Source organism: Coregonus lavaretus (assembly GCF_964263955.1).
Source record: "Coregonus lavaretus genome assembly, contig: SUPER_35_unloc_5, whole genome shotgun sequence".
Taxonomy (NCBI): domain Eukaryota; kingdom Metazoa; phylum Chordata; class Actinopteri; order Salmoniformes; family Salmonidae; genus Coregonus; species Coregonus lavaretus.
This window is the reverse complement of record NW_028167177.1, coordinates 662,633-734,559: the sequence shown is the minus strand read 5'-3', so window position 1 is coordinate 734,559 and position 71,927 is coordinate 662,633. Positions and strand designations below refer to the sequence as shown.

General features: G+C 45.1%; 3 protein-coding genes across 4 annotated transcripts; 2 read left to right on the top strand and 1 right to left on the bottom strand.

The window, feature by feature from the left end:
• Positions 1-24,708: 24,708 nt before the first annotated feature.
• LOC311110404 (uncharacterized protein) lies at positions 24,709-31,867 on the top strand. The gene is made up of 5 exons (XM_084188952.1): positions 24,709-25,210; positions 26,218-26,348; positions 26,552-26,725; positions 29,930-30,030; positions 30,266-31,867. The coding sequence occupies exons 1-4, from the start codon at positions 24,928-24,930 to the stop codon at positions 29,951-29,953; spliced, it is 612 nt and encodes a 203-aa protein (XP_084045078.1). The 5' UTR covers positions 24,709-24,927; the 3' UTR covers positions 29,954-30,030; positions 30,266-31,867.
• Positions 31,868-40,302: 8,435 nt separating this feature from the next.
• On the top strand, positions 40,303-47,868 carry LOC311110434 (uncharacterized protein). The gene is made up of 7 exons (XM_084188980.1): positions 40,303-40,816; positions 41,265-41,395; positions 41,765-41,926; positions 42,130-42,294; positions 42,672-42,783; positions 46,232-46,359; positions 46,673-47,868. Exons 1-7 carry the CDS (start codon positions 40,534-40,536, stop codon positions 47,609-47,611), a joined length of 1,920 nt encoding a protein of 639 aa, XP_084045106.1. The 5' UTR covers positions 40,303-40,533; the 3' UTR covers positions 47,612-47,868.
• A 10,508-nt stretch (positions 47,869-58,376) lies between these two features.
• On the bottom strand, positions 58,377-70,646 carry LOC311110423 (uncharacterized protein). Of its 2 annotated transcripts, none has more exons than XM_084188968.1 (3): positions 70,166-70,646; positions 60,052-60,182; positions 58,377-59,866 (listed from the first exon to the last, which is right to left on the bottom strand). In XM_084188968.1, exons 1-3 carry the CDS (start codon positions 70,437-70,439, stop codon positions 58,643-58,645), a joined length of 1,629 nt encoding a protein of 542 aa, XP_084045094.1. In that variant the 5' UTR covers positions 70,440-70,646; the 3' UTR covers positions 58,377-58,642. The 2 variants fall into 2 exon arrangements, with proteins under 2 accessions (XP_084045094.1, XP_084045095.1); XM_084188969.1 differs by having other exon boundaries at positions 70,208-70,637.
• Between the last annotated feature and the right edge of the window lie 1,281 nt (positions 70,647-71,927).

The following is a 71,927-nucleotide window of genomic DNA, read 5'->3' as shown; positions in this document are numbered from 1 at the left end:
GTGAGCAGGACCAGCAGTGTCATTTGACTTAACAAACGAGGATCGGATGTCGTCAACCTTCTTTTCAAAATGGTTGACGAAGTCATCCACAGAGAGGGAGGAGGGGGGGGGGAGGGGAGGATTCAGCAGGGAGGAGAATGTGGCAAAGAGCTTCCTAGGGTTAGAGGCAGATGCTTGGAATTTAGAGTGGTAGAAAGTGGCCTTAGCAGCAGAAACAGATGAAGAAAATGTAGAGAGGAGGGAGTGAAAAGATGCCAGGTCCGCAGGGAGTCTAGTTTTCCTCCATTTCCGCTCAGCTGCCCGGAGCTCTGTTCTGTGAGCTCGCAATGAGTCATCAAGCCACGGAGCTGGAGGGGAGGACCGAGCCGGCCGGGAGGATAGGCGACATAGAGAGTCAAAGGATGCAGAAAGGGAGGAGAGGAGGGTTGAGGAGGCAGAATCAGGAGATTGGAGGGAGAAGGATTGAGCAGAGGGAAGAGATGATAGGATGGAGGAGGAGAGAGTAGCGGAAGAGAGAGAGCGAAGGTTGCGACGGCGCATTACCATCTGAGTAGGGGCAGAGTGAGTAGTGTTGGAGGAGAGCGAGAGAGAAAAGGATACAAAGTAGTGGTCGGAGACATGGAGGGGAGTTGCAGTGAGATTAGTAGAAGAACAGCATCTAGTAAAGATGAGGTCAAGCGTATTGCCTGCCTTGTGAGTAGGGGGGGGACGGTGAGAGGGTGAGGTCAAAAGAGGAGAGTGGAAAGAAGGAGGCAGAGAGAAATGCGTCAAAGGTTGACGCAGGGAGGTTAAAGTCACCCAGAACTGTGAGGGCTGAGCCATCCTCAGGAAAGGAACTTATCAAGGCGTCAAGCTCATTGATGAACTCTCCAAGGGAACCTGGAAGGCGATAAATGATAAGGATGTTAAGCTTGAATGGGCTAGTGACTGTGACAGCATGGAATTCAAATGAGGAGATAGACAGAGGGGTCAGGGGAAAAAGAGAGAATGTCCACTTGGCAGAGATGAGGATTCCTGTGCCACCACCCCGCTGACCAGATGCTCTCGGGGTATGCAAGAACACATGGTCAGACGAGGAGAGAGCAGTAGGAGTAGCAGTGTTTTCAGTGGTAATCCATGTTTCCGTCAGCGCCAAGAAGTCGAGGGACTGGAGGGTAGCATAGGCTGAGATGAACTCTGCCTTGTTGGCCGCAGAACGGCAGTTCCAGATGCTGCCAGAGACCTGGAACTCCACGTGGGTCGTGCGCGCAGGGACCACCAGGTTAGAGTGGCAGCAGCCACGCGGTGTGAGGCGTTTGTATAGCCTGTGCAGAGAGGAGAGAACAGGGATAGACAGACGCATAGTTGACAGGCTACAGAAAATGGCTACAATAATGCAAAGGAGATCGGAATGAAATGAACTAAACATCTGGGAAAGCGAGAGAGCGGGGCCTCCTTCACTTACGTTTCACTGAAATATAACTCTCCCAACTTCCACCTCAGAAAGTTCCACCTCACTTTTTAAGAGATCTGTGCCTCAAGTGGGGGGTGCGACGGGTGTGGTCCTCTTAAGCACGTTATTTCAATATTTCCTAGCTCTGAATTGACGCAGGTTACACTTTTGCAAAGCTACTCGGTTAAAAATAAGAACATGAATGACAATAAAGGTATGACTTGAATTATATGCATAATGATGTAGAAACAATATCGCTCAGCGTGGGAACTTTTGGTGGGGGGGAAGTAGCCTTTATAAGTCTCCATGGCGGGTAAAGACCATCACTTCGTTGTCTTGTTGGGAATAGTAATAATTCATGACAGTACGCATTGTAATAGTCTAACAGTTGTTTTTCATTTTATTTCTCACATTAAACAGACATTTGAGAAGGATTTGAGAAGCGAATTGCTTGCAGTTGTACCTATGACACACAGACACACTAAAGCTGTACAGTGTAGTTAGAAAAGTCAGTTTACATTATTTGCAGATGTGTTCCCTTTTATTTACAAATCGAAAAATGTAACATTTGAAATGAATGTGGCAGAACAGTTAAGCCAAGAGTTCCTGTGGGAGTCTTCTCCTTCAGTCTTTTTGCCTCCTATGCCTCGTTTCCCATTAGATGGGATTTTCCCAATGCCAACTTCACCTGAGACAGCCACTATCCAGTGTCATGTGTTGCTGAATTACAGATCTCGCTATCCCAATGTCGCTGCTGTCCATGGTGCTGAAATATCCAATCTCGGCTATTTGCATACATAGGACCATCCACACTTGACACCACACACACAAGTTAATGCTTTTTCTCTCACACACTTTTGAACATTGCACAACCTGCAACAAGACACTGAAACAACACTTAATTTCAAGTTTGTTTCTTTCTGAATAAAGATGAAATCAATGTGTGGAAGGAGATTGGACAATGTATAGGCATTCCCTATAGCTGTTTTTGACTGGAGCATGATCAGATTGCTTTGTTTGAGCCAGAATGGAAATTTGGTCTGAGAAACGACGCCCATTATAGCATGACTATTTCAGACAGAATTAACTTTATGTTATATGTAAAAATATAAATAAGGCAATGTTTATATGACCCCCTTTCAAACAGTCACTTATTTATCACTTTCTTGCAGATATACAGTGCATTCAGAAAGTATTCATACCCCTTAACTTATTCCACATGTTGTTTTCTTACAGCCTGAATTCAAAATGGATTCAATTATAATATTTTCTCTCACGCAGCTACACACAATACCCCATAATGACAAAGTGAAAACACGCTTTTGAAATTTTTGCAAATGTATTGGAAATTACATACAGATATATCTCATTTACATAAGTATTCCCACCCCTGAGTCGATTAAAGCTGTGTCTTTCTGGGTAAATCTCCAAGAGCTTTGCACAACTGGATTGTAAAATATATGCAATTTACATTATATAGACAGCCATTTTTTTTTTGCCATAGGTTTTCAAGCCGAATTAAGTCAAAACTGTAACTAAGCCACTCAGAAACATTCAATGTCGTCTTGGTAAGCAACTCCAGTGAATATTTGGCCTTGTGTTTTAGGTTATTGTCCTGCTGAAGAGGGAATTTGTCTCCCAGTGTCTGTTGGAAAGCAGACTGAACCAGGTTTTCCTCTAGGAATCTGCCTGTACTTAGCTCTATGCCGTTTTATTTTTATCCTAAAAAAGTATCTAGTCCTTGCCAATGACATGCATACCCATAACATGATGCAGCCACCACCATGCTTGGAAATATGAAGAGTGGTACTCAGTGATGTGTTGTGTTGGATTTGCCCCAAACATTACGCTTTGTATTCAGGGCATAAAGTTAATTTCTTTGCCACATTATTTGCAGTTTTACTTTAGTGCCTGATTGCAAACACAATGCATGTACAGGTTTCCTTCTTTTACATTTACATTTTAGTCATTTAGCAGACGCTCTTATCCAGAGCGACTTACAGTTAGTGAGTGCATACTCTGTCAATTAGGTTAGTATTGTGGAGTAACTACAATGTTGATGATTCATCCTCAGTTTTCTCCTATCAAAGCAGCTGTTTTAAAGTCACCATTGGCCTCATGGTGAAATCCCTGAGCGTTTTCCTTCCTCTCTGGCAGCTGAGTTAGGATGGACACCTGTATTTTTGTGGTGACTGGGTGTATTGATACACCATCCAAAGCGTAATTAATACCTTCACCATGCTCAAAGGAATATTCAATGTCTGCTTTTTTTGTACCCATCTACCAAAAGGTGCCCTTCTTTGCGAGACATTGGAAAACCTCCCTGGTCTTCATGGTTGAATCTATGTTTGAAATTCACTGCTCGACTGAGGGACCTGATAGATAATTGCATGTGTGGGGTACAGAGATTATGTAGTCGTTCAAAAATCACTATTATTGCACACATAGTGAGTCCATCTAACTGATTATGTGACTTGTTAAGCACATTTTTACTCCTGAGCTTATTTAGGCTTGCCATAACAAAGGGGTTGAAAACTAATTGATTAGATTACTAGATACTAGACTCTGTCAATATGTTTTTGGAAGTGGCTCTGCATTTCTTGCATACATATCATATTTATTTAAGGATTATGACGACTTTCTAAAAGGACAAAGCTGTTTCTGTGTGCTCCCTTGTCTCCACTGTCACTCACCACATCCCTCGATGCGTGCAAACAGAGCATCTATATTAGGGATGGGCAACTCCAGTCCTCGGGACCTGATTGGTGTTACACTTTTTCCCCAGCCCCAGCTAACACGTTTGACTCTAATAATCAAGTACTCATGGGTTTCAGTTTAGAATGCAATAAGTTTAATCATCTGTGTTTGCTAGGGATGGGGAAAAAGTGTGACACCCCTCCGACCCCCAAGGACTGGAATTGTCCATCCCTGATCTATATGGTAGGACCAGTACCAGACCTGAATGAATGTGTCTGTTTTGAATATTCACGGAGACAGAATGATGTGGTTGATAGCAGAGACGTCATGCCCAAAGGGGGCACAGGGTCACTTGCCCCCTCAGATTTGTGATGTTTAAATTTGTCTTGTTATTTTTTCTCTGTCATACTACTAACCATGAAGATGGCTTTAGCTAGCCCAGATAGGATCCCAATCTCCCAACCTAATAACTACACTGAACAAAAATATAAACGCAACATGTAAAGTGTTGGTCCCATGTTTCATGAGCTGAAATAAAAATCCCAGAAATGTTCCATTCGCACAAAAAGCTTATTTCTCTCAAATTGTGTACACAAATTTGTTTACATCCCTGTAAGCGAGCATTTCTCCTTTGCCAAGATAATCCATCCACCTGACAAATATGGCATATCAAGAAGCTGATTAAACAGCATGATAATTACACAGGTGCACCTTGTGCTGAGGACAATAAAATGCCACTCTAAAATGTGCAGTTTTGTCACACAACACAATGCACAGATGTTTTAAGTTTTGAGGCAGCGTGCAATTGGCTTACGGACTGCAGGAATGTCCACCAGAGCTGTTAACAGATACGTTTATGTTAATTTCTCAACCATAAGCCAAGGCGGCTTTAGTGAATTTGGCAGTACTTCTAACTGGCCTCACGACTTCAGACCACCTGTAAAGCAGCGTATGGGCGAGCTGTTGGCTGATGTCAACGTTGTGTATGCTCCATGGTGGCAGTGGGGTTATGGTATGGGCAGGCATAAGCTACGGACAATGAACACAATTGCATTTTATCGATGACAATTTGAATGCACAGAGATACCGTGGGATAGTGTACGTGCACAAAGTGAGTTTGTAACATGTATATCATTCTTGCTTGTTGTTCTTTATAGTTACTACCATTGCCTATTGTAAGTTGCCTCTCTGTGTTTTACTGTGTTGTGTAATACTCCGCAGGTAGCATTATGCCATCAATACAGCCCTTCCTTTGTTAATAGCGTTGTTGCTCTACTTGTGCTATCAGTTATTGTGCATATTCATTACCCCTGTTATCTGTCCATTACAGGACCACTATCATTCCACTACCTTTCCATGTCCATTTCATCCGTGTGTGTCAATAAAGTATCCTTGAATGTAACTCTGAGGTTGCCTTATTCCCCTCTTACCGGGGGAGGTGAAAGCGCAACCTGGTCTCAGAACATTTTGTATTATTCTGTATGTACAAAGCTGTGATCAAGGCAAAGGGTGGCTACTTTGAAGAATCTCAAATCTGAAATATATTTTGATATGTGTAACACGTTTTTGGTTACTACATGATGCCATATGTGTTATTTAATAGTTTTGATGTCTTCACTATTATTCTACAATGTAGAAAATACACAAGACACAGAGGAGGAGAAACTATCCAACACCCTGGGAGAGAGAACGAGTGACCTCAGTCGAACTCACAGCCAGAAAGATGGGTTAGATACAGGAGAGGAGGAGGTTACCCCGGATGCCATCACCCCTGCTCCTGTGAACAAGGAATGAGAGGGGAAGCCTTCTAATCAGGCCAACGGGCAGGCGGAGCGAGAGGTCATAGCGATAGTGATTCACACCCAGAGAGAGACAGACAACCCATACAACCTCTTGGCTGAGATTAACCACACAGAGGTAGAGGCAGAGGGCCTTCAGGGCAAGCCAGTCAGCCTGCCTGCTCTGATCCTCAAGTCAATTTTATTTAAATTCATATTCATTAAAGATTTTTAGTCAAGACTTGAAAAGTGCCATTTATTTCAAATGATAATTATTCAGTGTCTGCAACCCTCAAGAACCAGGGTGAGTCTGGGTCCCCCTTTAACTGGGCAAACACAACTTGCATATCGTCATAGACTAGGCCGAAACGTTAATCTTTTAACCTTGCTTAAATAAAACAATGCATTTTTAATAGTGAGCAAGAGTTTTCTATGATGATTAAAGTTTTTTGGTCGCGCCCTCCACTTTTTTGTCAAATAATACATCCAAAAAAAATGTAATAAGTTAATTATTAAAAGCATTAAAATTGGGATTGGGATGTTTCCCACTTATTTATACAACCTACTCCACAAAGTTTAGAGAAATGTTCTGAAATTAATTAAGAATTAAACAGAAGAAAATCAGAATTGAAGGCAACTATAATGCAAAGAATTTAATGGTCTATGGTTCAATCCTGTTTCTGGTCTAATGAATAATTAATATTGTTCCTCCTCTTCCTTGTGGCAAGCGCAGCAGCACACTGCCCTCCAAAGCCTGCAAAAAAAACGCTGGACTGCCCCTTTCCTCGCCCTGCATGGAACATCCAGGGTCACGTCCTTGGTGACGTGTGGGGTGACGTCCAGGGTGACCACAGCAACATCCTCTGGAAAGGGACAAAAGCGGGACAGAATGTAAATAAATGCAAACCGTAGGTTCTAAACACTGGCCAGTTGAATGGGATCTTTTATTTCAGCTCATGAAACATGGGACTAACACTTTACATGTTATCATGATGAACGGCACCTGTCAGTGTGCTTTCTATAAGTCTTACTCACCTGCTTGGATGTCATATGGCAGAGTGGCGTAGACGGCCACCATGAGAGGCTTTTCTTCAGGTGTGACGTCCACAACCTCCAAGAGTGAAGAAGCAGGGTATGCATCTGTGTTAGGGGTGAGGTCCAAAACCTCCAGCTGAGAACAAGCCGGATCTGCCTCTGTGTTAGGGGTGATGTCCACAACTTCCAAGTGGGAAGAGACGGGTTCTGCCTCTGTGTTAGGTGTGACGAACACAATCTCCAAGTGGGAAGAGACGGGTTCTGCCTCTTTGTTAGGGGTGATGTCCACAAGCTCCAGGTGGGAAGAAGAAGGATCTGCTTCTGTGTTTGGGGTGATGTCCACAACCTCCAGCTGGGAATAAGCCGGGTCTGCCTCTGTGTTAGGGGTGATGTCCACAAGCTCCAGGTGGGAAGAAGAAGGATCTGCTTCTGTGTTTGGGGTGATGTCCACAACCTCTAGGTTGGAAGAAGCCGGGTCTGCCTCTGTGTTAGGGGTGGTTTCCACAACCTCCTGATAGGAAGAAGCCGGGTCTAACTCTGTGTTAGGGGTGATGACCACAAACTTCAGGTGGGTAGAAGCCTTCTCAGCCTCTGTGTTAGGGGTGATGTCCACAAGCTCCAAGTGGAAAGAAGCCAGGTCTGCCTCTGTGTTAGGGATGATTTCCATAACCTCCTGGTGGGTAGAAGCCGTCTCAGCCTCTGTGTTAGGGGTGATGTCCACAAGCTCCTGGTGGGAAGAAGCCAGGTGTGCCTCTTTGTTAGGGGTGATGTCCACAACCTCCAGGTGGGAAGAAGCAAGGTGTGCCTCTTTGTTAGGGGTGATGTCCACAACCTCCAGGTGAGAAGAAGCCGGGTCTGCCTCTGTGTTAGGGGTGATGTCCAAAACCTCCAGGTGGGAAGATGCTGGGTCTGCCTCTGAGTTATGGGTGATGTCAACAACCATACGGTGGGAAGAAGCAAGGTCTGACTCTGTGATAGGGGACATGTCCACAAGCTCCAGCTGGGAAGAAGCCAGGTCTGCCTCTGTGTTAGTGATGATGTCCACAACCTCCAGGTGGGAAGAAGCCGTCTCAGCCTCTGTGTTAGGGGTGATGTCCACAAGCTCCTGGTGGGAAGAAGCCAGGTGTGCCTCTTTGTTAGGGGTGATGTCCACAACCTCCAGGTGGGAAGAAGCAAGGTGTGCCTCTTTGTTAGGGGTGATGTCGACAACCTCCAGGTGAGAAGAAGCCGGGTCTGCCTCTGTGTTAGGGGTGATGTCATCATCCTCCAGGAGGGAAGATACCGGGTCTGCCTCTGTGCTACGGGTTTTGTCAGCAACCTCCAGGTGGGAAGAAGCCAGGTCTGCCTCTGTGTTAGGGGTGATGTCCAAAACCACTATGTGGGAAGAAGCCGGGTCTTCCTCTCTGCTACGGGTGATAACAACAACCTCTAGGTGGGGAGAAGCTTGGTCAATCTCTGTGTTAGGGGTGAATCCCTCAACCTCCAGGTGGGCAGAAGCCGGGTCTTTCTCTGTGTTAGGGGTGATGTCCACAACCTCCGGGTGGGAAGAAGCTGGGTCTGCCTCTGTGTTATGGGGGATTTCCACAACCTCCAGGTGGGAAGAAGCCTGGTCTGCATCTGTGTTAGGGGTGACAATTAAAATCCTGATTGGCTCTACTACTACAAGGCACCAGGATGTCATGACAAAAGGCATCTGTCAGAGTGCTTTCTATGAGTGCTACTCACCTGCTTGGATATCAGCTGGTAGTGTGGCGGAGAAGGCCACCACTAGGACAGGGGGAACTGGCAGGGTGTCTGCAGTAGGCTGGAAGTAGCTTTTCACCTCGTCCGCCACAAAGGCACAGACAGAGCTCATAAAAAAAGGAGTCTTGAGGTCATCCAGGGAGAAGGACTGGCTGATTCTCCCGAGGATCGACCTCACAGAGTCAAAAGCAGCAGCCCGGGAGAAAGGGGTGTGAGGAGAAGAGGCCTTCAACATGCTGGAGAGCTTCTCCCCTACGGCCACCACCATACTCACAGCCATCCCGCTTAGGAGGATGGGGTGATCTGAATGGCCTTCCTCTGGCTGAAGCCACAGGGCCAGGAGGATCCTGGGCACCAGCTCCACCACCACCTGGGATGGGCTGAGCAGGTTGCTACAGGGCTTATTGGACAGCTTGTCCAAAATGCTCTTCACAGCTCTCTCCACGATGATGTGGACCTTGGGGTCGCTGAAATCAACAAAAAGCAGCAGAGAAAGATAAACGATGTGCAATGTTCACACAGAGAACACTGCCCTAGTTATTTTCTGCATAGCTCCAGATGTGTAGATGAATGGAGCAAGCTGTATGCAGGGCAGTACATGGAACTCACATGTCAGCGCCAGCTGGAGAGGTGGGGTGCATAGAGCGGCGGAGCTTGCAGACAGCCTTGTGCTCCATGTCAATCATTTTTAGGCAGGTGTTTACTTCCCAGGTCTGCCGTAGGAAACAGGAAGTCCCATTAGTGTAATTTCACAACAGATATATTCTGCTGTACTAAATAGTTGTTGAAAGGCTAGAAAGGAGCTCACTGACTGATAGTCTAAGTCTCTAACTCTCATTCTCTTACCAGCCGAGCGAGTTCGTTGCCCTCCTCCAGGGTTTCCTTCCACACCCTTCAAATAAAACACAAAGCATTTCAACTTTCCTGGCTTCCTATTTATCTGTTGTTTATTTTACCCACACCTCCTGGAGTGCTGCTGGTGACAGAGAATGGCAGTGAAGGTGAGAGCTGATGTGGTACTCACCTCTCCCTAAGGGATTTTTTGCCCTGAGACACCAGCCAGTCGCTCATGTGCTCCATGGTGACATGGGGCGAGACCTGGCCTCGACTCTGGAGCAGCAGATAGTGGACCATGAGCTTCTTCTGCAAGATGAGGTAAGGTGTGAGACCGTGCCACTAAAGACCATATAATGTGCTTTCATAAGGGCCTCTCGCAACATTTCACAACTGCTCATGTCTCACAATTTGCAAGTCATATTAAGAACTCTTATGACCATCTTCTCTAAACTGTCTTGAAATAAAACTCTTGTTTTGGGATTAAATCTATCTCTTTTTTTTCTGTGGTTACTGTTTTTGTGGGATGAATCTTACCTGTTTATTGTAATATGCTTCCTCCCAGCAGGCCTGCAGAGTCTGAAAATAAAGGCTGCTTCTACAGAATTCCTTTGAAGATAATTAAAATAATAATGCTTTATTAGGTACATTATAATAATAATAATAATATGCCATTTAGCAGACGCTTTTATCCAAAGCGACTTACAGTCATGCGTGCATACATTTTTGTATATGGGTGGTCCCGGGGATCGAACCCACTACCTTGGCGTTACAAGCGCCGTGCTCTACCAGCTGAGCTACAGAGGACCACTATGACCATTATGCACAGGCATTTACAGTATGCCAAAAGGAATATCTCCTAAGATTACCTTAGTGGGACCATAAGTGAACTCAGGAATGCTCCCAACCCTATCCATGGTCAGAGGGGGACGAAATGCAGCGCTATAAATATACGGGATGCTCTAGAGATAACAGGAATTACTTAAAGTCGCGAATGATCAATGCCTGTGGAGTCGTCCAATATGCTGCACTGAGAATTGAGTTGTAGGCGATATTTGGTTATGTTTGGCGCAACATACATGTTTACATTCTATTGCCATGGAGAAATTGAGTTTCTAGAACCTGTTTTCTTCTATGTCTTTATTTCGTGAAAGATTAAGCTCTTTATTTTGTCATAATGTGTATATGAGGACGTTGGAGCCCGTTCCGATTCATGACGCGGTTATCCAGGTGCATGTTACATAGACCTACTAATCCAACCTTGGCTTACAAGTTAAATTAAATGAGTATATATGCCTATACAAATCTATTGACCACATCCATTTAAATCAATGATTGTCAATTGAAAATGTGGTTGTTGTGTTATCTTGTTCTGCGTGTCAGGGGTCCTCTTCAGACCCGTCGCCAGACCTCAGTCTTAAGGGGGGCATATGAAATGCATGGGAGGGCAGGGCACAATTATTATTAGCCTACAGTATGTATATTTATAATAATCGTATACTCTATTTGCGCAACACCTAATCATCACATTAAACATAACCAAAAGCAATATGACCAGGTAGCCTATAGCCTACACCACATTACATAGAAGCAATGTTATGAATATCCATAAAACACTTGACTATACAACATATTAGATGTAACACCAGAAGCATCTCTCAAACATTGCATTTTAAAGCAGTCAACAGAGGGATATGCATTGCCATGAGACACACACACATATACACACACACACAGAGACTTTGAACCTACCGGTACTTTGAGTGGAGGCAGCGCTGTCCTCTCTCCAGTCCCTCCTGTCAGTACAGCGGGAGGCGGCGTTTCTCCGAGCAGAACCTCCTCATCAAAGTATCCTTCCACTCGGACTTAAACTTGTGAGTGAGGTCCTTTTCAAAAGCAAGCTGAATCAGCTGGGCCTTGCGTCTGTGCAGCATACTGCGCCGATGCGCTGAGAAGACGCTTTTGAGCGTGGAAAATGAGTTTTCACACATTGCTGTGGAAGCTCCTAAGGTTAGGGCAAGTGTGTAGGCTATGAAAACAGTCGACATGCCTGGAGTCAACAGTTGAATGTGCTGAGGATGTTGGCTATTGTCCATTTTCCATCTTCGGGGGGAACCGGGGTGTCAGTTATTTTCTTCACCAGGCACTAATGAGCCACAGTATATTCAGATTCAACCACATCAGTTCCAGCTAATACCAGGAGAGGGGTTACCTTTGATGGGTCCAGGAAATTATCCTCGGCCTCTGGGTTCAAAGCAGCCAGTGCGCCAATGAGCTCGCTACTGCGCTCTCCAAAACGCGCATTCATCTCTCCTTGCACAGCATCGACAACACTGTAAAACAATCTCATGAACTCAGTCTTTTCATCTACGTCACTTTGTGGCTGACCAACTGTTTCTTCAACTGCAAATCCGCGGAGGTTCTTATTAATTGTGCGTCTTCTCTTGCTTGGACCAGGGTCGGTCACCGGCACAGCCTCGGTGGCCGATGCTGGAGGAGCGCAGAGATCCCACAGTGCAGAAAACTCGTTTTCTGCGCGCATTGTCTTCACGCAGTCAGAAGCGCTGTTCACAAGTGTCACCGCAGTGAACAAGTCCATATCTTTGGCCTGTAGTAGTCTGTTAGGCGGCTCGAAAAGTGACAACAGTTTCATAACAAGGTGCGCAATGAAAAGAAAACTGCGCTGCGTAATGGCACGAAGCAGCCCCGTAGCCTCGACGCGCACCTCCGCTCCAAGGCCTCGTGTGTTTTCCACCTCGGTCAGTAATGTGGATATGTCGTGAAAACTCTTCACCACAACTTTGACCGTTGCCAAGTGGCCAGTCCATCTCTGGTTCAAGAGACGTTTCAGGGTATCGCCTTTGTACAGAATAGCCACGGTTGGCTTCCTGATGAAGTTGTACAGCATGTTGCATACTCCAAAATAATCATCGACAGCTGCTTCACTGGACATGGCATGAATCACAACCAGATGAAGTTGGTGATTAAAGCAGTGAATATATGGTATGTTACGATCCAGCTTGTTTTGGAGCAATTTCTGCACACCACCATGCCTGCCAGACATGAGTGATGCGCCATCATAAACTTGACTCAGGATTTTGTCCGTGCTGAGTCCGGCGCTGGTGAGCTCATCAATGATGACACCTGTCAGAGCCTCTGCATCACTTTTCTCAGATGTGGTATTACCAAGAGGCGCTCACACAGACCATAGTTTTTGTCAACAAAACGCACAACTACAGATATGTTTTCTTGGCTTAAAGGATCCCGTGTGGCATCCACTTTAATTAAATACCAGCTATCGCCGACATGTCTCACTATCTCCTCTGTCACGAGTTTGCTCATCATGTCGAGAATCTCGTTTTGTATCTGCGGGCTGGTATAGCGTGCATTCTGTGGGATTGTTTTTGTAATCCGTGTCAGTTCAGGATCTTTGCGCATGGTGTAGGCCTACTCAAAGAGAGACAAAAACAGCCCCATTGAGCTATTATCATCTAGCACACTGGCAAAACCAGCATTATCTCCACGTAACGGCAATTGATTCACCACTAAAACTAGTATCTGTTGCGAGCCAGTTGCGCTAAATTTAAGAGTGGAAATCTCTTTTCCTGTCTCTCTACGTCAGGGGTGTCAAACTCATTTTAGCTCAGGGGCCACATGGAGGAAAATCTATTCCCAAGTGGGCCGGACCGGTAAAATCATGGTATATATAACTTAAAAACAACAACTTCAGATTGTTTTTTTTGTTTTAATACTATCAACATAAAACATAAAGCTGGAGCCTAAGGACAGTGTGTCCAAAATAGTACAAGCACAACATCACTATTAATCATAAAACACCTGAAGTTTATTTGAAAATTCTAAAGAAAAAGAACACACAATGCCTCAGTGATTCACATAACTGTTTCACAGATCACAGAACTATATCAGGGTGTCATTTCTCAGGCAGAAATGTAGATACAAATAATGAAATCCTGTTCCCCAAACAAGTGCAAGAACCACAGAGTCAAGAATAGGTTAAATATACAAATAAAATAACATCTATTAAAAACAATAGCACATCAACATAAAAACATATAAACATAAAGCTGGAGCCTGAGGACAGTGTGTCCAAAAGCACAACATCACTATTAATCATAAAACACCTCAAGTTATTTGAAATTCTGAGGACAAACAACACACAAACACACAATGCCTCAGTGATTCACAGAAGTATATCACAGATCACAGAACTATATCAGGGTGTCTCATGCAGCACTTTAAGTGGGGTTGCATAGTTTATTTGACTCCTGATACCTGGCATCTTTTAGCTTTCACCAGCGCATCAATATCAGGCGTCACATCCTGAGTGGCAGCCAACTTCAGGATGTGATTCAAGTGCTTGTGCGTGAGCCTTGAGCGCAGCTTTGTTTTATTTATGCTCATTACAGAGAACTTGCTCACAAAGATATGTGGTTCCAAACATGCACAACAGTTTTGCAGCGAGGGCTGTCAAGTTGGGGTAACCTGGCAAGAGATTCTGATAAAATGTGTCCAAGCCAGCTGCGGCAAATTTGCCCTTCAAATCCGAGTCACACTGCAAGTCTATTATTTCAAGTTGGATGCTGACGGGCAGATCAGAGGGATTCACGGTGAATGGCGAACAAAAAACGTTGAAGTCTTTCTCCAGTTCACCAAAAATCTGAAAGCGTTGCTCAAACTCCCTTAACAGTCCCGTTATTTTATCTTTGAACCGCTTCATGTCTGCCACATGTTGGGTCGCGCACACATTTTTCAGACAGGGGAAGTGAGCTGCATCACCACCGGCGAGTTGCGTCTCCCACAATGACAGCTTCAACTTGAAAGAACGTATGCTGTCATAATACTGCGTGGCAACTTTGTTGCGCCCTTGCAGCTGTTTGTTCAAGTTATTCAGGTGCTCTGTAACATCCACCATAAATGCAAGGTCCTGCATCCATTCTGCGGAATTAAATTCTAACACTGGTTTGCCCTTTTCTTCCATGAACTGTTCAATTTCTTCTCGTAAATCAAAGAAACGCCTCAGCACAGCACCTCGGCTTAACCATCTTACCTCAGTGTGGTATGGCAGGCCATAGATGTGGTCTTTCTCTCTGAGAAGGCTGTCAAACTGACGGTGATTCAGGCTTCTGGATCGGATGAAATTAACAGTTTGGATGACCACCTTCATGACGTTATCCATCTTTAATGACTTGCAACACAAAGCCTCCTGGTGCAAAATACAGTGAAAAGTCCAAAAATCACGTCCTCCATTTGCAGATTGCACTTTCTCTCTGAACTTTGTCACAACGCCTGCTTTTTTCCCGATAATTGAGGGCGCACCATCTGTAGCCAGGCTGACAGCGCGGGACCAGTCCACTCCGACCCTGTCCAGCACGCCGACGAGTGCAGTGAAAATATCAGCTGCTATCGTTGTATCTGTCATCGGCACCAACTCCACGAACTCCTCGGTGACGGTCAATGTGTCATCAACTCCGCGGATGAAAATGGCCAGTTGTGCAACATCTGTAATGTCCGTGCTTTCATCAATTGCAACCGAAAACGCAATAAATGACTTTACTTTTGCTTCAACTGGCTGTCCAAATCCACTGAAAGATCGGAAATCCTGTCTGCAACTGTGTTTCTTGTCAGGCTGATATTTGCAAAAGCCTGGTGCTTTTCAGGGCACACAATCTCTGCTGCCTTCATCATGCATGTTTTTACAAATTCACCCTCACTAAATGGTTTTGAAGCCACTGCGATTTCATTAGCAATGAGGTAGCTAGCTTTCACTGCAGCGTCACTGATGTCTCGGCTGTGAGTAAACACAGACTGCTGTTTCTTACATTTACATTTACATTTTAGTCATTTAGCAGACGCTCTTAACCAGAGCGACTTACAGGAGCAATTAGGGTTAAGTGCCTTGCTCAAGGGCACATTAACGTCATTTAGCAGACGCTCTTAGCCAGAGCGACTCACAAATTGGTGCGTTCACCCTATAGCCAGTGGGATAACCACTTTACAATTTGGGGGGGGGGGGGGGGGGGTTAGAAGGAATACTTTATCCTATCCCAGGTATTCCTTAAAGAGGTGGGGTTTCAAATGTCTCCGGAAGGTGGTGAGTGACTCCGCTGTCCTGGCGTCGTGAGGGAGCTTGTTCCACCATTGGGGTGCCAGAGCAGCGAACAGTTTTGACTGGGCTGAGCGGGAGCTATGCTTCCGCAGAGGAAGGGGAGCCAGCAGGCCAGAGGTGGATGAACGCAATGTCCTCGTTTGGGTGTAGGGACTGATCAGAGCCTGAAGGTACAGAGGTGCCGTTCCCCTCACTGCTCCATAGGCAAGCACCATGGTCTTGTAGCGGATGCGAGCTTCAACTGGAAGCCAGTGGAGTGTGCGGAGGAGGGGGGTGACGTGAGAGAACTTGGGAAGGTTGAACACCAGACGGGCTGCGGCATTCTGGATGAGTTGTAGGGGTTTAATGGCACAGGCAGGGAGCCCAGCCAACAGCGAGTTGCAGTAGTCCAGACGGGAGATGACAAGTGCCTGGACCAGGACCTGCGCCGCTTCCTGTGTAAGGCAGGGTCGCACTCTCCGAATGTTGTAGAGCATGAACCTGCAGGAGCGGGTCACCGCCTTGATGTTGGCGGAGAACGACAGGGTGTTGTCCAGGGTCACGCCTAGGCTCTTCGCACTCTGGGAGGAGGACACAGCGGAGTTGTCAACCGTGATGGCGAGATCATGGAACGGGCAGTCCTTCCCCGGGAGGAAGAGCAGCTCCGTCTTGCCAGGGTTCAGCTTGAGGTGGTGATCCGTCATCCATACTGATATGTCTGCCAGACATGCAGAGATGCGATTCGCCACCTGGTTATCAGAAGGGGGAAAGGAGAAGATTAGTTGTGTATCGTCAGCGTAGCAATGATAGGAAAGGCCATGTGAGGATATGACAGAGCCAAGTGACTTGGTGTATAGGGAGAAAAGGAGAGGGCCCAGAACCGATCCCTGGGGGACACCAGTGGTGAGAGCACGTGGTGCGGAGACAGCTTCCCGCCACGCCACTTGGTAGGAGCGACCGGTCAGGTAGGACGCAATCCAGGAGTGAGCCGCGCCGGAGATGCCCATCTCGGAGAGGGTGGAGAGGAGGATCTGATGGTTCACAGTATCAAAGGCAGCAGACAGGTCTAGAAGGACAAGAGCAGAGGAGAGAGAGTTAGCTTTAGCAGTGCGGAGAGTCTCCGTGACACAGAGAAGAGCAGTCTCAGTTGAATGACCAGTCCTGAAACCTGATTGGTTTGGATCAAGAAGGTCATTCTGAGAGAGATAGCAAGAGAGTTGGCTAAAGACGGCACGCTCAATAGTTTTGGAAAGAAAAGAAAGAAGGGATACTGGTCTGTAGTTGTTGACATCAGTGGGGTCGAGTGTTGGTTTTTTGAGAAGGGGAGTAACTCTCGCTCTCTTGAAGACGGAAGGGACATGGCCAGCGGTCAAGGATGAGTTGATCAGCGAGGTGAGGTAGGGGAGAAGGTCACCGGAGATGGTCTGGAGAAGGGAGGAGGGGATGGGGTCAAGCGGGCAGGTTGTTGGGCGGCCTGCAGTCACAAGTCGCAGGATTTTATCTGGAGAGAGAGGGGAGAAAGAAGTCAGAGCATAGGGTAGGGCAGTGTGAGCAGGACCAGCAGTGTCATTAGACTTAACAAACGAGGATCGGATGTCGTCAACCTTCTTTTCAAAGTGGTTGACGAAGTCATCCACAGAGAGAGAGGAGGGGGGGGGGGGGGGGGGAGGATTCAGGAGGGAGGAAAATGTGGCAAAGAGCTTCCTAGGGTTAGAGGCAGATGCTTGGAATTTAGAGTGGTAGAAAGTGGCCTTAGCAGCAGAAACAGATGAAGAAAATGTAGAGAGGAGGGAGTGAAAAGATGCCAGGTCGGCAGGGAGTTTAGTTTTCTTCCATTTCCGCTCCGCTGCCCGGAGCTCTGTTCTGTGAGCTCGCAATGAGTCATCAAGCCACGGAGCTGGAGGGGAGGACCGAGCCGGCCGGGAGGATAGGGGACACAGAGAGTCAAAGGATGCAGAAAGGGAGGAGAGGAGGGTTGAGGAGGCAGAATCAGGAGATTGGAGGGAGAAGGATTGAGCAGAGGGAAGAGATGATAGGATGGAAGAGGAGAGAGTAGTGGGAGAGAGAGAGCGAAGGTTGCGGCGGCGCATTACCATCTGTGTAGGGGCAGAGTGAGTAGTGTGGGAGGAGAGTGAGAGAGAAAAGGAAACAAAGTAGTGGTCGGAGACATGGAGGGGAGTTGCAGTGAGATTAGTAGAGGAGCAGCATCTAGTGAAGATGAGGTCAAGCGTATTGCCTGCCTTGTGAGTAGGGGGGGACGGTGAGAGGGTGAGGTCAAAAGAGGAGAGGAGTGGAAAGAAGGAGGCAGAGAGAAATGAGTCAAATGTGGACATAGGGAGGTTGAAATCCCCCAAAACTGTGAGGGGTGAGCCATCCTCAGGGAAGGAACTTATCAAGGCGTCAAGCTCATTGATGAACTCTCCAAGGGAACCTGGAGGGCGATAGATGACAAGGATATTAAGCTTAAATGGGCTAGTGACTGTGACAGCATGGAATTCAAATGAGGAGATAGACAGATGGGTTAGGGGAAAAATTGAGAATGTCCACTTGGGAGAGATGAGGATTCCTGTACCACCACCCCTCTGACCAGATGCTCTCGGGGTATGCGAGAACACATGGTCAGACGAGGAGAGAGCAGTAGGAGTAGCGGTGTTTTCAGTGGTGATCCATGTTTCCGTCAGCGCCAGGAAGTCGAGGGACTGGAGGTTGGCATAGGCTGTACAACCTCAGACCCACCAACAGTTCATTCACCTTCTCTCTTCTCCGCTGTCCTTGAAAGTTGTCATATTTGTCGGCATGAAGACTCACATAGTGGCGACGAAGGTTATATTATTTCAGCACTGCAACATGCTGTGAACACACCAAACATACAGCTTTCCTATTCAATTCCGTGAATAAATAGAAGGATGACAATTTTTCTTGGAACACTCTGCACTCTGCGTCCACTTTTCTCTTTTTTGACAGAGACATATTGGGGCAATGAGGGTGCCAAAGCACATAATGTTAAAAGTAGAAGCCGTAATAAATATCGCGGGCAAAACAAAGTAGCTCATCCGGACTGGCTGCACTTGCTTGACCTATTTGCTCTGCCCGGTATAAACAGTTTGCTTGCTTAACATAATTGCTATTGCGCCATCCAGTGGACACAATTGGAACAGCAGTTTATTTTATTGAAAAATTGCAGCTCATTTTTATACTTTACAAAATCATCTCGCGGGCCGGATTAAACCCGTTTGCGGGCCTGATCCGGCCCGCGGGCCGGACGTTTGACTCCCCTGGTCTAGAGCGTGTGGCTGTAATTCTATCTGTACCACATCCGGTTATAAAACAATGTTGACACTCACAGGAATGGCAGGCTATTGTTGAGCCTGGCTGCCAGACTATGCTGAGGTTGTACAGCCACTCTCTGACCACAAGATGGCGATGAATGACAAGATACCGTGGAGCCCAGGGGACTCAAGGAGAACCATTAGTGGCTTATGCAGTAACTACGGCTGCCACTACCCTAGAGAGTGCTAAATTACCACCACATCTGTAAGCCCAAGTTGCAGAATTGTTTGCTCTCACTAGAGCATACATTTTGGCTTTGGAATTGAATTTAAGTTAACCAAATTTAATTTAAAATAGGCCTGGAATTAGTTAACTGATTGATCTAAGAGTTGACTGCTGTTAAGAAATGTATATACCGTTTAAAGAACTAAACAAATAAGGAGGTGTACCCCCGTGAATTAATGAGTGGATGCACACAATAGCAGAATGATTGTGAATGAATGATTGCATAATTATGAACTGTTTAACACATTTTTCTTAAGGACAGGTCGAATACCCGTGAAGTACACCGCTGGAATGGTAAGTTACTATGCTCTGTGCTGCACTTAACAATGCTCTGAAGTCTATTTTCCCAGGGTAAAAGCGGCTTTACCTGAACTAAAGGGAGGACCACTCCACCAACTTCAACCAGGCGATTGGATGGTCATCAAGGACCTCCGCAGAAAGACTTGGCACCAACAGCGCTGTACTGGTCCATTCCAGGTGCTCCTGACAACCCAGACAGCGGTGAAGGTTGCAGAAAGATCTACGCGGGTTCACACCAGCCACTGCAGGAAGGTGCCCTACAACCCAGACGAAGATGTACCAGCCGATGAATCGTCGTAGGCGACCCCAGTAGCCATGGGAAGACCAGGACTGGACTCTACGAATCATGTTTGTCGCTTTCGTGGTCAGTCTTCTCATTACAGCTGTTGTATGGGCCCTGGGAGAAGTGGCCACAATGCAACTGAAGTATACAGCACCAGCATAGTCCCACAGCGGGACATAAATAACAGCCGCTCCAGCTCGAGCCAACGGCAGGCTCAGGACGGGAGTCCAGCAAACAATAGCCGCCCCATTGTTTAAGAAGACTGAGATCGATGCATCAACGTGATGATTGTCCTCTTTGTACAGATGAAGAGTGTACTTCTGTTTAATTGTTTAAACGATTCCCTTAAGATTGTTTTGCACCATGTGAAGGTAAGAAACTCAGTGGCACAACAGAAGCCATTTACAAAGATAGTGTACTAGTGTAAGAAAGCCCTCTCCAACAATGTTTCATATTTTACTTGGTTTAAGTTTGACTTAGATTATGACATAATTGGCTTACATTATGAATTATTACTTACAGTGAGGGAAAAAAGTATTTGATCCCCTGCTGATTTTGTACGTTTGCCCACTGACAAAGAAATGATCAGTCTATAATTGTAATGGTAGGTTTATTTGAACAGTGAGAGACAGAATAACAACAACAAAATCCAGAAAAACGCATGTCAAAAATGTTATAAATTGATTTGCATTTTAATGAGGGAAATAAGTATTTGACCCCCTCTCAATCAGAAAGATTTCTGGCTCCCAGGTGTCTTTTATACAGGTAACGAGCTGAGATTAGGAACACTCTCTTAAAGGGAGTGCTCCTACTCTCAGCTTGTTACCTGTATAAAAGACGCATGTCCACAGAAGCAATCAAACAGATTCCAAACTCTCCACCATGGCCAAGACCAAAGAGCTCTCCAAGGATGTCAGGGACAAGATTGTAGACCTACACAAGGCTGGAATGAGCTACAAGACCATCGCCAAGCAGCTTGGTGAAAAGGTGACAACAGTTGGTGCGATTATTCGCAAATGGAAGAAACACAAAATAACTGTCAATCTCCCTCGGCCTGGGGCTCCATGCAATTTCTCACCTCGTGGAGTTGCAATGATCATGAGAACGGTGAGGAATCAGCCCAGAACTACACGGGAGGATCTTGTCAATGATCTCAAGGCAGCTGGGACCATAGTCACCAAGAAAACAATTGGTAACACACTACGCCGTGAAGGACTGAACATGCTCAAGAAAGCACATATACAGGCCCGTCTGAAGTTTGCCAATTAACATCTGAATGATTCAGAGGAGAACTGGGTGAAAGTGTTGTGGTCAGATGAGACCAAAATCGAGCTCTTTGGTATCAACTCAACTCACCGTGTTTGGAGGAGGAGGAATGCTGCCTATGACCCCAAGAACACCATCCCCACTGTCAAACATGGAGGTGGAAACATTATGCTTTGGGGGTGGTTTTCTGCTAAGGGGACAACTTCACTGCATCAAAAGGACGATGGACGGGGCCATGTACCGTCAAATCTTGGGTGAGAACCTCCTTCCCTCAGCCAGGGCATTGAAAATGGGTCGTGGATGGGTATTCCAGCATGACAATGACCCAAAACACACGGCCAAGGCAACAAAGGAGTGGCTCAAGAAGAAGCACATTAAGGTCCTGGAGTGGCCTAGCCAGTCTCCAGACCTTAATCCCATAGAAAATCTGTGGAGGGAGCTGAAGGTTCAAGTTGCCAAACGTCAGCCTCGAAACCTTAATGACTTGGAGAAGATCTGCAAAGAGGAGTGGAACAAAATCCCTCCTGAGATGTGTGCAAACCTGGTGGCCAACTACAAGAAACGTCTGACCTCTGTGATTGCCAACAAGGGTTTTGCCCTCACTTTACTAAATAATATATGTGTGAAATTTGTTTTGATTTAGAATGGACCATTATCATGCGCCTGTCTCAAAACAGGGGCAGTGGGAAAAAAATAAATGTCCTCTATGCACTTAAATAGCGAAAGGAGGACGCTTTTCCCGTGGTTCATTTTCATGCCAGCCAGGTAGGCTATACTCCTGTTGTAAAGAAAAACAAGGTGCTTAATATTAGCAAAGTTGAGAAATAAATATAGTAGGCATAGCCTATACAAAGCTGATGGGATCCTCCTCTTTTTAGTAGAGGCCATCACTCTGTTTTCTCACACAATTGCATAGCCTATAGAAATGTTGCGCAACATGAGCTCATGGGCTCTCATGAAGTGTTTGCTTAGATTTTCGAACACATTTGCATTGATGTCAGAGTGATTAAAGGGACAATGGAGTGCTGAGTACCAGGCAATTAGCAAGTATGGTAGGCTGCTAATGACCATCAGCAGCATCAGAGCTTCGAGAAGCCTAATTACCGTGACTAAACAGTTACGTGCCTTTATGACTCGTGACTGCCGGTGTGGCGGTAATATGGTCACCACAACAGCCCTACCCATGCCAAATCTTTTCAGTCTCCTGAGGGGGAATAGGCGTTGTTGTGCCCTCTTCACGACTGTCTTGGTGTGTTTGGACCATGATAGTTTGTTGGTGATGTGGACACCAAGGAATTTGAAGCTCCCAACCTGCTCCACTACAGCCCCGTCGATGAGAATGGGGGTGTGCTCGGCCCTCTTTTTCCTGTAGTCCACGATCATCTCCTTTGTCTTGATCACGTTGAGGGAGAGGTTGTTGTCCTGGCATCACACTGTCAGGTCTCTGACCTCCTCCCTATAGGCTGTCTCATCGTTGCTGGTGATCAGGCCTACCACCGTTGTGTCGTCAGCAAACTTAATGATGGTGTTGGAGTCGTGCTTGGCCACGCAGTCATGGGTGAACAGGGAGTACAGGAGGGGACTGAGCATGCACCCTAGAGGGGCCCCCGTGTTGAGGATCAGCGTGGCAGATGTGTTGTTGCCTACCCTTACCACCTGGGGGCGGCCCGTCAGGAAGTCCAAGTTCCAGTTGCAGAGGGAGGTGTTTAGTCCCAGGGTCTTTAGCTTAGTGATGAGCTTTGAGGGCACTATGGTGTTGAACGCTGAGCTGTAGTCAATTAATAGCATTCTTACGTAAGTGTTCCTCTTGTCCAGGTAGGAAAGGGCAGTGTGGAGTGCAATAGAGATTGCATCATCTGTGGATCTGTTGTGGTGGCATGGAAATGTGAGTGGGTCTAGGGTTTCTGGGATGATGGTGTTGATGTGAGCCATGACCAGCCTTTCAAAGCACTTCATGGCTACAGACATGAGTGCTACGGGTCGGTAGTCATTTAGGCAGGTTACCTTAGTGTTCTTGGGCACAGGGACTATGGTGGTCTGCTTGAAACATGTAGGTATTACAGACTCGGCCAGGGACAGGTTGAAGATGTCAGTGAAGACACTTGCCAGTTGGTCAGCGCATGCTCTGAGTGCACGTCCTTGTAATCAAGACACTTGGTAATCAAGGCACTTTTAATGAGAAAATGAATGCAGTTTATCAAACAGATTTGTAGTGGAGACATTAGTTTGTTTAATAAAAACAAAAGGGGACTTTTCATTCTAATACTTTTTTTCTCATTGAGACTCTAGTATAAATCGCATCTGATCTCACCCTATTCTACATAAATACGACAGCGCGTTATAACCAATATACACTTACTAAATATACCTACACATACCTACACACTAACAAACACCTACTGTACACACCAAAATAGTTTAGTCAGGTTTGTCTGATTTATTACTTTTGACTTATCATAGCTGACTCATATTTACTCACAACAGCGTATTTATGTCCACCATGATGGATTTAACAACCATGAAGTCATTCTATAACTACAGTATAGGACTCAACGTAGTGGGGATGGGTAAACACTCCATGTTTAAAGTGTTTTTATTATCTGTGTGTACGTACCTGAGGGAGTGCAATCTGTATCACCTCACTCTTCCAGGATGAGGAGGGTCCAGAGGTGCTGCTGGTAAAGGAGGAGGGGTGTGAGGAGGGTCTGGGGAACACTGAGGGGACCATGGTCATGGAGGACAACCAGACTACACCTCCTCCTGAACCAACAGAGGAACCAGCAGAGCAGCACAGGACCACCACACACAATCAGTCTCACTGAGTTGAGCCCACTGTGAACTACTGTCTGAATGGTATTAGGTCAGGTCTTGATTAATTGTGTCTTAAGTGTGGGATCATGCCTTTGAATTATGAAACCATTAAAGAGTGTCAAGTAATCAAATAAACTAACATACACCTGTCAGCAACGGGTGTGGCTGAAATAGCCATATCCACTCATTTGAAGGGCCATGTAGTGTATTTTCTCACACTTTGGGCTGGATGTGTCAATGTGTAGTTCAACCATGCATAATCAATGAGCAGAATTACTGTCAACTCAATTAGCCACAAAATCCCCAATTTTGAAGCGACTGTTTTCTTGAAGTTTTGCCATTTTCCCCCACCTGGGCAAACCCCCTAGCAATTAAAGTTCTAGCGATGTACTTCAGCCCCTCGCAGCATTATCCAATGAGGTTGCAGGGCGGGCCCAACAGCTCAGTGGTCACAGCAGAGAAAGAGAGAGCAATGACGTGGAGCACATATCTGGACATATGTGACGTAGTACGCAATTTTCAGGGATCACTTTTGGCTCGTGAGTGCTAGTTTCAGAACTACTGGCAAGGTCATATGACATTGTGAACAGAATATGATCATTATAAGACATCATGTGCCTGTTGGGATGGAGTACTGTCTCATGCGGTCTCACTCTCTCAGGCCCCAGAGCCTTAGCATAGTATTTGAATAACTGAAGGAGTGGGATTATTTTGAATATTTTTTGTTTGTTTTTGTGGAATAATGTTATTTTCCGTTCCCCATAATGGAATGTAATTTTGTGCATTTGTTGTGCATTTTTTCACCCCCGTCCAGTTGGTGGCGGCAATACACCTTTTGCATGAAATTTGCCACAAAACCTCACCGAGAAGTAGTAAACGGAAGTAAGCGTTGACCATTTACAACTTTCACGTTAGCGTTTTTATTGTCGTTATTTAGACACTTATTAACAAAATGGAACTCTAAATATCACTAATTTAACTGCACAGCATCAAATACTTGTCCAAGGTAGTCTTTCATTCGCGTTGGAGACAGGACTTGGTTGATAGATGTTATCTAGGTAACGCTAGCTGCAAACGTTACCTAACAATGGCTAACTGTGTCGTTTTTCACACTCAAATAGCCTCCATTATGGAGGTGCTAGCGAATGCAGCCGTGGCAAATATCTGTAAACTCGTAGACGACGACTATGCAGTGTTTCGTTTGGAAATAACTCAAAGCCAGAAAGAAAACAGGACATTGCGGAGGAAACTACAGCTACTGGAACTGAAGCAGGCACGGGAGCGCGCAGAGAGGACAATGCGAGAGCGCGCACTCGCCAGTCGTCCCAGTAGTGTCAAGATCATTGACCGACATAGAGGAATGGCAAGAGGTACATTTTCCAAGGCCGAGGCTGCGGTGGCCGTCGCGGTTCATATAGCGCAGTGCCTGTCGCCCCGTTCCCCTCTGTGCATGTGTCTTTAGATGTGTTAACCACATATGCTTAACCAGCCGAGGCTGCGGTTTTTGGATACTATGCAATAATTCACCTGATTATCTTGCACAAAGACACAATAGGGTCATTCTACGTATTTTTTCCCCAAAATGAGCTTAACCGAAACCATTCTATTTAGAGCTCGATTCATTATGTTCCATGCATTACATTGTTTTAAGTGAGTAAATAATAGATAATGCAGTAAATCAATAATCTGTTTAGAATATGATATTGGGTTGTTCCATTTGATTTCAATCACTTTTTTTGACCACACCCCTTTTGATTTGAACGAAACTTTCTATACATATTTGCTCATGGTAGAAAGTAACTTTTTGGACCTGAATGCCAAAACATTTAGGAGATAGATGTGCTCAAAGTTGACCCGATTTGCATACCTCACCCTAATATGCGACATCCATGTCTTCATCACTGGAAAATATAAACGATAGAGTTTTATATGATTTCAAAACTTACAAACAGGGTTGTCAAAATATTTTATAATTTCTTAATGAAACATTTTTTTTAAATTAGAATGGACTTTTTGTTACCCATTAACGTAAATTATCTAAAAATGCGTAAAATGTGATACTTACTCAGACCAGTTAATTTCTGACTACTTCTATCATGGGCAAATATGTATAAAAGTTTAGTCCAAATTAAAGGGTGTTAGATTAAAATATGATTGAAATCAAATGGAACGACCCAATATCATATTCTAACTAAATTCTTGATTTACTGCATTTCCCATTATTTACTAATTGAAAACAATGTGATGCATGGAACATAATCAATCAATAGTATATCAAGAAGTTATGAAAAGGGTTACCTTACATCCTTGCCAATATACCATTAAGCATTGAAAGTAGCTAAACTAAACACCTCTTTTCCCCCAATCACTCTCTCAGGTGAAGGACATCTCACTGGAGGCCACAGGAGCTTTGTGAAGCCAGCGGGACACAATACATGGAGAGATGACCAGCCAATCACTGTTGATGAGGGGAGTGGAACCTCAACCCAGCATGTTATTATGATAGAGGTTAGTGTCATAGTGTGACATAAAAAATTACAGTTACTTTGTAAATCAAATGCCAGTTTATTTCAGGAAGGCTCCCCTCAGGTATTCACTTGCTTACATCTACATCCTTATGTATCTGCCAAAAGGGAGCTTGTGAGACTTCCCCACGACATTGTTATCCAATTCAACTCATATACCGGTAATAACCTCTCTTCCTGTGTCAGTCTGTAGATGCAGAGGCTGCAGGTCCTGGGGTCAAGCAGGAGAGGTCTGAAGGAGAGGAGGACCCACGGCACAGCAGAGACACCCAGACTCAAGCGGCTGTAGAGCCCCATGTAGCCACAAAGGACCCCACCACCGCCCCAGTGCCGCCCAGCACCCGACGCAGAATCACGGAGGTCAGTGGAACGCAGAACGCCGTCCTCAAGTCAGAGACAGACACGGATACTTTAACTGTAACACACAGGCTCTTACAGACAGGATCTGACCACAGATCAGACCCAGAGAGACTGGGGCTGAGGAGACTGGGCTGTCCTCCTGCTACCAGCTCAGAATACTTACCGGTATTTCACCAGAGCCAGAGGATGGTTAATTCCCGTGGAGATGTTGATGGTGACGCGTTAGACACTGGCGGTGATGATCCGTCTTGTTCTTACACTACAGAGATGGAACCTGGCAACATGCCCTTGGATTTAGAGACACAGACTGATCTGTCTAGAGGGGACTGGAACCGGTACAGTAGTAGTGTATACTCTGAAGGGTGCCTAGATAAGAAAGGGGAGGGTCTGGTCATAGATGAAGTGACTGTGAAAGTGGAGGGCGACGCTCCTCCCACATGGAATGCAGATAGTCACCTAGGAGACGGACACTCACAGGGCAGAGATTTCTTAGATTACAGGAAAAGCTTAGAGAAAAATCAAAATGTCACGACCCACTCCCCTTTACACACACTCAGGGATCATGAGCCAGTGTCCACGTTGATTGGACCTTCCGATTTACACGATTGCGTCCTTTTCGATCAGGTATTGAACTCAAAGGGCCAAAGGTCCAAGGCTCAGGGAGGTAGAGCAACATCAGGCAATAGTAAAGAGAAACGGTTCCTCTGCATATTCTGTAACAAGGGCTTCAGCTGCCTCCAGAAAGTTGAGATCCACCAGAGGGTCCACACAGGGGTGAAACCCTATAGCTGTAACCAGTGTCATATGCGCTTCGCTGAGGCTGGCAACCTGAAGAGGCACCAGAGGGTCCACACAGGGGAGAAACCCTTCGGCTGTACCCAGTGTCACATGCGCTTCACCCAGGCTGGTCACCTGAAGAGACACCAGAGGGTCCACACAGGGGAGAAATCCTACAGCTGACCCCATTGTGAGAAGAGATTCTGTTGCCAGCACCAGCTGAAGATGCACCTGAAGGGCCACATGGGCAAAAGGCCGTTCGCATTTTCAAACACTGCATTAAAGACAACGATGAATTTTCATTATTGTCAGCAAAAAATATAATTTGGGGGCCTCCCGAGTGGTGCAGCGGTCTAAGGCACTACAGACCCGGGTTCGATCCCAGGCTGTGTCACAACCGGCTGTGATCTGGAGTCCCATAGGGTGGCGCACAATTGGCACAGCATCGTCCGGGTTAGGGGAGGGTTTGGCCGGGGGGGCTTTACTTGGCTCATCGCGCTCTAGCCACTCCTTGTGGTGGGCCGGGCACCTGCAGGCTGACTTCGGTCATCAGTTGAACAGTGTTTCCTCCGACACATTGGTGCGGCTGGCTTCCGGGTTAAGTGGGCGGGTGTTAAGAAGCGCTATTTGGCGGGTCATGTTTTGGTGGGAAATACACCCAAATTGAGATGGTTTGGGATGAGTCGGACCGCAGAGTGAAGGAAAAGCAGCCAACAAGTGCTCAGCATATGTGGGAACTCCTTCAAGACTGTTGGAAAAGCATTCCAGGTGAAGCTGGTTGAGAGAATGCCAAGAGTGTGCAAAGCTGTCATCAAGGCAAAGGGTTGCTATTTGAAGAATCTCAAATACATAGTTTTGATGTCTTCACTATTATTCTACAATGTAGAAAATAGTAAAACAATTAAGAAAAACCCTTGAATGAGTAGGTGTTCTAAAACTTTTGACCGGTAGTGTATATAATTTGGAATAACGAGAGTAACAGATTTCAGTGTTGAATGTTCCTGGGTAGAATATTGCATCCAGACATTGTGTGATATACACCAAGTGTACAAAACATTAAGGACACCTGCTCCATGACATAGACTGACCAGGTGAAAGCTATGATCCCTTATTGATATCACTGTTTAAATCCACTTCAATCATTCTAGATGAAGGGGAGGAGACAGGTTAAAGAAGGATTTTTAAGCCTTGAGAAAATTCAGATATGGATTGTGTATTTGTGCCATTCAGAGGGTGAATGGGCAAGACAAAATATATAAGTGCCTTTGAAAGGGGTATGGTAGTAGGTGCCAGGCGCACCGGTTTGTGTCAAGAACTGCAACGCTGCTGGATTTTTCATGCTCAACAGTTTTCCATGTGCATCAAGAATGGTCCACCACCAAAAGGACATTCAGCCAACTTGAAATGACTGTGGGAAGAATTGGAGTCAACATGCATCCCTGTGGAACGCTTTCGACACCTTGTAGAGTCCATTCCCCAACAAATTGAGGCTGATCTGAGGGCAAAAGGCGGGGGTGCAACTCAATATTAGGAAGGTGTCAATGTTTTGTACACTCAGTGTATGAGGCATATATGAGCCTAAAATGTATATATTGTGTTTGATTCTAACATGTTTTGACTCAGGGGTTGAATACCTATCTAATCAAGTGTTTTATTTTTCATATTATTATTTTTTACAAATGTTAGAATTTTTCTTCCACTTTGACATTAGACTATTTTGTGTAGATCATTGACCATTTTTTAAAAACAATTAAATCCATTTGAATCCCACTTTGTAACACAACTAAATATGGAAAAAGTAAAGGGGTGTGAATACTTTCTGAAGGCACTACTTCATTTCTATAAGGTGATATATTGTATTTGTACTGTGTAGGCTATATGATGTTCACAAATGCCTATTTCATTACTTCCATTAACCTACTTAATTGTTTTACCAAGACACTTTAAATTAGAAAATTAATGCTGTTTATCAAGCAGATTTGTAGTTGAGACATGTGCATGTGTGGTTTTCATATGGTGTATTTAAAATGTGTTTGTTTAATAAAAACAAAATGGGACTTTTCAGACTCTCTTTAGGATAAATCGCATCTGATCTCACCCTATTCTGCATAAACACAACAGTTATAACCAATATACACTTACTACACATACCCACACACTAACAAACACCTACTGTTCACATCAAAATAGTTTAGTCAGGATTGTCTGATGATGACTTTTGACTTATCATAGTTGACTTATTTTTACCCACAACATCATATTTATGTCCACCATGATGGGTTTAACAACAATGAAGTAATTCTGTAACTACAGTATAGGACTCAAACGTAGTTGGGATGGGTAAACACTCCATGTTGAAAGTGTGTTTATTATCTGTGTGTGTACATACCTGAGGGAGTGTATGTCTGTGTCGCCTGTCTCTTCCAGGAGGAGGAGGTAAATCGCTGGTGAAGGAGTCAACCAGACTACACCTCCTCCCGAACCAGCTGAGCAGCACAGGGCCACCACACACAATCAGTCTCACTGAGGTGAGCCCACTGTGAACTACTGTCTGAATAGTATTAGGTCAGGTCTTGATTAAATTTGTCTTAAGTGTGGTATCATGCCTTTGAATGATGAAACCATTAAAGAGTGTCAAGTAATCAAATCAATGAACATGTTTGCATAGTACTCATAGCAATCCCTCATTGCCCAATCAGAAGATGCAGGGTGCTCATATCAGATGTCTTGATCCAACATCCTCTCACTCTGTATCGCTTACAGTCAGTAGACATGGAGGATGGAAAGCCTGATCTGCTGCTGGTCAAAGAGGAGACAATAGAAGACGGATCAGAGAGCATTGATCTGCTGAGTGGACTAAAGATGGGGGAGCAAGGTAAGGGAGAAATACATATACAGAACATAATAGATATACTTCAATGGGAATAGTGATTCACCTACATAAAATGAAATCATTACAACGTATGTTTTCATACTAAAACAAACAATGTATGAACTTGACCAGGTAATTGACCAAAAAACTCCATATGTAGAGTTTTCTCTGCCATGTTTGTAAAGTCTATTTTGTAACCTCTTCCTGCAGGTGGTTGGCTGGAGGATGACAGAGGAGACTGGGCGGCCAGCTTGGATTCCCAGACCCAGACCAGTGCAGCCAAGGGTCCAGGGGACAACATCACTGATCAGGCCAGGACCAGAGGCGACATAGTGGAGGTCAGTGGATGGGACAGCGTCCTCAACTCTGGGCTGGGGAACAACACTGTTAACCACTACCAGAAACAGACAGTCGAACACAAAACAACAACCAAACTTAGTCTCCATGACAACAGACTGGCTAAGACCAGGGCAAGGCGTAGATTTGGTCTGCGGGGACGGGGACGTGTCCGTATGCGGCGGGAGAGAACAGACACAGACTCGGCTAGCGATGCTCCGTCCTGCTCCTGTAGTTGTGATTCAGAGAGACTGATGGCGCCTCAGGTTAACCCCCTAACAGATGCTGCGTTCAGCCTGCCTTCTATAGGATCTATCAACTGGAACATGGACCCTGCGACAACACAGACACTCGCTGGCCTTCATCCTCCTCACACTCTCCTAATGTTAAACCAGACCTCAGACAATGCTAGTGCCTCAACACTAAATGGCTACACAAACCCATTAACAAATGACAGTAGTAGAGACGAAATCTGTAAAGATGGCAGCGCCAAAGATAAGCACTTCCCATGTTAGTTCTGTGGGAAAGCTTTCAGTTTTCCAAAACAGGTGGAGAGCCACCAGAGGATGCACAGGGGGGAGAAGCTGTTCAGCTGCCACCTATGCCGGGGCAGTTTCTCCCACTCATCCATTCTGAAGAGGCATCAGAGGGTCCACACGGGAGAAACCCTACAGCTGCCCCGGTTCTCCTGCCAGCACGAGCTGAAGATGCACCTGAAGGTCCCCACGGGAGACAGGCCGTTCCTGTACGCACTGCGGGAAGAGGTTCTCAGAGAGGAGCTACCTCAGGATACACCAGCAGAAAATGCACATGTATAGGGAACTGGATGAGGTGAACTGAGGAAAGAATGAGTATGATGAGGCAGAGTAGATGATATGCTAAAATGACAAAAAAAAAAAAATTGTGATCGTTGGTGTGATGATGTCTGTAAAAATGCTTCACTGATGAAAAGTGTCATGTTTACCTGACATAAAGTAGTGAAGGTGTGTGTAATATAATTTTGAACCTTTTCCAGAGTATTCTCAAATGAATTTGACCCAAGTGAGTTTAATCAAAGTGAGGGTACCAGATTTACAGAAAAGGTAAAGTGTTACCATAGTGAGAAAAGTTATTCTACTTGTCATGTATCGTTTTGTGCAATAAATGTACTGTACTTCACGTTACGAGTGTATGACCATTTTGTTGAAGTTAAAAACAAAACTGACACTGTGCTGACTGACTTTTTTACATTTTCATTTCAGGGACTGAGTTTCCCTTATCTCAGACGAACCAAAACATCAACACAATGGCTCCATATTGTTAGGTACTTGAATCACAGTGTTAGAGATGGGCTTGACTGTGGTTAACATTTTATAATATCATGTCATGTTTCTGTGTGTACAGCAAAGAGTTTCTTATATAAACCTTCATGCTTTTCTGTACAATCGTTGTTTGCAGTCTGCAGTCCATGAAGACCTGCTGATATCCAGTGTAATTTTATTTTTTATTTTTATTTGCTTAGTAGTACAGAATTAAAGGCGCTGCATGGTCAATCCGATATCTGCATTGGCCGTGCATCATTTACGGTGATACGGCCTCTGCAGAAGTCAGGGCATTCATGTCTTCCCAGAGCTGTTGTCAAGGACGTGAGTTTGTGCTTATACAGGACCTCCCGCCCCCACCTACCGTCAACCAATCATGTCAATGCGGCGCTATATGGAGCTTTACGGAGCCCTCCGCATAGTTACAAAATTTGGGAGGCACACAGCGATGCGGTACGGAGCTCAAGTTGGCCTCTGCTTGCCTTCGGAGGCTCCGCAATTGCATCACACCCTCCAAAAGGCGTCTCCGACCACATTTTTGGATCAAGCATAAATTGGCTTTTACTGGTGGGAGAGAGCTTACCTCTGAGGTGGCTGGTCACAAACCCTGCCCCCGGATCAGTACCATGGATCAGGAGCCATTGATATTCCTCCCAAGTCGGAACCAGTCTCACTGACGGCAGATTTTGGTCGGAGTAAACCATCTTGCTTTCTCTTCAGTGTAAAATGAAGTAGATCACGTTTAAACTTCAAAGTTGGAGAGACGGTACATGAGGGCAACACCAGAGTGCTCAAGGATAAGCTTGGCTAGGAGAGAGGTGGCGCGCGTTTCGAATAGCAAACAATCAAACTTTACTCGGTGTGGCGGCGGTTCGGCACGGCTGTGCTGTGACCAGAGATGGCAGGAGATAGTTATGGAGGAGAAACCGATGCTAGTATGGAGCATAGTGGTGCAAGGAAAGGAGGGAGAGGGAAAAAGAAAGAAAGCAGGAAGTAATACCGGTAGTAGGGGTTTGAAGGGGAGCGAGAGGTCTATGGAAACAGAGATAATTAAGAAAAGGAAGCTTGAGGCCAGCAACGTAGTTTAACGCCAGCGGCAGTTCGGCGGTAGAGAGTGGCGAGGAGGAAGGGCAAGCTACGCCGCGAGAAGATCAATCAGGTGAGGAGCAAAAAGTGACTGAAGTTTGGGGAGGAAGGGGGAGTTAGAACTATGAATCTGATTAGGTTGACGTCTGTGATTAAATATATGATTGGGGAAGTTGTAAATGCTGAAGTGCTAAGAGATGGGAGCTTGTTGGTGTTCTGTAAGGCCACGGTGCAGAGGGGAAAAGCCCTCAAAGTGAAGCAAATGGGGAGGTATAAAGTGTTGTCCAGCAGCATGCCTGACCAAGCAGTGGGCTAATGGGGTGATAACAGGAGTGCCGGCAAGTATTAGCATTGGAGGTCAGTGAAAACCTGAGAGGAGGCGTTCTAGTGAAAGCTCAAAGACTCCAAAAAACATGGGATGGAGTGAAGGTAGACAGCCAGTCTATTCTGTTACACTTCGAAGACTGGGTACTGCCAAATAAAGTAACCATAGGATATGAGTTATTACGTGAGGGCCTAAGTACCGAAGCCTTTATTAAGATGAAATAACTGCCAGAGGTTTGGGCATGTGGCAGCAGCCTGTAAGGAGAAAAAGAGGTGTGTCAGGTGTGGAGGGGAGCGTGAGTATGGGAAGTATGGGGATGGCGTACAACCAAAGTTCTGCAGCTGTGGGGGTGCTCACAGTGTGGCGTATGGTGGGTGTGAAGCAATGAAACAAGCAGTGGAGGTGCAACAAGTGAGAGTGGAGAGAAGGGTGTCATGCTGAGGCAGTGAGGATGGTCCAGGCCCAGGGAATCTCAGGTTCGAGGGAGAAAAAGGTTAAGAGCACCTAGACCGGGGACCTCGGGGCAGGTGGGTGGAGACATGGTATATGTAAACAAGAGAAAACTGGTGATATTCATAGCAGAAGCAATAAATAGCACCGGTAAAGTGGAGTCTAAAACAGAGAGGATACAGCTAATAGTGAAAGCAGCTGGGAGACATCTGGATATGACAGGGCTGACATGGGAAGAGGTTCAAGATGACCTCAATCAGCCGAGGCAGGAGTCATGTATTACTGGATCTCCCTCATGAAAAATGACTACTGAATTACTACACAAAACCTACTCGAGCAGTAGTGACTATGTAGAGACTTGTAGGGATTGTATAGTGAATGTGTAGTTTATGCACAACTCAAGATACACAAGTAGAGTTTTGCCGCGTTCAGTAGGAAAACAGTAGTGTTTCTTGTAGTAATCAGGTAGATTTTTACTACTTGATGTTGGTAGTAAATACAGTGCCTTCAGAAAGTATTCCACAATTTGTTGTATTACAGCCTGAATTCAAAATGGATTACAATTTTTTTTTTATCTCACCCATCTACACACAATACACCATAATGACAAAGTGAAATCATGTTTTTAGAACTTTTTGCAAATGTATTGAAAATGTTTAATTTACGTAAGTATTCACATCCCTGAGTCAATACTTTGTATAAGCACCTTTGGCAGCGATTACAGCTGTGGGTCTTTTGGGGTAAGTCTCTTTTTGGGACAGGGACAGATGGAAATGGCCAAGTGATGGAAAGTCTCAGAGAAGTGAAAGAGCTGGTGTGCCTGAATGATGGATGAGGGACCAGGATTGATGCAGTCACATGAAATGAGTCTGTCTAGGTAGGTGGGTGTTGGAATGGAATGGAAAAATGAGATCAGTTCCAAGAGTTGAGTGAGCAGGTGATGGCTCGGGTGGATATGAGAGGGGATGTGGATAGCGTGAATAACTGCATGAGAGCAGCATAAGTGGGGGCAACTACTGAGGCTATACCTCAGAGATTAGGGAGGAGGGCGAGGAAAGCAGTCCCATGGTGGACAGAGGAGTGTAGGGCAGCTGTGAGGAGTAGGAACAGGGCATTCAGAGTACTGAAAAGGACCCATAGTATAAGCAGGCCCAGGCCCTGGTGAGAACTATACGTCAGGCAAAAAGGGTATGTTGGCATTGTTTCTGTGATACCATTGGGAGGGCGACACCCGTGGGAGAAGTGTGTGGGATGATCAAGAGGATGAGTGGGGTCAGAAGGGAGTGGGATTATCCAGTGTTGACGAGTGGGGAGGATATGGTAGTAACAGATGAGGAGAAGGCAGAGAGGATGGCCAAAGCATTTGTCCAAGTGCATAGCTCAGCTAATATGTCAGAGGGGGGAGAGAGAACGAGAGAGGAGCAACCTGGAGTTCTGGACAGGAGAGAGGTTGTAAATGATGCGTTGAATGCACCATTTACCATGGCAGAGATGAAGAAAGCAATAGGCAAGTCTCAGTTAACTTCACCTGGGAAAGATGAGGTGTGCTGTCATATTGGCCCATCTCAGCGATGAGGCGCTGGATAATGTATTGGGCCTGTGCAACAGAGTGTGGGAGGAAGGGAAACTACCGGCCAGCTGGAAGGAGGCAGTAGTGGTGCCAATACGGAAGCCCAATGAGGCCAACAAGCTATCGGCCAATAGCCCTAACATTTCATGTACAGTGCATTCGGAAAGTACTCAGACCAGACCCCTTGACTTTTTCCGCATTTCATTACAGCCTTATTATTTTCTTCATCAATCTACACACAATACCCCATAATGACAAAGCAAAAACAGGTTTATAGATATTTTTGCAAATGTATTACAAATAAAAAACGGAAATACCTTATTTACATAAGTATTCAGACACTTTGCTATGATACTCGAAATTGAGCTCAGGTGAATCCTGTTTCCATTGATCATCCTTGATGTTTCTACAACTTGATTGGAGTCCATCTGTGGTAAATTCAATTGATTGGACTTGATTTGGAAAGTCACACACCTGTCTATACAGTGGGGAGAACAAGTATTTGATACACTGCCGATTTTGCAGGTTTTCCTACTTACAAAGCATGTAGAGGTCTGTAATTTTTAAAAAAATCCTGAAAATCACATTGTATGATTTTTAAGTAATTAATTTGCATTTTAGTATTTGATACATCAGAAAAGCAGAACTTAATATTTGGTACAGAAACCTTTGTTTGCAATTACAGAGATCATACGTTTCCTGTAGGTCTTGACCAGGTTTGCACACACTGCAGCAGGGATTTTGGCCCACTCCTCCATACAGACCTTCTCCAGATCCTTCAGGTTTCGGGGCTGTCGCTGGGCAATACGGACTTTCAGCTCCCTCCAAAGATGTTCTATTGGGTTCAGGTCTGGAGACTGGCTAGGCCACTCCAGGACCTTGAGATGCTTCTTACGGAGCCACTCCTTAGTTGCCCTGGCTGTGTGTGTCGGGTCGTTGTCACATTTACATTTACGTCATTTAGCAGACGCTCTTATCCAGAGCGACTTACAAATTGGTGCATTCACCCTATAACCAGTGGGATAACCACTTTACAATAAAAAAAAAAAAAGGGGGGGGGGGGGGGGGGGGGGGGTAGAAGGATTACTTTATCCTATCCCAGGTATTCCTTAAAGAGGTGGGGTTTCAAATGTCTCCGGAAGGTGGTGAGTGACTCCGCTGTCCTGGCGTCGTGAGGGAGCTTGTTCCACCATTGGGGTGCCAGAGCAGCGAACAGTTTTGACTGGGGTGCCAGAGCAGCGAACAGTTGTCATGCTGGAAGACCCAGCCACGACCCATCTTCAATGCTCTTACTGAGGGAAGGAGGTTGTTGGCCAAGATCTCGCGATACATGGCCACATCCATCCTCCCCTCAATACGGTGCAGTCGTCCTGTCCCCTTTGCAGAAAAGCATCCCCAAAGAATGATGTTTCCACCTCCATGCTTCACGGTTGGGATGGTGTTCACTCATCCTTCTTCTTCCTCCAAACACGGCGAGTGGAGTTTAGACCAAAAAGCTATATTTTTGTCTCATCAGACCACATGACCTTCTCCCATTCCTCCTCTGGATCATCCAGATGGTCATTGGCAAACTTCAGACGGGCCTGGACATGCGCTGGCTTGAGCAGGGGGACCTTGCGTGCGCTGCAGGATTTTAATCCATGACGGCGTAGTGTGTTACTAATGGTTTTCTTTGAGACTGTGGTCCCAGCTCTCTTCAGGTCATTGACCAGGTCCTGCCGTGTAGTTCTGGGCTGATCCCTCACCTTCCTCATGATCATTGATGCCCCACGAGGTGAGATCTTGCATGGAGCCCCAAACCGAGGGTGATTGACCGTCATCTTGAACTTCTTCCATTTTCTAATAATTGCGCCAACAGTTGTTGCCTTCTCACCAAGCTGCTTGCCTATTGTCCTTTAACCCATCCCAGCCTTGTGCAGGTCTACAATTTTATCCCTGATGTCCTTACACAGCTCTCTGGTCTTGGCCATTGTGGAGAGGTTGGAGTCTGTTTGATTGAGTGTGTGGACAGGTGTCTTTTATACAGGTAACGAGTTCAAACAGGTGCAGTTAATACAGGTAATGAGTGGAGAACAGGAGGGCTTCTTAAAGAAAAACTAACAGGTCTGTGAGAGCCGGAATTCTTACTGGTCGGTAGGTGATCAAATACTTATGTCATGCAATAAAATGCAAATTAATTACTTGATGAAAACCTGCTCCAGAGCGCTCAGGACCTCATACTGGGGCGAAGGTTCACCTTCCAACAGGACAACAACCCTAAGCACACAGCCAAGACAACGCAGGAGCGGTTTCGGGACAAGTCTCTGAATGTCCTTGAGTGGCCCAGCCAGAGCCCGGACTTGAACCCGATCTAACATCTCTGGAGAGACCTGAAAATTGCTGTGCAGCGACGCTCCCCATCCTACCTGATAGAGCTTGAGAGAATCTGCAGAGAAGAATGGATGAAACTCCCCAAATATAGATGTGCCAAGCTTGTAGCGTCATACCCAAGAAGACTCGAGGCTATAATCACTGCCAAAGGTGCTTCAACAAAGTACTGAGAAAAGGGTCTGAATACTTATGTAAATGTGATATTTCAGTATTTTTTTTGATAAATTAGCAACAATTTCTAAAAACCTGTTTTTGCTTTGTCATTATGGGGTATTGTGTAGATTGATGAGGGGAAAAAACGACTTAATCAATTTTAGAATAAGGCTGTAACATAACAAAATGTGGAAAAAGTAAAAGGGTCTGAATACTTTCCGAATGCACTGTATGTAAGATTATGGAACACATGATTACGGAGGGACTAACTTAGTCCTGGAGGGCAGGGGGTTAATATCGCCACATCAGAGTGGGTTCAGGAAGGGAAACTATCGACCAGTGCTCTGCTTAGAAGCAGAGGTCAGGAAGGCCCAGGTCAACAAGGAGATGGTTGTGGCTGTCTTCTTTGATGTGGAAGGTGTATGATATGATGTGGAAGGAGGGGTTACTAATCAAGCTTGACCTTATGGGTGTAGGAAGTAGAACGTTCAACTGTTTGGAAGGTCTATCCAGGTGAGGGTGGGGAAATCTCTATCAGGCAGCTATTTGGTGGATAACGGTACACCGCAGGGTAGCGTGATTAGTCCTCTTTTGTTTTCAATTAAGATCAATGATGTTTACTCTCAGGTACGGACGGATATTGGAAGGTCTTTATGTGCAGATGATGGGGCTTAATGGAAGAAGGTAAGAAATGTACCATACACAGTCAGGATGTACAGGAAGCAGTCGATGAGGCGGAGAGGTGGTCATTAAAGTAGGGATTCAGATTCTCTGTAGAGAAGTCAGACAGTGTTCTTTACCAGGAGGAAGGTGGGAGATGAAGTACGCTTGAGGTTGTATGGGAGAAACTTGGAGAGGGTGGGGGCCTTCAGGTTCCTAGGGGTGTACTTCGACACTAGGCTGACAAGGGCAGAACACATTGAGAGAGTGGTGGGAAAATGTAAGAAGGTTCTGAATGTGATGCGCTGTCTGACAGGGATGGAGTGGGGGGCTGGGCGTTCCTCACCGAGGACCATGATTGTAGCGCTGATTCAATCTGCGATAGATTTTGGCAGTATAGCGTATGGTTCAGCAGCCAGGATATCACTGGAAAGATTAGATGTCATACAGGCACAAGGACTCAGAATATGAAGCCGGAAAGAGTTGTAGTTTGCGCTGACTCATGTCATCAGTATTGATAAGTCTGCAGTACTTTAGCTCACGCAGCACCAGACAAGACCTGCTGTATGAGGAACTACAAACCCATGGCCAAGTGAGACAGATGGGTATACAGACGAGATTTACTTGGGTTCCAGACCATGTGGGGGTGGAGGGGGACGAGGCAGCTGATGTACTGGCTAAACAGGCCCTTAGCAGTTGGGAGGTGGACATTAAAGTTTCAATGAGCAAGGCAGAGGCAAACGGCCTGATATGGACAGTGGTTGTGCAGAGATAGCAGGAGCAGTGGAACAGAGACACTAAGGGGAGGCATCGCTTCCATATACAGAGAAAAAAATAAAATCAAAGTTTATTTGTCACATGCTTTGTAAAGAACAGGTGTAGACTAACAATGAAATGCTTACTTATGGGTTATTTTCCAACAAAGCAGAGTTAAAGAAGGGTCAATGCAGGTAGTAAGGGTAGCCATTTCATTAGCTATTTAGCCGTCTTGTGGCTTGGGGAGAATAAGCTGTTCAGGGTCTTGTTGGTCCCAGACTTGGTGCACTGGTACCGCTTGCCGTGCGGTAGCAGAGAGAACAGTCTATGGCTTGGGTGGCTGGAGTCTGACCATGTTTTGGGCCTTCCTCTGACACCGCCTGGTATAGAGCTCCTGGATGGCAGGGCCGTACTCACCACCCTCTGTAGCGCCTTGCAGTCGGGTGCCTTGCAGTTGCCGTTCCAAGCAGTGATGCAGCCAGTCAAGATGCTCTCAAAAAGTCGGGGATGGGAGGACGGCAGCATGAGAAAGATGAGAGGAGGCCACCTTAACTAGACATAGGTTGGGACACTGCCGGCTGAATAAGTAATTACATATCATAGGAAAAAATCCACCAGGAAGGTGTGATTATTGCCAGGAAATAGAAACAGTAGAACATGTGTTGATATGTGGTGGCAGTGTGAGAGAGAGATTGAGAATATGTATGAGAGAGAATGCGACACAGGAATTAAGTGTAATGAGTTCATTGAGTAGAACATGAACAGATACAGTATCAATTTTTTTATTTTATTTTCTAAGATAAACGGGGCTGGCAGGCAAGATTGAGTTCCTCCCGGTCTCTGGCCCACACTCCACTCCAGCACAGTGGTAGGTGGCGGTAATGCACTAATAATGTTGGATGCCAACCGCCCAAAAATACCACAGAAGAAGTCAACGGACGCGAACACTGACCAAGAACAATTTCCACTTTAGCGTCTTTATTGTTGTAGTTAGACGTTTATTAAACACCCGGAACTCAAAATATGCCTACTTTTAGTGCACAGCATCACATACTTACCTCACGTAGTCTTTAATTCGCGTTGGAGACAGGACTTGGTTGATATACCTATGTTATCTAGGTAACGCTAGCTAGCTGCTAACGTTAGCTAACAATGGCTAACTGTATGGTTTTTCACACTCAAATAGCCTCAATCATGGAGGTGCTAGCAAATGCAGCCGTGGCAGAGATCTGTAAACTAGTAGATGACGACTATGCAGTGTGTCGTTTGGAAATTTCTCAAAGCCAGAAAGAAAACAGGGGTTTGCGCAGGAAACTACAGCTACTGGAACTGAAGGTGGCACGGGAGCGCGCAGAGAGGACAATACGAGAGCGCGTCGTTGCCAGTCGTCCTAGTAATGTCAAGATACTTGACCGATACAGAGGAATGGCAAGAGGTACAGTTTGCAGAAGGCTGAGGGGCTTGGCGCACTGTTCACCTCTGCGCATTTGTACATATGTGTTATCCAGAATGATGTCTTGGTCAGTGTTTGGCTAGTGTGCAATACTTCCCCTGATTACTTCCCTATCTTGCACACTTTTTTGAATTTATTTTACCTTTATTTTACCAGGCAGGTCAATTAAGAACAAATTCTTCTTGCACAAAGACACTATCATATTCTAACCAGATTCTTGATTTACTGAATTTCCTATTGTCATACTCAATTAAAACCATGTGATGCATGGAACATAATCAATCAATCAATAAATAGCATATAAAGAAGTTATGACAAGTGCTACCTTACATCCTTGCCAATTGTAGACAGTTTCAATAGTGTACAATATAGCATTGAGCACTTACAGTACGTAACTTAACCACTCCTTTCCCCCCTGTCACTCCCTCAGGTGAAGGACATCTCACTGGAGGCCACAGGAACTTTGTGAAGCCAGCGGGACACAACGCGTGGAGAGATGACCAACCCATAGTTATAGATGAGGGGAGTGGAACCTCAACCCAGCATGTTATCGTGATAGAGGTTAGTGTCGTAGTGTAACATAATAAATTACGTGTCCCGTTTTATTTCAGAAACTCTCCCCTCAGCCATTCATTTACATCCTTATTTATCAGCCATAGGGAGCTTGTGAGACTTAAATTTACATTTTAGTCATTTAGCAGATGCTCTTATCCAGAGCGACTTACAGGAGCAATTAGGGTTAAGTACCTTGCTCAAGGGCACATCGACAGATTTTTCACCTAGTCGGCTCGGGGATTAGAATCAGCGACATTTCAATTACTGGCACAACGCTCTTAACCACTAAGCTACTTGCCGCCCTCAGACTTCCCTACGACATTGTTATCCCAACCTATTATGTACCGATAATAACCTCCTCTCTTCTTGTGTCAGTCTGCAGAGGCTGCAGGTCCTGGAATATCGTCACTAGTCAAGCAGGAGAGGGTTGAAGGAGAGGACCAACGACACAACGACATCCAGACTGGAGTGCCCCCTGTAGCCACGGAGGACCGCGCCGCCACGCCCCAGCCCAGGAACTGCTGCAGCATCACGGAGGTCAGTAGAACGCCGAACTCCGTCCTCAAGTCAGAGACAGACACAGAAACTTTAACTGTAACACAAAGGCTCTTGCACACAGGATCTGACCACAGACAAATCCAAATGTCGCGACCCACTCCCCTTAACACACGCTAAGGGATCGCAACCCAGTGTCCACATTGGAGTGTGTCTGTGTAATCTGTATCACCTGTCTCTTCCAGGAGGAGGAGGGTCCAGAGGTGCTGCTGGTCAAGGAGGAGGGGTGTGAGGAGGGTCTGGAGAACCCTGAGGGGAACACGGTCATGGAGGAGGACAACCAGACTACACCTCCTCTTGAACCCACAGAGGAACCAGCTGAGCACAGGACCACACACAGTCTCACTGAGGTGAGCCCACTGTGAACTACTGTCTGAGTGGTATTAGGTCAGGGCTCGTATCCACAAAGCCTCTCAGAGTATCAGTGATGATCTAGGATATAATCTTATTCATTATTATCTAAAAGGCAAAACTGATCCTAGATCAGCACTCCTACTCTGAGACTCTTTGTGGATACTGACCCAGGTCTTGATTTGTTTTGTCTTAAGTGTGGGACCATGCCTTTTGAATTATCAAACCATTAAAGAGTGTCAATTAATCAGATTAACTAACATGTTTACATAGTACTCATAGCAATCCCTCTTTGCCTAATCACAAGATGCTCCATAGCAGGGTGCTCATATCAGATATCTTGATCTAACATCCTCTCACTCTGTATCTCTTACAGTCAGTAGACATGGAGGATGGGAAGCCTGATCTGCTGCTGGTCAAAGAGGAGACAATAGAGGACGGACCAGAGAGCATTGACTTGCTGAGTGGACTAAAGATGGGGGAGCAAGGTAAGGGAGAAATACATATAGTCTACATACAGTAATAGATCTTCAATGGAAATAGTGATGCACCTGGCTATTATTAGGGGTACACAGCAAATCTCTGAAATCTATTGTTATTCTCTGAATTATTTTTATACATTTTTCTTGACATGGTCAAATAACTCTAGTATAGATTGGTAACTTTTTTTCTAATTTGGCACACAAAAACTAGAGGCCATGAGTAACTTGGTCATAAAGAATGGCACCGATTGGCCTATAGATGGCGCTGTTAACAGCAGTCTCACTTAAACCTTCATTTCCGTTGTCCCTAGAGACTTGACATTTTGTATGTAGGAGTCTTTCCTCATGCTGAACAAATTTGCCTCAAAGACCCATAAATTCCATCAGGATAGATTTAACTCCATCTTGGAAATGTTGGAAAAACTTATTTTCATGAACCATATGTCCAAATAACACCAGTATGTAGGCCCATGGTACATCTCTTAACTTAGTTTGAGAAAAGCTAAGGGATTGGTTACGAGATGGCTGTTATTAATCCTTTGTATATCCACAACACAATGGCCTATCAATCTGAAAATGTTTAGTGTCATCAAAGACATCACCGTGATTAACCATGTTTGGCATTGATATCTTAAAAAAGAAGGAAACTATTAAGAATTTACTTTTGACTATGTAACGCTAATGCTTAAAATAAATGTTAAAAATCGTCTCATGGACTAAAGGTCAGATTCACTCCAAATTTGGTCTGTGGACTCATCACAATAGTCCCTAAAGAGTTTGAGAAAATAACTTATTGTCCTGTTGGTAGGTGAACCGTCGCCCCAGTCTGAGGTCCTGAGCGCTTTGGAGCAGGTTTTCATCAAGGATCTCTCTGTACTTTGCTCCGTTCATCTTTCCCTTGATCCTGACTAGTCTCCCAGTTCCTGCCGCTGAAAAACAACCCCACAGCATGATGCTGTCACCAATGCTTCACCGTAGGGATGGTGCCAGGTTTCCTCCAGACGTGACGCTTGGCATTCAGGCCAAAAAGTTCAATCTTGGTTTCATCAGACCAGAGAATCTTGTTTCTCATTGTCTGAGAGTCCTTTAGGCAAACTCCAAGCGGGCTGTCATGTGCCTTTTACTGAGGAGTGGCTTCGTCTGGCCACTCTACCATTAAGGCCTGATTGGTGGAGTGCTGCAGAGATGGTTTTCCTTCTGGATGGTTCTCCCATCTCCACAGAGGAACTCTGGAGCACTGTCAGAGGGACCATCAGGTTCTTGGTCACCTCCCTGACCAAGGCCCTTCTCCCCCGATGCTCAGTTTGGCCGGGCGGCCAGCTCTGGGAAGTGTCCTGGTGGTTCCAAACTTCTTCCATTTAAGAATGATGGAAGCCACTACGTTCTTGGGGACCTTCAAATGCTGCAGAAATGTGTTGGTACCCTTCCCCAGATCTGTGCGTCAACACAATCCTGTCTCGGACCTCATGGCTTGTTTTTTGCTCTGACATGCACTGTCAACTGTGGGACCTTATATGGACAGGTGTGTGCCATTCCAAATCATGTCCAATCAATTGAATTTACCACCGGTGGACTCCAATCAAGTTGTAGAAACATCTCAAGGATGATCAATGGAAACAGGATGCACCTGAGCTCAATTTCGAGTTTCATAAAAAAGGGTCCGAATAGTTACGTAAATAAGGTTTTTCATTTGTTATAAATTTGCTAACATTTCTAAAAACCAGTTTTCGCTTTGTCATTATGGGGTATTGTGTGTAGATGGATGATATTTTAATTTAATTTTTTTAATCAATTTTAGAATCAAATCAAATATTTTTATTTGCCACATGCGCCGAATACAACAGGTGTAGACCTTACAGTTAAATGCTTACTTACAAGCCCTTAACCAACAATGCAGTTAAGAAAAAAAGTGTAAAGTAAAAAAATAATTATAGAGCAGCAGTAAAATAAAATAACAGTAGGGAGGCTATATACAGGGGGTACCGGTACAGAGTCAATGTGCGGGGGCACAGGTTAGTCAAGGGGTCTGAATACTTTCCGAATGCACTGTACATAACAAGATAAAAACTGCTGATGCACAACGAAATTTCGAAATTGCACCTTGTGTATTCTACTATTCTAACTCACAACAGTAAGTTGAGACCCCTTCAAAAAGGGCCACGGGCCGCCAGTTGCCCATCCCTGCTATAGATGCACGTTAGCACAAATGCCAATGCTGAAAAATACTTTTAAAATCTTCTAATGAACCATAAGTCATATTGACTCCAGATTTGGTATATAGACTCAATGAATTAGCCTCTAATGAATTTGATAACGATTAGTTGCTGCATTCAAGGTCAGCCACGCTACATCACTAGATGGAACCATATTACACCAGGGCCATAGGAACTGAACTGATGGCCATGAAATTTGGTATGAAACCTTAGAAGCTGTGTGCATATAAAGTCACTGCAACCTTAAAATAGCTGCACCAGACCAGTTGGTGGCACCAGTGGCACAATATATTCACATCCTATAAGAATTGAACCATGTCTAATTTTCACCTCGTTGCCTCTGGACAAATTGGCTTGAGAATCTGGAGAATCCCAATCCTAATGGTGTACGCACATACCTGTAGTGTATTCCAATTTGCATATTACAATCAATACAATTCCTAAACCTTACAAAATTCACACCATAACACAGGTAACTACACGATGGACACGCTTAAAGGGATGCACAAGGAGTCAAGAACAAAACAGTTAAGAGAACAATTCTAAAACTACAAATCATATTCAAACCATATTTGGTACGTAGACTTAAAAAATTCATCTCTAATGAGGTTTAACAAAATAAAGTCCCAGTATTCAAAGATGACCGCAATATACCAATACACTAATGCTGAAAACATTTCACAAATCTTAACATAAACCATTAGTCAAATTGACCCCAGAATTGGTTTATAATCTCAATACATTAAGTAAAGACTTTTTAAGAATGATTACCTGCTGCATTCAAAGATAACCAACCTACAGCACTACACTAAACTTCACTTACTTATGGTATTGAGAGATAAAGTTGGTAATGATTTCACAAATTGCACATAAAGCAGCGTTTCCCAAATGATTTTTTTCGGCAGCGGTGGCAAAGTTAGCGTGGGGGGTGTTAGTTTCTATGGCCAACGGCGCCGTCTCCGACCAAACATTTTAGAGGCCCTCCTCTTGACCGCAGAGACAAAATGTTGCTGTTTTAAAGCTAATTTCCTGCAATTCTACACTTTGTCATTGCTGCTCGCAGCTATATATATATATATTATATATTTAATATTTTTATTAATTAAATGAAATCAATGCAAATTATGTTTACATACAAAAACCCACAATGTATGAACTTGACCAGGTAATTTACAAAAAATATCCATATGTAGAGTTCTCTGCCATTTTTGGTAAGTCTATTTTGTAACCTCTTCTTGCAGGTGATTGGCTGGAGGCTAACAGAGGAGACTGGGCGGCCATCTTGAATTCCCAGACCCAGACTGGTAGAGCCAAGGGCCCACGGGACAACATCACAGAGCATGCCAGGACCAGAAGCGACAAAGTGGAGGTCAGTGGATGGGACAGCATCCTTAACTCGGGGCTGGGGAACAACACTGTTAACCACAACCAGAAACAGATAGTCGAACACAAAACAACATCTGAACTTAATCTCCATGACAACAGACTGACTGAGCCCTGGGCTAGGCGTATATTTGGTCTGCGGGTACGGGGAGGTGTCTGTATGCGGACGACAGAGCAGCGGAAAGATTTAGTGTGAGTCGTCAGGCTAGGGCTTGACTGTGGTTAACATTTTATAATGTCATGTTTCTGTGTGTTCTTAGAAAAACCTTTATGCTTTTCTGTTCGATTTGTGTTTACAGTCTGCAGTCCATGAGGACCTGCTGATATCTGGTGTTGCTGGTGGGAGAGACTGGAGCTCAGAGGTGGCTGGTCACAAAGCCTGGCCCCGGATCAGAACCCAGGATCAGGAGCCTTCGCTCTTCCTTCCCGAGTCGGAACCAGGACCGAACCATGAGAGACAGAGACTCCACCACACAGAACACAGCCAGTGGATAGGTGGACTGAATAACAGTCCTGGTGGTCATCAGAGAGACAGAGGCTCCAGTCAGGCATCCAGTCTGCAGCCCAGACACTTCTCTTCACAGTCTCAGTGCAGGGATGAAGCAGGGCCTGGGGCTGATCGAGATAGACCCTCCTGTTCCTATGATACAAACACCACAGTATCCATGATGAACAGAGCAGGTCACCCTGGGCTTCAGCCTTCACAGAGAGTGGTGGGAGACCCCCCTGGTGGTAGTCTAACTGGAAGTCTGTCTTCTCCTTCAGGATCTCATCTAATGCCTGGTGAATGGGTTCATAGAAAGCCTGGGGCTGAACCTGGGTCTAGCCTTCCTCAGTTACCTCATGGTTACCCCACCAATACAGACAGGGTCAGGATGGGCTTTCACCACAAGCACTACCTAGCCTCTAACACAGTACAGAATCCCAACAACAACCAAACAATGGCTAGAGGTCAAGGAGGGAGCTCAAAGACTAACCACCTGAGGGTGGCTCCTGCTTCTACCTCATCTGTTGTCATTGGGTCACAACGTGGGAGGCCGAGCGTTACGACGGACGTAGACAAGCCATACACCTGCCCCACCTGTGGGAGGCGCTTTGCTAAAGCGAGCTATGTGAAGATGCACCAGACCGTTCACACCAAGGAGAGGCCCTTCAAGTGCAAACTATGTTACAAGAGCTTCTCCTTCTTGACTAACCTCATCAGACATAGGAGTGTCCACAATGGGGAGAAATCGTAACAGTGTGGCCTGAGATGTACACCGGGGATACCTGGGAACCATTCTTTAGCTGACATATTATAGTTATGTGAAGTGTCTTTGGGTAAGAGAGTAACCACATACCCCTCATTAACCCTTTGTTAACTTGTCATTTGAAACAGGCTTGTGTAAATACCTGTTTTTAGAGAGACAGTAAACCTAGGCTAGAACAAGGACAGTTTAATATTTACCTTACTGAGGTGATGTAGATCGAATAAAGTCATTATATTTTCTACTCTATTCTTGCTAACGCTGTTCTTTCTAAACAAATCTGCTCTGAGCTTGAAAGATGGTGATCATGAATAGGAGATTTGATGTGTAATGTAGTAAGCAGTACCGTATTTCAAAGAACAGCATGCATACCTTTTTCATTTAACCACACCCTTTGAGCTATGACGCCAACCATTAAGTACGAGGCGTTATACGTGCCTATACCTCGACTGTAACATGTAATATTCAACTGATAAGGCAATGCCGCAATAGTGATTATCGGAAGAATTGAACCGCACATGCAACGAGAACCAGAAGCACCGACTGCTAGCGGAGAAGAGTGGATGATTGTAAGTGCAAACTTCTTTGGAAGACTGTTGTGGAGGGGGGAGGGGCACAATGCTACAGCACAGACAGCTATGGAAGGTTGAGTGGAAGCTAGCTACAGATTGTTACACCCGATAATGTGATGTAACCAAAGATTTTTGGTATCCATTACTGGGAGTTACAGGTTTGTTGTAGCACAGAGAATTTTCGACCAACCCTAACTTGGCGATACTATCTTCGTTTTTGATTCAGCTAAACAGAGGCGTTAAAGCAAAAAACTTAAGTCTGTCTCAGATCGATGGTCTGGGGCCAAGTTAACCTCCCCTTTCATGTAAGAAAGTCATGAACATCATGCTTTTAGGGAAAGATAATCATTTTGTACATGTATTAAACTGCGAGTTTGAGAATTTTTATGTGGAAGGAGTGAGAAGCTCAGTTCAGGTGAATTTTTAAAATATTCTTCAAAATGAAGGGTTTTTGATTGGCCCAGAAACCGGTGGGTTGGCCCAGAGCCAGAACACACGTTGGTAAAGCGGCAGTTTGAAAATGTGTAATTGGCTTTGATACTGTGATTGATTAGAGACGATCCAATCGCTGATTACTTTGTTTAGTACAACGCCCCTCGTGCCCCTTGTCACCACATATGACTTCAATGATGACAGTCTCAGACTAAAGTGTGTAGCGAACGACAGAGCAGCGGAAGAATTTAGTGAGTCGTCAGGCTACATGCATATAGCCTATGCCTGGTCTATATTATCAGGTGTGCTATTAGCAATAAGCATTATCACCTGTAGCCCAACTGATGCAGCCTAGTGGCTATAAAATGAACATAGGCTGATCCTGGGGTTTGTTCATCTGCATTTACCCCATTGGACACAACATCATGATTGTTATTAATTATTATTTTAATATAAATATATAACTAATTAGGTTCTCCCATCTCCACAGAGGAACGCTGGAAGGGGGGCGGTTTCTAATACAAAATATGTCATTGCCCTTTTTAAGATGCCATTGTCCCTTTAAGAGCTCTGTTGCGGGCAGCTGTGCCTAAACCATGCCTAAACCATGCTTGAAACTCCAGTTCTAACTGCATTTGTACACTGAACAAAAATGTAAAATGCAACATGTAAAGTGAGAAGGGCTTACCAAGAAAAACGTCCAAAAGGACTAATTCGATATAAAAAGCACTCAACAAAAAAAAGGCAGAGATTGATTTCTTCTTGCTCACTTTAATCCATTGTACATGATACGGACAGGTGACTGACGTTTTGACGTCAAGCTGACGTCTTCCTCAACATGTAAAGTGTTGGTCCCATGTTTCATGAGTTGAAATAAAAGATCTCCGAAATGTTCCATACGCACCAAAAGCTTATTTCTCTCACATTTTGTGCACAGATTTGTTTATGTCCCTGTTAGTGAGCATTTCTCCTTTGCCGTGTGGCATATCAAGAAGCTGACTAAACATCATGATCATTACACAGGTGCACCTTGTGCTAGGGACAATAAAAGGCCACTCTAAAATGTGCCGTTTTGTCACACAACACAATGCCACAGAAATCTCAAGTTTTGAGGGAGCGTTCAATTGGCATGCTGACTGAAGGAATGTCCACCAGAACTGTTGCCAGAGAATTGAATGTATATTTTTCTACCATAAGCCGCCTCCAATGTCATTTTAGAGAATTTGGCAGTACGTCCAACCGGCCTCCCAACCGCAGACCATGTGTAACCACGCCAGCCCAGGACCTCCGCATCCGGCTTCTTCACCTGCGGGATCGTCTGAGACCAGCCACCCGGACAGCTGATGAAACTGTGGGTTTGCACAACTGAAGAATATCTGCACAAACTGTCAGAAACCGTTTCAAGGAAGCTCATCAGCATGCTCATCGTCCTCACCAGGGTCTTGACCTGACTGCAGTTCGGCGTCGTAAACCGACTTCAGTGGGCAAATGTTCACCTTCGATGGCCACTGGCACGCTGGAAAAGTGTGCTCTTCACGGATGAATCCCGGTTTCAACTGTACCGGGCAGATGGCAGACAGCGTCTATGGCGTCGTGTGGGCGAGCAATTTGCTGATGTCAACGTTGTGAACAGAGTGCTCCATGGTGGCGGTGGGGTTATGGTATGGACAGGCATAAGCTACAGACAACGAACACAATTGCATTTTATCTATGGCAATTTGAATGAACTGAGATACCATGACTTGATCCTGAGGCCTATTGTGAGGCCAATTTTTTAAAAGCTGTGACCAACATATGCATATCTGTATTCCCAGTGTGAAATCCATAGATTAGGGCATAATTTATTTATTTAAATTGACTGATTTCTTCATGAACTGTATGTAACTCAGTAAATCTTTGAAATTGCATGTTGTGTTTATATTTTTTGTTCAGTAATAATAACAACTGTGGCTACTCCCCCATAGGGGGTAGAAACTATTGGCCAGTCTTTCAGTTTTTGCCATGATGCTCCTGTACTGCCCGCGTCTGATGATCGACGCGGGGAGAACAGGGCATGGCTTGGATGGCTGGGGTCCCTGATGACCACCTTGGCCTTCCTGCGACACCTGATGTTGTTGGTGTCCTGTAGGGCAGGCAGTGTGCACCCATTGGTGTGTTCGGCTGCACATATCACCCTCTAAAGAGCCTTGCGGTCCGCGCGGTGGAGTTGCCATACCAGGCTGTGATGCAGCCCGACAGTATGCTCTCGATGGGGCTCCTGTAGAATACTGAGGGCCCTCGGGGACAGGCCGAATTTCTGAGGTTGAAGAGTCGCTGTCGTATCTTCTTCACTACGGTGTCTGTGTGGTTAGACCATTTCAGCTTCTCTGAGGTGTACGCCGAGGAAATTGAAGTTATTGATCGTCTCCACGGCGGCCCCGTTGATGTCCAGCCTGGTTCCTCCTGAAGTCCACAACAATCCCCTTTGTTTTGCTAATGTTGAGGGAGAGGTTGTTTACCTGGCACCACGCCGTCAGAGTACCAACCTCCTCCCTGTAGGCTCTCGTCGTTGTTGATCAGGCCTACTACTGTCATCAGCGAACTTGATGATGGAGTTGGAACTGTGTCAGTCCATGCAGTCGTGGGTATACAGGAAGGGACTAAGGAGACACCCTTGTGGGGCCCCAGTGTCGAGGAGATAATGTTGCCTACCTTCACCACCTGAGGTCGGCCCGTCAGGAAGTCCAGGACCCAGTTGCATAGGGAGGAGTTCAGAACCAGGGCCGTTTTTAGGGTACTATGGTATTGAAGGCCGAGGTGTAGTCAGTCAATGAACAGCATCCTCACATATGCATTCCTTTTGTCCAGGTGGGTAAGGGCAGTGTGCAGTGCAATGGCGATTGCGTCGTCCGTGGATCTGTCAGGGCGGTAGGCGAATTGGAGAGGTTGAGTGTGTCAGGGAGGGAGGAGGTGATATGGTCTTTGACTAGCCTCTCGAAGCACTTCTTGATGACTGAAGTGAGTGCTACTGGTCAGTAGTCATTCAGTTCAGTTACTTTCCCTTTCTTGGGCACGGGAATGATAGTGGACACATTGAAGGTAAAGAGGCCTGAGCTAGGGAGAGATTGAAAATGTCAGCGAACACAACAGCCAGCTGGTCTGCACATGCTCTGAGGGCACGGCAGCCTTGCGAGGGTTAACACGTTTGAATGACTTACTTACATCCTCAGTGGAGACAGAGTGTGTAGCCCACGAGGTCATCGGGGGCTCTCCTCAGCAGCTCAGGGTCATTTAGCTCGAATCTTGAGAAAAAGGTGCTTAGCTCGTCCGGTAGGGTGGCGTTGGTGACCGTGACGTGGCTGGCTTTCGTTTTGTAATCCGTGATCGTTAGGAGCCCCTGCCACATACGCCTCGTGTCCGACCCGCTGAATTGCTCTTTCACTTTGTCCCTGTACTTGTTTCGCCACCTTGATCGATCTGCATAAGTCATATTTGTACTGTTTAGCCAAATATGTTGGTGAGAGGAAGCCCAGTGGCCGTCAGTGGGAGAAGATGGAACAAGATGGATTTTGGCTGACATTCTGCAAAATGTTCTCATCGATGAAACATTTGATCTCAATACAGTTCTGTTCCCAAAACTAGAATCTGTTATGACCAGACTACCCTTTGCCAAAGTTTCAAAAAATTGCATTGTTTAGGATTGGGGCGAATTCAGATATTGCACACGCGCACACTTCACAGAGTAGGCGTTCCCTAACGGAAATATGCAAATACATGCTGAATGTGCCAATAGGATCTCGCTAGCTCGTGCTTGGCTCTGCCCCCCTCCTTGCTTGTTCTGCCCACTATGAATCATTTGTTCCCACTGGAAACGACAGGCTGTGGTCTGTCTTGGGTTAGTTATAAACATTTTTGGTAATCCAACGGTGGGTAGTTTGTGCGTGCCACCATGTTTGTTTATTCGTGTCAACCAAAGATAAGAGGTGACAAGAGGAGTTGGGTCTGTTTGCAGTATGCATGTTGAAGGGGGTGTGTCGTCTACCATCATTCACTTCCGTAAGTTTACCCAAAAGATGAGTGAACCATCCCTTCACCTTGTTTTGTTATAACATCTTTGTTGTGACAGACGTTTACGTGGCACCTAGAATGCATTGTATGATGTCAACAAACATGGCTCCACACATAGCTGGCAATTAGCTTAGCATTAGCTCATCAATCAGTACAACCTTCAAAAAAGTATTTCACACGTGTCCATTACAATTTATGCAAGAATCGGAATGCATGATTTGTCACCAGTACTTGAAAACATTTGAATAAAACAGTAAATTAATTAATTATTACCACACAAACCATATTCTGATAATGATTTATTGATACAAGTGGCACGTGCTGGCAGTCAATCACGTAACCTCTGACACTCAATCAGAGCCATTCAGTGTTGTTTATGTATGTAGCTAGTGGGCTAAGCTGTAGCATTTAGCGATGTCTTTCAAAAGGAGACAACTCACAAATGTGGAAATTCTGGCGATTTTTGTAAATTCTGACAGTGAGTCTGAAAGTCAGAAATCTGATTCTGACCGTGAGGAGCTGCTCCCCAACCTTGTGGCCATTGAGAACCCTGAATCTGAGGACCCCTTGTCCACTGACGAAGTCCCAGGTTCCCCTGAAGATGCTGGTGGTGATGGAGGCAGACCGACAGTGGATGAAGTACACGAGGTCTGTGGTAGCTGCCATTTCACCACTCCTGGCCCTGCTGTTTGCTTTGATGAGTCCCAATCTGGAGTGCAAAGCCCCTTGCTGTCTCCCTCTGAGGCAGAGTGCTTCAAGCTGTTTCTGACAGAGCAGCGAGACATAGTGGACGAGACAAATCGCTATGCCTCGAAGCTACAGGAGAAGAGAGAGCCAGAAGTGATGGGGAAGCTCGCAAAGTGGGTGACAACCACAATTACTGAAATGTATACCTACCTGGTGGCAGTCCTTCTCATGGGAATAGTGAAGAAGAACTCCCTAATGGATTACTGGAGCATGGATCCTATGTTTGCAACTCCCTTCTTTGCCACCCTCTTTTCTCAAGACCGCTTCCTGGTTCTGCTGCAATGCCTGCATTTCGTCAACAATGCTACTGCCAACCTACAGTGAGGGAAAAAAGTATTTGATCCCCTGCTGATTTTGTACGTTTTCCCACTGACAAAGACATGATCAGTCTATAATGTTAATGGTAGGTTTATTTGAACAGTGAGAGACAGAATAACAACATAAAAATCCAGAAAAATGCATGTCAAAAATGTTATAAATTGATTTGCATTTTAATGAGGGAAATAAGTATTTGACCCCTCTGCAAAATATGACTTTGTACATGGTGGCAAAACCCTTGTTGGCAATCACAGAGGTCAGACGTTTCTTGTAGTTGGCCACCAGGTTTGCACACATCTCAGGAGGGATTTTGTCCCACTCCTCTTTGCAGATCTTCTCCAAGTCATTAAGGTTTCGAGGCTGACGTTTGGCAACTCGAACCTTCAGCTCCCTCCACAGATTTTCTATGGGATTAAGGACTGGAGACTGGCTAGGCCACTCCAGGACCTTAATGTGCTTCTTCTTGGGCCACTCCTTTGTTGCCTTGGCCATGTGTTTTGGGTCATTGTCCTGCTGGAATTCCCATCCACGACCCATTTTCAATGCCCTGGCTGAGGGAAGGAGGTTCTCACCCAAGATTTGACGGTACATGGCCCCGTCCATCGTCCCTTTGATGCGGTGAAGTTGTCCTGTCCCCTTAGCAGAAAAACACCCCCAAAGCATAATGTTTCCACCTCCATGTTTGACGGTGGGGATGGTGTTCTTGGGATCATAGGCAGCATTCCTCCTCCTCCAAACACGGCGAGTTGAGTTGATGCCAAAGAGCTCGATTTTGGTCTCATCTGACCACAACACTTTCACCCAGTTCTCCTCTGAATCATTCAGATGTTCATTGGCAAACTTCAGACGGGCCTGTATATGTGCTTTCTTGAGCAGGGGGACCTTGCGGGCGCTGCAGAATTTCAGTCCTTCACGGCGTAGTGTGTTACCAATTGTTTTCTTGGTGACTATGGTCCCAGCTGCCTTGAGATCATTGACAAGATCCTCCCGTGTAGTTCTGGGCTGATTCCTCACTGTTCTCATGATCATTGCAACTCCACAAGGTGAGATCTTGCATGGAGCCCCAGGCCGAGGGAGATTGACAGTTATTTTGTGTTTCTTCCATTTGCGAATAATCGCACCAACTGTTGTCACCTTCTCGCCAAGCTGCTTGGCGATGGTCTTGTAGCCCATTCCAGCCTTGTGTAGGTCTACAATCTTGTCCCTGACATCCTTGGAGAGCTCTTTGGTCTTGGCCATGGTGGAGAGTTCGGAATCTGATTGATTGATTGCTTCTGTGGACAGGTGTCTTTTATACAGGTAACAAGCTGAGATTAGGAGCTCTCCCTTTAAGAGTGTGCTCCTAATCTCAGCTCGTTACCTCTATAAAAGACACCTGGGAGCCAGAAATCTTTCTGATTGAGAGGGGGTCAAATACTTATTTTCCCTCATTAAAATGCAAATCAATTTATAACATTTTTGACATGCGTTTTTCTGGATGTTTTTGTTGTTATTCTGTCTCTCACTGTTCAAATAAACCTACCATTAAAATTATAGACTGATAATTTCTTTGTCAGTGGACAAACGTACAAAATCAGCAGGGGATCAAATACTTTTTTCCCTCACTGTAAATGACCCCTTACATAAAATAAGAAATGTTCTTACCAGCCTGACATCAGCATTTGGTTCGGTCTTTGTGCCATACAAGGACCTATGCATTGATGAGTCCCTGATGTTATGGAAGGGTAGGTTGGCATTCCGTCAATATATTCCGTACAAAAGGCACAGGTTTGGTGTCAAGTTCTTTGTTATGTGCGACGTGAAGACAGGATTTGTCCAGGACATTATAGTCTACACAGGGTCCACCACTGAGATCCAACATTATGAGGGGCTTGGGGTGTCGGGGTCTGTGATGATCGCTATGCTGGCTCCTCATCTTGGGAAGGGCCACACTTTGCATGTGGACAATTGGTACAGCAGTCCCACACTCTTCCAGCATCTGCTCTCCAACCGCACAGGGGCCTGTGGCACAGTCTGGTTGAACAAGAAGGGGATGCCGGCATTCGGAAGCAGGAACATTCAAAGGGGGAGATGACAGCTGGCGGTAAAGTGAGATGACAAACGAGACGTCCATGCCCTCTCCACTGTCCATACAGTAGCCTGTCGGCCACAGGGAAGGTGGACCACCTGACGGGAGAGAGAAAGATCAAACCAGACTGTGTGCTTGACTAACCTCAAAATGGGGGCAGTGGATAAGACGGACATGATAAACACCTTTGTGGAATGCGCTCGGAAAACTACCAAGTGGTATAGGATTTTTTTTCCATCTGATCGATACTGCTGTCCTCAATGGCCACATAGTTCACCGCCAGATAACAGGTGAGATTACTGAACAAGGTTTTTTTGTAATTGGACATACAGTTCAATTATGCACTTAAAGTGACAATATCTCACCCACCTACCCACTTCCTCATTATCCTCTCCCCTCCCTCATCCTCCCTACTCCCTTACCCCATAGGTGAGGTAATTACCTACCAAAAAGTACAGAGAGAACCTCAGAGAGCTGCTGGAGGAGCACCGCCCCGCTTGGCGTCCATCCAATGGGGGCCATCCTGCCTCAGACAATCCCCGACGGCTCACTGCACGGCATTTTCCCTCTCTCAAGCTGCTGCTCAAGACAGTCGCACACGGAGGCACTGCAAATCTGACTGTCTGGCACCAGGAGAAGGAAGCAGAGGTTGTTGACAAAGTACATGTGTTTAGCTTGTGACACACCCCTGTGTGTTGCACCATGCTTTGGGAGTACCATACATTCAAGCGCTATTTAGCACATTTGCAGCAATTACTGACTGACTGACTTGACAGGTGACATACCATGATACTATGAGTTTAGGGGTGGGGATGCAGTTGTTAAATCACTACATGAATATTGAAATATGGGTTATGCATCTGAATAAATAGTCATTTTCTTGCTGTCAAACTGTAAAGGATTGTATGTTCAAACAGTATGTTGCTAGCATACAAAAGCTGGCCTCAATCGTCGGCAAGAAAGATGTCCAGTTCCTGTTATGATGTTGGCAAATAATGTTCAATACGGTTTCTGTGTGTGGTTTCTGTGAGTACAGAATAAAGAATAATTATTACTATTTACAATACAACATCAGGATATAGCAACAAAACAATTAAAGTAGTAACACAATAACACTGCTATAAAAATAATAAGTTGCATTGACAAAATCACAAATATGAATAACAGTATGAAACAGTAACTGCTGAACTCCACAAGGAGGCAGGGCACAGCTAAAATACACAGGCCATGGTCATGAGGCCAGGGCAGCTTCAAAAGATACAACACAAGCTAATACTTCTCTGATGCCATTAGCATTGTTTTACAGAGCTAATAGAAGAATGTAGCTGGTTACATAAGCACAATTGAGTATAACACCATAAAGGTTATGAAATGAGTGCCTCGCTTGTCCGCGGTTATAAAGGAATGCACACAATACATTATGCTCCATATATACGGTGTGCTACAGTAGAAACGACATAACACGATATACAGAAACTATAATGATAACGTAATAAGGTACTTACTTTGATAGGAACGCACACATGTCCAAAGTTATTATTACTAAGGAAAACAACAATGAAGGCAATGAGGGCGTCAGCCGGAAAATGCCCGGGGGAAAAAGTTTGTGCAAGTTCTGTTCTGACTGGAGATGCGCAAATGTCTGCATACGTGACCTGGGGAAACACTGGGGAAGTGCTTGGGCTCTCATCGAAGAGAGAAGTTTGTCCGGCTCATCGTAGTGCCTCAAATGTAAATTGTCCGCCACAGTGAAATGGGCTACTTCTATGTGAATTAATGAGGAATCGGAACACACATCAATTCAAACTGTTGTTCGAAAATCATTTGAAATTGACAAGTTGAAACATAGCCTATAGATAATTAGCAGGCATCGTGCCTTGGTTTGAGGTCAGCGTGGGTTAACTGTCCTGTTGCATAACAATCACATTTTGGAACACTAACCACGTTTCCATCCAAAGTTTTTCTTCATATTTTTTTGTATAAAAAAAAAATCACGACAGCTGTGATGGAAACAGGACGTTTCAGTGTAATAAATAAAAAAATGTTGACAGATAATTTGTTCGTTCGACATGGTGGGATCTTTTTGTGTCTGTAAAATTAATTACGCCGGAAATGGCGGTGGAAATGCCTTTATGTGCAAATATTGATATAATAACCATCATATCGAAGTAAATTTGGAGTCACGCAATGATATGGTGTGTGGTCCTCCCACTACGACTTGAGAAAGCATGCAGTTTATTAGGCTACAGATTAAATAAATCATGCTGAAGTTCACAGGGTGGTGAAAGTGCACGGTGATAAGCTTGATGCTGCTTTCCAATAAATACAGAGGGTCTTATTCTGGTGACATGATGATCAATGCTTGACTGCCCTTTCACAAATATATTCTCGCTATTATCCATAATAATCTCATCATGTAGACTAGACAAGCCGCACAGCCTACCCGTACTGTATCTGCGAGCTGTTGGCTAGAGCACAGGTGCCAAGATCAAATTAGGCACATTTGCTATTTAATGCAACAGTTTTTGTGACAAAACCATCGGTTGAGTTGAAAATGCGATGGAAACACATTGAACTTCATATTTTTATTAGGTACATGAAAACTTAATAGAAAAAGTACATTTTGGATACACTAAGTCATCTCGCACTGATTTTGATCCGCAACAAGTCCATTTCATTGTTTTTATGCAGATTTTAGAATATTCGCATGAAAATTTGTTGCCAATTGGGATGGACACCTAGCTAGTGAGTCCATTCTGAAAAAACTCACGCTGGGGGGTTAACGCAGGGTTTGATCTAAACGTCAGAAGCTATCGAGTGAAATTGTTATTTTCTATTTTACAGAGTGGAATGGTTTTTCTGCTGGTGTATCCTGAGGTAGCTCCTCTCGGAGAACCTCTTCCCACAGTGCCTACAGGCGAACGGCCTCTCTCCCGTGTGGACCTTCAGGTGCATCTTCAGGTTGCCAGCCAGGGCGAAGCGCATGTGACACTGGGTACAACTGTAGGGTTTCTCCCCTGTGTGGACCCTCTGGTGCCTCTTCAGGTCACCAGCCTGGGCGAAGCGCATGTGACACTGGGTACAGCTGAAAGGTTTCACCCCTGTGTGGACCCTCTGGTGGATCTCCACCTTCTGGGGGCAGCTGAAGCCTTTGTTACAGAACATGCAGAGGAACCGCTTCTCTTTACTACTGCCTGATGTTGCTCCCCCTCCCCAAGCCTTGGCACTTTGGTCATTTGAGTTCAATACCTGATCGAAAAGAACGCAGCCATGTGAATCGGACGGTGCCATTGACGTGGACACTGGGTCGCGATCCCTGAATGCGTGTAAAGGGGATTGGGTGGCGCCATTTAGATTTGTCTCCAAACTTTCCCTGTAATCTAAGAAATCTCTGCCCTGTGAGTGTCCGTCTCCTAGGTGACTATCTTCATTCCATGTGGGAGGAGCGTCGCCCTCCACTTTCACAGTCACCTCATCTACCACTATAACCTCCCCTTTCTTATCTTGGCACCCATCAGAGTATACACTACTACTGTACCGGTTCCAGTCCCCTCTAGACAGATCAGTCTGTGTCTCTAAACCCAAGGGCATGTTGCCAGTGTCCATCTCTGTAGCGTAAGAACAAGACGGATCATTGACAGTCTCTGACGCTTCACCCAAGTCCTGATGGGAATGAACCGTCCTCGGACTCGGGTTACAGTAAACTAAATACTCTGAGCCGGGAGCAGGAGGACAGCCCAGTGGCCCCTGCTTCAGTCTCTCTGGGTCTGATCTGTGGTCAGATACTGTGTGTAAGAGCCTTTGTGTTACAGTTAAAGTCTCGGTGTCTGTCTCTGACTTGAGGACGGCATTCGGCATTCCACTGACCTCCGTGATGCTGCGTTGGGTCCTGGGCTGGGGTGTGGCGGCAGTCGCAAGGTCCGCCATGGCTACAGGGGGCGCCACTCCAGCCGCTGCTCCAGTCTGAATGTCTCTGCTGTGTCGTGGGTCCTCCTCTCCTTCAGTCCTCTCCTGCTTGACCAGAGATGATCCTCCAAGACCTGCAGCCTCTGCATCTGCAGACTGACAAAAAAAGAGAGGTGGTTATTACCGGTACATGAGTTGACTTGGATGTCATAGGGAAGTCTCACAAGCTCCCCTATGGCAGATAAATAAGGATGTAAATGAATAGCTGAGGGGAGCCTTTCTGAAATAAACGGGCCACATTTGATGTACTGTAATTTTTTATGTCACACTATGACACTAACCTCTATCATAATAACATGCTGGGTTGAGGTTCCACTCCCCTCATCAACAGTGATTGGTTGTTCATCTCTCCATGTATTGTGTCCCGCTGGCTTCACAAAGCTCCTGTGTCCTCCAGTGAGATGTCCTTCACCTGAGAGAGTGATTGGGGGAAAGGAGTAGTTAAGTTAGGTACTGTCAATGCTCAACGTTATATTGTACACTATTGACAGAGGCCGTGTCCGAATACCCATACATGCGTCCTAAATAGTAGGCTATTTGAGTATGCGAAAATAGTATGTGAATTTTCAAAAATCGAGTATGCTTTAAATGCCAGGACGTTATACTCATTTCGGCTCTTCATCTTGTAGAATTCGCTGCACACTTTTCAGGAATTCTACAGCCACAATGCATTGGGAGAGGGCGACTAGCGAAGCTTCTGCGGTGGTGTTCAAATGGAAGTAGTTTTTGTTTCCCTTAAAATGATCACGAATGTTTCATCGTAATTGTTACATCTTTGAAAACAGATCTGCAGGCTGCTGTCTGCCGTGCCTTTCAATAGTGTGTGACTGAGTCCCGCAATTCGGGGCATTCCTCCATGTGGGCATTCCTGCAAATGCACACGCACATCTGAGCCATTTTGTTGCAGGTGCATGGTAACAATTAGATACGTTTAAAGAAAAAAGAAACCCACACACTCTTGCTACTATCACTTTTTTATTGGTGGTCCTCTGTAGCTCAGCTGGTAGAGCACGGCGCTTGTAACGCCAAGGTAGTGGGTTCGATCCCCGGGACCACCCATACACAAAAATGTATGCACGCATAACTGTAAGTCGCTTTGGATAAAAGCGTTTGCTAAATGGCATATTATTATTATTATTATTATTATTGAAGGGTACATGTCGGCTTCTTGGCTTCGTCAGAGCTTTTTGTGCTACTAAACTAAATAAACCATCTTTGGTATTATAATAATTTATTTAATTTCTATAGCTCTTTTCATTACAATCTCAAAGTTCATCAAAAGCAAAAAAACTAAATACATAGTCATAAGTAGCCTAGCTATAGTTGGCTAGGTCAACCAATGGAGGCCAAGTCTTTGAGTGCATGCATCCTCCAAAGATGGAGAGGGACCGTTCATGGCTCGATCAGAGGAAGGTGGTCAGGGAGATGGTTGATGAAGATGGAGTCGGGTGACGATCTTGTAGAGGGCTAGCTACTCTGGGAACCAGCCTGAGTTGGGCACCAGAAAGCTCACCACACACAGTTCAGAGTAGTAGCTAGCCAGTCGTCCTCATTAAGTGACCTCTGCCTCAGCACTGCATTCCTCTACTGCATCTCCCATTCCTCTCAAGCTTCAGGTGACTCTTCAATTGATACACGTTTAGGCCTGCAGTTAACTCAAGTTTACTCGAAATATGTCATTCCAAATGCTAGCTACTTATCTAGCTAACGTTAGCCCAAAACAACAACACTCTGGCACGCCACTATAGTGAAATATCTTCTTCTTCTGTGGTTTTTAGGCATGCAAATCCATTACACATACTATCAAACACACAATATTATACAATATCTTTGAGTGTACTTACAGAGCAAAGGAATTTACAGGGGAAAAGGGGAAAGAAAACCACCCTTCCGACTACCCTACACTCATTAAAACCCACCACCCTATCATCTTCACCTACACCAGGCCGACAGCCTGAGAGGATGGGACACTCCCACTCAACTCTTATTTTTTTCCCAGTCTGAGCTTGTTTTGTTTCCGAGTTCCCAGTTGTCTTGAACGCACCAAAAGTAGTACGTTGCAGCCATGGCAGACTGCATATTTTTTACTAAACAGTACGTGCTAAATAGTATGTGACGATGAGTACATACTATGAAGTTTAAGTATGTAATATGCTAGTATGGGTATTCGGACATGCCCAGAGTCTACAATTGGCAAGGATGTAAAGTTACATTTATCATAACTTCTTGATACTATTCATTGATTAATTGATTATATTCCATACATCACATTATTTTAATTGAGTATGACAACAGGAAATTCAGTAAATCAAGAATCTGGTTAGAATATGATACTGGCTGTGTACGAAATCTGGCTTGCCTACTACTTACTTAAATTGCATACTGTGTGCTATTTGTACTATATACTATTTAGAACTTACTGGTTAGTAAAAACGAATGCAGTAAGCAACAAATACAACATATATACAAAAGTATGTGGACACCCCGGTGTATAAAATTGAGCACACCACCATGCAATCTCTATAGATAAACATTGGCAGTGGAATGGCCTTACTGAAGAGCTCAGTTCAGGCTAGGCCCCTTAGTTCCAGTGAAGGGAAATCTTAAGGCTACAGCATACAATTACATTCTAGACAATTCTGTGCTTCCAACTTTGTGGCAACAGTTTGGGGAAGGCCATTTCCTGTTTCAGCATTTTTATTTATTTATTTTATTTAACCTTTATTTAACCAGGTAAGCCAGTTGAGAACAAGTTCTCATTTACAACTGCGACCTGGTCAAGATAAAGCAATGCAGTGCGATAAAAACAACAAACACAGAGTTACATATGGAATAAACTAAACATACAGTCAATAACACAATAGAAAATCTATATACAGTGTGTGCAAATGTAGTAAGTTATGGAGGTAAGGCAATAAATAGGCCATAGTGCAAAATCATTACAATTTAGTATTAACACTGGAGTGATAGATGTGCAGAAGATGATGTGCAAATAGAGATACTGGGGTGCAAATGAGTAAAATAAATAACAATGTAAATAACAATATGGGGATGAGGTAGTTGGGTGGGCTAATTACAGATGGGGTGTGTACAGGTGCAGTGATCAGTAAGCTGCTCTGACAACTGATGCTTAAATATAGTGAGGTAGATAAGTGTCTCCAGCTTCAGAGATTTTTGCAGTTCGTTCCAGTCATTTGCAGCAGAGAACTGGAAGGAATGGCGGCCAAAGGAGGTGTTGGCTTTGGGGATGACCAGTGAGATATACCTGCTGGAACGCATACTACCGGTGGGTGTTGCTATGGTGACCAATGAGCTAAGGTAAGGCAGGGATTTGCCTAGAAGAGATTTATAGATGACCTGGAGCCAGTGGGTTTGGCGACGAATATGTAGTGAAGGCCAGCCAACGAGAGCGTACAGGTCACAATGGTGGGTAGTATATGGGGCTTTGGTGACAAAACGGATGGCACTGTGACAATGCCCCCGTGCACAAAGTGAGGTCCATACAGTGTGGAAGAACTTGACTGGCCTGCACAGAGCCCTGACCTCAACCCCATCGAACACCTTTGGGATGAATTGGAACGCCGACTGCGAGCCAGGCCTAATCGCCCAACATCAGTGCCCGTCCTCACTAATGCTCGTGGCTGAATGGAAGCAAGTCCCCGCAGCAATGTTCCAATATCTAGTAGAAAGCCTTCCCAGAAGAGTGGAGGCTGTTATAGCAAAGGGGGGACCAACTCCATATTAATGCCCATGATTTTGGAATGAGATGTTCGACGAGCAGGTGTCCACATACTTTTGGCCATGTAGTCTACCATCATACAAGGTTTATCTATAATGAGAATGCGTCATCTAATGCGGAATTGCGTTATTTCCCGCCATTCGTTCATTTCGGGTGCGCATCCCCATATTTAAAGTTGCAATATTTAACTTTTTTGTGGACCAACAAAATTCACATAGAAGTGTGTGTTATAGATCTGTCATTCTCATTTAAACAAGTCTAAGCAGTGGTAGATCTGTTTTATGTGTGCCATTTCTACTTTTGGCTTCAAACAGCTGAAAATACAATATTTTTGGTAATGGAAAAGATATTTCACATTGGTTTAGATGGTACAATGATTCTCTACACAATGACTGCTTGTTTTGTCACAAACTGAAATTAGGCAAACTATTAGAATTTTAGCAACCAGGAAATGGCGAAGGGATTTCTGCATATTGCACATTTAATTATCAGTTGATGTCAAGCACATGGGAGTCTTCAAAAGTCTGCAGCGAATTCTACCAGATGAACAGCCAACATGAGTATAACATCCTGGCATTTGCTGTCCCATGTAGCTCAGTTGGTAGAGCATGGTGCTTGCAATGCCAACGTTGTGGGTTCGATTCCCACGGGGGACCAGTATGAAAAAAGTATGAAAATGTATGCACTCACTACAGTAAGTCACTATGGATAAGAGCATCTGCTAAATGACAAAAACATTACATTTAAATTTAAACCAAAGTCGATTTCCGAAAATTCACATACTATAAAACATTCTATTTTCTCCAGAGGCGCAACTTTCACTGGGGACATGTCCCCCCCGCATTCTGAAATTGCATTTTTGTCCGACTCCCACCTGCTGCCGCAAGAACTGGTCCCAAACCCACGTTGGTTGAGTGCTCTCCACGTCTTTTCATTATCAATATTTATTTACAGACACTGTAGTAAACTACAATCTAATCATATTTAAATTAATTTCATATTCAAGTTAACTGCCACGTGATTCTCCGCCCATGTAGGCAGCCTACTCTATTTATTTATTACGCCTTTTTTTTCCTCCCCAATTTCGTGATATCCAATTGGTAGTTACCGTCTTGTCCCATCGCTGCAACTCCTGTACGGACTCAGGAGAGGCGAAGGTCGAGAACCATACATCCTCCGAAACACGACTCTGCCAAGCCGCACTGCTTGTTTGCTTAACCCGGAAACCAGCCGCACCAATGTGTCGGAGGAAACACCGTACAGCTGGCGACTGAAATCAGCGTGCAGGCGCCCGTCCGCCACAAGGAGTCGCTAGAGCGCGATGGGACAAGGACATCCCAGCCGGCCAAACCCTCCCCTAACCCGGACGACGCTGGGCTAATTGTTCGCCGCCTCATGGGTCTCCCGGTCACGGCCGGCTGCGACACAGCCCCGGATCGAACTCGGATCTGTAGTGACGCCTCTAGCACTGCGATGCAGTGCCTTAGACCGCTGCGCCACTCGGGCGGCCCAGCCTACTCTATTTCAATGAGCCCACACATACTAGGCACACTTGAACTCTCACACACAACTAGGAGAGAGAGGTATGCTACTGAAGTTGAAGCAGCAAGTGTGTGAATAATGCGAAAAATATGTGCTTTCAATACAATAGGTCGGCTAACGCATACAAAGCTGAAAGAGGACCGTTTCAAAATAATCTGTGGGACAACCAAAATATCTTCATCCCAAAGTCGTCTGACCGCCTGCAGCATGAAAAACGTCGACCCCGCAGCAATGATCTCTGTCGGGACCAAGAGGTCTGCAGCCCTCTAGTGCAGTCAGTACACAACACTATGCTCATCATGTCTTAGCAGGATCAGATGGTGACAGGGGTCCCAGCAGGGTCAGACAGCCAGGGAAGACCAGTCTACGGAGCTCAGGTGAATTTTGCAGTATATTCAGTGAATGATACAAAGTTCCATCTTGAATTGATGGGAAGACCTACAGTAGCTACAGGACAGCAATTTAAGCTTAAAGCTAGTCTGGGATCTGGGAATAATGGTCATTTCAATAATTGAACCATTGATTCTATTCTTGGATAATATAATGTCTAAATGTACACCAAGGTAATTCTTTGTCATGCTTCATTTTAGGAGGATCAGATGGTGACAGGGGTCTCAGCAGGGTCAGACAGCCTGGGAAGACCAGTCTGACAGAGGTGAGGTGAATTTTTGCAGATACAACACTTTATTCTCTCTGTCCAGCAAACACTGGACAAGCCAGGTGCTATTTTAAGGCATTCTGACAAACCTCCAAAGTTGATTTCCAAACTGTATCAAGGGTTGATAGAGGCTTGTCCCGATGACACAAAACATGTAAAACTAAAATGTGAGGAAGACCAGGGAGACGCTATTTATGATGATGAATAGATACAGATATGTTAGAATGCACAGTCATGTTCATATAATCTCATACAGCAATGGCGCTGGAGGAGATGGCTGCCGTTTTACGGGCTCCTAACAAATTGTGCAATTTTGTGTGTTTTCTCTCGTTGTCTGTAACTTATTTTGTACATAATGTTTCTGCCACCGTCTCTTATTTCAGAAAATATCTTCTAGATATCAGAACAGCGATTACTCACCTCGAACTGGGCGAAGATGATTTATTTAACGAGTCAGACGCAAAGGATTTACTCCAGATACCAGACCAGGCCCAAATCCCTGTCATTCGCATGAAGAGAAGACGCCGATACAGGGGACGCAGGCCCGGGTGCCTTGTTAGAATTTGTTGGGGAGTGGGTAACCCACCTCTACCATCCGTCCTATTGGCCAACGTGCAATCATTGGAGAATAAACTGGATGAACTCCGTTCAAGACAATCCTACCAACGGGACATTAAAAACTGTAATATATTATGTTTCACCGAGTCGTGGCTGAACAATGACATGGATAATATACAGTTGGCTGTTTTTTCCGTGCATCGGCAAAATAGAACAGCTGCCTCCGGTAAGACAAGGGGTGGTGGTCTGTGTCAATTTGTCAATAACAGCTGGTGCGTGAAATCAAATACTAAGTATCTAGAGTATCTCACGATAAGCTGTAGACCACACTATTTACCAAGAGAGTTTTCATCTATATTTTTCGTAGCTGTCTATTTACCACCACAAACCGATGCTGGCACTAAGACCACACTCAATGAACTGTGTAAAGCCATAAGCAAACAAGAAAATGCTCATCCAGAGGCGGCGCTCCTAGTGGCCGGGGACTTTAACGCAGTGAAACAAATCCGTTTTACCTAATTTCTACCAGCATGTTACATGTGCAACCAGAGGAAAAATAACTCTAGACCACCTTTACTCCACACACAGAGACGCGTACAAAGCTCTCTCTCGCCCTCCATTTGGCAAATCTGACCATAATTCTATCCTCCTGATTCCTGCTTACAAGCAAAAACTAAAGCAAGAAGTACCAGTGACTCGCTCAATACGGAAGTGGTCAGATGACGCAGATGCTAAGCTACAGGACTGTTTTGCTAGCACAGACTGGAATATGTTCCGGGACTCATCCGATGGCATTGAGGAGTATACCACATCAATCACCGGCTTCATCAATAAGTGCATCGATGACGTTGTCTTCACAGTGACCGTTCGTACATACCCCAACCAGAAGCCATGGATTACAGGCAACATCCACACTGAGCTAAAGGGTAGAGCTGCCGCTTTCAAGGAGCGGGACGCTACCCCGGACGCTTATAAGAAATCATGCTATGCCCTCAGACAAACCATCAAACAGGCAAAGCCTAAATACAGGACTAAGGTTGAATCTTACGACACAGGCTCCGACACTCATCAGATGTGGCATGGCTTGCAAACTATTACGGACTACAAAGGGAAGCCCAGCTGCGAGCTTCCCAGTGACACATGCGCGCTTCGAGGCAAGCAACATTGAAGCATGCATGAGAGCACCAGCTGTTCCGGACGACTGTGTGGTCACGCTCTCCGTAGCCGATGTGACTAAGACCTTTAAACAGGTCAACATTCACAAGGCCGGATTACCAGGACGTGTACTCCGAGCATGCGCTGACCAACTGGCAAGTGTCTTAACTGACATTTTCAACCTGTCCCTGGCCGAGTCTGTAATACCTACATGTTTCAAGCAGACCACCATAGACCCTGTGGCCAAGAACACCAAGGTAACCTGCCTAAATGACTACTGACCCGTAGCACTCACGTCTGTAGCCATGAAGTGCTTTGAAAGGCTGGTCATGGCTCACATCAACACCATCATCCCAGAAACCCTAGACCCACCCAATTTGCATACCGCCGCAACAGATCCACAGATGACGCAATCTCTACTGCACTCAACACTGCCCTTTCCCACGTGGACAAAAGGAACACCTACATGAGAATGCTGTTCATTGACTAAAGCTCAGCGTTCAACACCATAGTGCCCTCAAAGCTCATCACTACGCTAAGGACCCTGAAACTAAACACCTCCCTATGCAACTGGATCCTGGACTTCCTGACGGGCTGCCCCCAGGTGGTAAGGGTAGGCAACAACACATCTGCAATGCTGATCCTCAACATGGGGGCCCCTCAGGGGTGCGTGATTAGTCCCCTCCTGTACTCCCTGTTCACCCATGACTGCGTGGCCAAACACGACCCCAACACCATAATTAAGTTTGCCGATGACACAACGTTGGTAGGCCTGATCACCGACAACGATGAGACAGCCTATAGGGAGGAGGTCAGAGACCTGGCAGTGTGGTGCCAGGACAACAACCTCTCCCTCAACGTGATCAAGACAAAGTAGATGATCGTGGACTACAGGAAAAGGAGGGCCGAGCACACCCCCATTCTCATCGACGGGGCTGTAATGGAGCAGATTGAGAGCTTCAAGTTCCTTGGTGTCCACATCACCAACAAACTATCATGGTCCAAACACACCAAGACCGTCGTGAAGAGGGCACGACAAAGCCTATTCCCCCTCAGGAGACTGAAAAGATTTGGCATGGGTCTTCAGATCCTCAAAAAGTTATACAGCTGCACCATCGAGAGCATCCTGACTGGTTTCATCACCGCCTGGTATGGCAACTACTCGGCCTTCCGACCGCAAGGCACTACAGAGGGTAGTAAATACGGCCCAGTACGCTGCTGCTACTCGCTATTTATTATCTATGCATAGTCACTTTACCCCTACCTACATGTACATGTTACCTCAATTACCTCGACTAATCTGTTCCCCGGCACATTGACTCGGTACCCACTGTATATAGCCTCGTTATAGTTATTTTATTGTTGCTCTTTTATTTTTTACTTTATTTTATTTAGTAAATATTTTTCTTAACTGCATTGTTGGTTAAGGGCTTGTAAGTAAGCATTTCACGGCGCATGTGACAAATACAATTGAATTTGATTTTGATTTGATAAATTACTGCAGTTTAAGACCATCCATAGAACGTACTATATGCCAGTGAAACTGAATATCATGCTTTCAGAAATTGTATTATTCTGCTGGAGGTGTAAAGCACAAAAAGGGACATATTTGCATATGTTGTACTCTTGTGAAGGCTGGCTGAATTCTGGCAGAGTATGTGCTTTTATCTCAGCATGTATACAGATTCTCTCTTCTCCCCTGATTTTCTCATACCTAAAATGCCTATTCGGACATGGCCATCTGTCTTCGTGGAGGAATTTATTTTTAATTGACCTGCCTGGTAAAATAATGGTGGGAAAAAAAAATGTGTTCAAGATAGCAAAGTAATAAGGGGAAGTATTGAACCTATGTGAAGCTAGCCATAATAAGGATTAGCCACAGTTGAATTTGCGTTTTGTCTTCAAAATAAAAGTCCCTCATTTGTATTTATAATGGATCCTCATTAGCTGCTACCTTGAGCAGCTACTCTTCCTGGGGTCCAGCAAAATTAAGGCAATTATACATTTTAAAAACATTACAATACATTCATAACAGATTTCACAACATATTAAGTGTGTGAAAGTGATGCAAATGGATACATATAGCGGAATCATGCCATAAGATCGGAATGTTGTTATATAATTAAAACAAAATACAATAATTTGTTAATTTGACAAAAATATTAATAATTTGAAATTGCACTGTGGATGTATTAGACTTCAGAATTGCAATGGGGGCATACTTATATGCACTGTACAGCCTTACCTATGGATCTTGGGTCCCTGAAATGGGGTATCAGCCTACTCAGTGACACCCACAGATTACAATTTTGAAGAGTTTACACAAATATTAGCGTCGTAGCTCTTATTGAGAGACTCGGAAACCACAGTGAAATTAGCCACATAGCAATATAAATGTCAATATGTACAACAGGCTGTATAGTGAGGTGACTGTGTCAAATTAACTAATTATTGTATTTTGTTGAATTTATATAAACAACATTCTGACCTTGTTTAGCATGATCTATTCCAAATATGCCATGATTCCACTATTTGTATCCGTCACTTTCAAATGGGGAACTTCTACTTTGAAGGCGAACTGAAAATTCCACTAGTGTGGCTAATCCTTATTGTGGCTAGCTTCACATAGGTAAGTATTGCGTACTATTCAAAAGCTGACCAAGACATAATTCAGGGTAACACATCTGAACACATGTGAAGAGGGGAACGGTGCGACAGGCCCTCAGCCTTCTGCAAAATGTACCTCTTGGCATTCCGTTGTGAATCTTTACACTACTGGGACTACCTGCAAGGACGCGCTCTCGTATTGTCTTCTCTGCGCGCTCCCGTGCCCCCTTCAGTTCTAGTAGCTGTAGTTTCCTCCGCAATCCCCTGTTTTCTTTCTGGCTTTGAGAAATTTCCAAACGAAACACTGCATAGTCGTCGTCTACGAGTTTACAGATCTCTGCCACGGCTGCATTCGCTAGCACCTCCATAATGGAGGCTATTTGAGTGTGAAAAACCATACAGTTAGCCATCGTTAGGTTAGCAGCTAGCTAGCGTTACCTAGAATCAACCAAGTTCCGTCTCCAACCCGAATTAAAGAGTACCTGAGGTAAGTATGTGATGCTCATATTGTGAGTTCCAAGATGTTAATAAACGTCTAAATAACAACAATAAAAACGCTAACGTGGAAATTCTTCTTGGTCACGGTTCACTACTTCTTCTTTGGTATCATGGTGTTCGCACATTGTTTGTGCATGCCGCCACCTACTGTGCGGGAGTGTGTGGTCGATCACGTAAAACGTTGAAACAAAAAAAAAAAGGGGGAAAGGAAAAAAAAAAATTGCACCACCAACTAACTCTACACCTATATACCACTATTTCATCAAAAATAAATAAAATAAACCACCACCCCAGTCCCCTACATTGGCCCTAACTGATCCTACGCCAGGCCGACTCTTTCGTTCACCCAAGTACTTCTCTGAAGTCTTGTCCGGAGGTGCGTGCCGCAAAGCGCCCACTTCCTTGATGGAAGAAACACCGAAAATCATTAAGTCCACTTCGAGTTACCTTCACCGATTTAACAGTACGCAAATTATTTTTTGCCCAGCCTGAGACTACATATGGGGTCCACCAAAAGGCAGAAATATCCACTTTCTTCAAAAATGTATTCCACTGGGCCAGAATCATCCTTTGCATGGCCATCGGGCGAGGCTCGGACTCGGAGGTCTTCACCACACCTGCCACCACAGGTAATTCATCCTCACTCTCGTCAGGTTCCATTTCTGAGACCGCAGAGTACTGTTTGGACTTGGCGCCATTCTTCCTCAACACACATCTTCCCACTACACTCGTCTCTTCTTCTTCCTAGCTGTCCATAACCACGTCTATCTGTTCACCACGCTCATGCCGCGCCTTCATCCGCTGTATTTTTTGCAGAGCACGCACTGATGGCCTTTCTCCAATACCCAACTTCTGTTCCTTAGCCCAATTTACTAGTCTGCCTTTCTCTGGCCTCTCCCAATTTGTTTTTCTGATTGACTCGTTCATTTTAGTCGTTCGTTTGACCTGCTAGTGCTGGTCGCAATGAGTTCTACAGTAGGATTAATACACGCTCTTCCGGCTCCAGAGATGTGTTAGAAATTGCGTAATTCAAATCTGGTATTGGAATAAGAATCAAGAGATCTTCAATCCAAGCTTAATTTATTAAATGCAAAATGTATGTATGATAAGTATGAAGGTTCGTATATACGGGTCCACTGAAATACCTCGCAGGGCACTCAGAGAACTGATCCATTGTTACCGGTTCTTCCTCAAATACTCTGACAGAGAGAGAGTTCCCACCTCTCTGCTGGCCAATCAGAGTAGACGCTGAGCGTGGTTTAGACTTACTCAGCCAATCCGTTGGCGCACGGGTTGGTCCCAACCCCTCTGCGCTCCACTTGTTGCACACTGTTGCCAGGCATAAGTTTATCATAACAACCTGTGGAGTCAGCACCCAAAAGACACCATTCCACTGTACT

Coding starts and splice junctions, on each gene's coding strand:
- LOC311110404 (XM_084188952.1), top strand. CDS start 24,928: ATGGCTAACTGTGTCGTTTTTCACACTCAAATAGCCTCCATTATGGAG. Junction 25,211..26,217: donor ACATAGAGGAATGGCAAGAG/GTACATTTTCCA, acceptor TCACTCTCTCAG/GTGAAGGACATCTCACTGGA. Junction 26,726..29,929: donor CCCGACGCAGAATCACGGAG/GTCAGTGGAACG, acceptor TGTCTCTTCCAG/GAGGAGGAGGTAAATCGCTG.
- LOC311110434 (XM_084188980.1), top strand. CDS start 40,534: ATGGCTAACTGTATGGTTTTTCACACTCAAATAGCCTCAATCATGGAG. Junction 41,396..41,764: donor AGCATGTTATCGTGATAGAG/GTTAGTGTCGTA, acceptor TTCTTGTGTCAG/TCTGCAGAGGCTGCAGGTCC. Junction 41,927..42,129: donor ACTGCTGCAGCATCACGGAG/GTCAGTAGAACG, acceptor TGTCTCTTCCAG/GAGGAGGAGGGTCCAGAGGT.
- LOC311110423 (XM_084188968.1), bottom strand. CDS start 70,439: ATGGCTAACTGTATGGTTTTTCACACTCAAATAGCCTCCATTATGGAG. Junction 60,183..70,165: donor TCACAACGGAATGCCAAGAG/GTACATTTTGCA, acceptor TCACTCTCTCAG/GTGAAGGACATCTCACTGGA. Junction 59,867..60,051: donor AGCATGTTATTATGATAGAG/GTTAGTGTCATA, acceptor TTTTTTTGTCAG/TCTGCAGATGCAGAGGCTGC.